General features: G+C 40.7%; 2 protein-coding genes across 5 annotated transcripts in view; both read right to left on the bottom strand.

Moving 5' to 3' along the window:
* The window catches only part of LOC122405561, a 2,432-nt gene extending 156 nt beyond the window's left edge, over positions 1-2,276 (bottom strand). Inside the window, exons 1-5 of one of the 4 annotated variants that reach the window (XM_043410430.1) lie at positions 1,660-2,261; positions 1,391-1,588; positions 1,081-1,212; positions 655-991; positions 1-531 (exon numbers count right to left, since the gene is read on the bottom strand). The exon at positions 1-531 is cut by the window's left edge and continues 156 nt beyond it. In XM_043410430.1, coding sequence (XP_043266365.1) covers positions 671-991; positions 1,081-1,212; positions 1,391-1,588; positions 1,660-1,758 — 750 coding nt within the window. In that variant the 5' untranslated portion in view covers positions 1,759-2,261 and the 3' untranslated portion in view covers positions 1-531; positions 655-670. Of the gene's footprint in view, positions 992-1,054; positions 1,213-1,290; positions 1,332-1,390; positions 1,589-1,659 lie in introns of those variants that run through there. The other 3 variants (XR_006259781.1, XM_043410429.1, XM_043410431.1) reach the window with 3 other exon arrangements.
* Positions 2,277-14,878: 12,602 nt separating this feature from the next.
* Positions 14,879-52,046, bottom strand: LOC122405306 (flocculation protein FLO11-like). Its single transcript, XM_043409953.1, has 11 exons — positions 52,003-52,046; positions 46,448-47,034; positions 41,444-41,791; positions 38,542-38,954; positions 36,615-36,880; positions 31,982-32,189; positions 30,148-30,399; positions 29,482-29,684; positions 27,045-27,136; positions 21,806-21,998; positions 14,879-21,221 (listed from the first exon to the last, which is right to left on the bottom strand). The coding sequence occupies exons 3-11, from the start codon at positions 41,513-41,515 to the stop codon at positions 20,896-20,898; spliced, it is 2,025 nt and encodes a 674-aa protein (XP_043265888.1). The 5' UTR covers positions 41,516-41,791; positions 46,448-47,034; positions 52,003-52,046; the 3' UTR covers positions 14,879-20,895.
* Between the last annotated feature and the right edge of the window lie 2,394 nt (positions 52,047-54,440).

Below are 54,440 nucleotides of genomic sequence, written 5' to 3'. Positions count from 1 at the left end.
GTCCAACATACGGCGGATACCTTTGATCACGTACGACAAGTCCCTCTATCCGCGCAGCATCGACACTCTGCGTATCGAGAGATAGTTTATAGGAAAAGGGATCGCGTTACGACCCGGTTACTCGGTCAAAATAACACGATATGCATAGCCGGTGATTGCAAATGCACGAAAAGTAATGCCCGGAGTACGCAGAGCGCGGCCATTTTCATTCCTTCGACGTTCGTCTTTAAATTTCTGTTGCTGCTGACCGTTCGGTCATCGACAATTTTTTAGCTATTTCGATAGAAGCGTCGAACGTTACGAGGACCATAAACGCAACAATGTTTTGTATGATAATTTAAATTATTTGAACAATAATTGTAAAGTGTACTGCGACAAATTAACCTTAAAAAGATATTGTAAATAAAAGCTAAAATTCAAATTTTGTAACAAATGAAATACATTGTATTTGGAATTAACCAAACTGATTTGGAACGATCGTGCATTGAATCATTGCGATTTATGGCCTCTATTACGCTTCTGTGTAGGGACCTATAACGAAAATACCGGTATATTTATTTATATTTAGCGGTAGCTAAGAAACTGATACAATACTGAGATGGCTATGATATCGAAACCGAAATGTTATTGATAGTTATTGATATGTAAATATACCGGTAAGTCCTTATTTTCATATCGATCCAAATGGCTGATCGATCCGGGAATCGACCAGAGAGTTAGCAGAGGTGGAGCAGAGGGCTAACGCTTCTCTTAAACGACCTATCTCTTCAATCATGGTTCTATTATTTTCCTCCAAGCGAAGAACAGTCTCGTCGTAACCGGTAGAACGTCCTTCGTCACGACCCATTCGTACCTTTCTCTCGCCTTTCGTTTCGCATCCCATCATCTTTTCCAATTGATCTCGATATTTTTCTCTAGTTCGTGCAACGCGTCGCAGTTCGTGTTCGTGTTGATCCTCCTTCGACCGCAATAATTTTCCCAACTTGACTGTCTGAAGCGACAGAACGTCGGTTGCCACAAAGCACACGAGCAAAGGGTATGGAAATATAAAAACAAAGAGAGACAAGAGTACATTCTTACCTCCTCTTTTAGACATTTATGCTCGCATGTTAATTTCCGAATTTCTTCCTTCGATCTTCTCTCTCTTTCCAGGGTTTGACTCAAGGTACGATTTTGCTTTTCCATTGCCTCTCTCGATGCCTCGATGCGATTCTAAAATAGAAATAGGTTCACATACAGCGTAAGTACGTCTACATTAGCAAGTAAGAGATAGTTGTTTGGACCAACTACCTTTTGCCTGTAACACCTATCCTTTTTATGTACCTAAGTAGCTTGTAACAAGAAAGGAACCAACATTATACCGCTAAGGTTAAGAAAAATAAAGACTTACCTTAAGATTATAATTATCGTTTGAGATCTTGGAACAAACGTCGTTGAGTTGATCGTACTTCTTCATCTGTAATCTGTGTTTATGAATTAACTTCCAGGATGCATCAACCAATTTCATGGACACATCGACTAGTGCCTGAAGAGGAGACTCGTTACTAACATTCATTGTCACTGGTTCAATCCCTAAAGCATCCAATTCCTATATGAACAAAAGGATTTCATTAATAGAATTTTATTCAAACGCGAATGATCATATGAGTAGCATTATACCTCGGATAGCATAGACAATAAGTCTTCCAAATTTCTTTCTTTACCCAACGCCGGTGTTTCTTCTTCCAAATATACATCGGAAACGTGCGAAATACTCATTGTACTTATTTGAAAGGAACAACACTCGAACTTGTGTTATACGGTAGATGGTTTGAACTAAATTCACCGATAAAATTACACGAAAGTACATCAAACAGAATGCTCATTGTATTTCCTACGAAATCCACGCTGGCGAGGTCGGCCATACACAATCGTCCGAAACGCAATTAAAACCGTTAAACGGTCAAGGAAATTACTATTGTTAAAAAAAATCAAACGGAATATGACAAGATTGTAAGAACCGAAAAAGAAGCCCGTTGGTTGCAAAAGTAAACAAATCAAAAGTAAACAAATATGTGAAATTGTAAATTCTTCCGTTTAAGTATCCGACAATTACAGATATTCGTAATTTCTACTTTTCTATGTGCTAGAACATGGTTACACATCATGTTAAGCATAATATATATTAACTTGAAACTATATACGCCCGTCTATTTAGTAAACTTAGTCCAAAGCTTATTTTTATAATAAAAAAAATGCACTATTATATAAACGATTCCACTGCCATCTAGTTGAGTTCCATACCAGACGATGCATCGAATACAAATACATACACTGCTGTACTGTAGTATCTCTCTTCTGCTACTGCTTATTACTGTGTATAGTATATTTCCAACACGATTTATAATAATATAATAAATTTTATTAAATATTCAATAACAGAAACGTGATAATTGCTTAGAATCTTTGTAACAAATCGCGGTTGCCGTGGAAAAACAAAAAGGGTTTTTAAAATGATTGTGAACTGTGCCGCCACAGTTACTCCCCTCGTCGTACAATTGAAAGTTACCATATTTTATTTACATAAGTTTTTAACGGGTTACTCATATTATTTGCTTGTGATTGGCTTGTTGTCTCTAATACAAGGTCTGATTGTATCATAAAGTAGACACGGCACGTGACCTCGTGGATTCAGCAGGTCGGTATTACAGCAACCATTCTCTGCACAGAAATGCAGATACGCGGCTGCCTGAAGCACAGACAAGTCTGCGCCTGAAGAAACGCGAGGGAGTTGCTTGCTATTGCCATATACCATTCTGAATGTGTAAAGAACTGCTCAGCTTTCGTATACGAAACCATAGACGAGGTATATGATCATATACCTCATCTGTGCTTTCACCTTATGGACTTTCGTGGCCGAATCTAACTGCCATACCGACCTGAAAATTCGGAGATGATTTTAGCGGCCTCTTCTTATGGATGGCGGTCAGTTGAGAAATTCACTGAATTAGTGTGATAGGCAGCAGCTAATTGCGTGTAAATGCATACGAGTTGAAAAGTACGAATTATTCGCGTTTCCTTGACTAGTTAAAGTTGTAAATAATTTGCTAAAATCAGTTTATCCGCGGTTTCTATCCGAGGTATCCCTCGGGTTCGTAATACAAGTTTCGCGAGACATCGGAGCTTCCCCCACCCCGCCGCCTAATTCGCGAGCGTTGCCGAGCACAGCGGACGGCCATCATTCATACTTTGAAAATAAACATAGCAAGACGTGTCGAGACGTATCGGCGTTTCGCGGCCGAGGTGCGTATTTCTAACCTGTTTATCCATCCACGATCTCTTGCAATACGGTTTCGATTTAATCATTACTAAATTGTAATAATCGTTCGTGTACTTTAATGCATCGTTCTTTCGTTTCTGTTGCAGTCTCTGATTGAAATTCGACGCCATGGAAAGTTTCATTGGCGCGTAAACGACACCATAACAGATGGCAGAGGAGTCGAAAAATTTTGGAGGGAGTATTGGTAACTTCTAAACAATTGTAACCAAAATTAACATCTATATCAATATTTATATATTTGTATCTCTTTATTGTGTCATTAGTTGCAAGCATGATCATAATTTTAGAATCGGCCATTGTTAAGATAAATTATGAAAATCTTTGACAAACCTTTTATCCACTTCGATATAATATCGAAATATACAGAAATGGCGTCGGTAGATATCGACGATAAATTGAAATAATTTATATTTAACTGTATTCTGATCGCGATTAAATATTTCCGAGTGTTATTTATTTAATCGATTGTTCATATTTCTTTATGAATTGTTGTAATTGCAATTTGCATATATATTTCGATGCAAGTTTAAGAAAATGTAGTAACTTCGGCGTTGAAATATGCTATTCGAGCACAAATAACCAACGAACTTTAATTCTTGCAAATTTCGGAATATTTATAAAAATTATCGGATATTCTCACATTCGATGAAGTAAACATAATCATGCTTACAACTCTAACTATGATATTTAGTGATATAATATTTATAAATTGAATAATTACTTGCACGTAATTATTTTCGTAGATAATATTTTATCGTTGAAATCCATTGATTGAGAATATTTCGCCTTCGTGGCATTGAATTTTTACGTGACAAATTATGTATACAATAGTACTAAGTAAAGCAGTATTTCTGTTGACGAACTCTTGTAAGAAGATGAAAAAAGAAAACCAGTAGGCTGAGCACAGATGTGCTTGTTGTGTTTCTTATCTCCTGTCCCTTTCTTTTCAGCTCTTTTCTTTCCAGGAAATTTGTTGGCCGCGCGCAATGCGGCCGGTAGATTCAGTGATTGTGCGTAGCAACATGTTTGTTTCTCGGGGCAAAGTGACCCCGAGTACGTTGTCGTTCGCGATGTTAGGCAAACGCGAGAATAGAAGCAGTGTTTTCTACGCAATATTAAATTACTTCCAGAGCATCGTGGCTCTTTCTGTTTTCTGAATCGCGATAATAGAATCATTTGTTCGCCGATTTCAATCTTCGGTCGCGGTAATCTAATTTAATACTTTCCAATCAAATTAATTATTTTTTCAATTTGAAATTTAAACTCCTCGTTACCGGAATTAGAGTCAGTGCATCACCGAAGAGGACTATTGGGCGATGCTCAACGAGCAAACAATGTAAGTATAAATTTATACTTTGAAATTTTTAATTAAAAATCTCTACAGTTTTGACAATAGATTCTAATTGTTTTCTTACAGTTTTCTTACAGTTTCTGAACATGATCCTGGGAACCAGCAGCAGTACCCGGGGGGTATCGGGCGGCGGACCACGAGCGAACAACGTAAGTATAAATTTATACTTTGAAATTTGTTAATTAAAAATCTCTATAATTTTAACAATCGATTCTAATTGTTTTCTTGCATTTTTGTTACAGTCTCTAGACCTGAATCTAACCAGCAGGACCATACTGACTGATGGATGACTGATGGATGATTTCGAGGACTTCAAGTCATCATTGGTAAGTCGCATGCTATTTTGTTTCCTCTGGTCCCCAACCATGTTGTAGGATGAAAGATCCGAATCAACACGGGTGACCAGTTGTATACTTGCTATTTTTGACGAGTTAAGTGAATAGTAACATCATCTGTTATATTTTTTAGAGCAGGTTTTAGGGTCTTCTTGCACTCGCGTTTCTTAATATTACAAATGAATATTACACATTGTGATTATTATAAAATTTTTACAAATATATATAACACAGTTATATGATTGAATAGAAAATGAATTAATATAATGTGAAAACATTATATTTATCATATGATCGCGTAGAATATGAATGATAATTAATATGACACTGTACAACAATATTTACAGCATTAATATAAATTATTAACTATTGATCGTTTACTTAATTAATACATCGCACGATGTATTTAACGTGCAAGAAGGCATTTCGCGACAGGTCGATTTTTGAGTCAAAGTAACATGTATTTTATACTAGTTTCATCTTTTAAAAAGTTTACTTTGACGACAGAATCGATCAAGGATAATTGAATATTTTGATTAACAATTTAATGAATTAATTTCAATTTTTAAAGTAAATTCTTTTATCATGAAATCTCAAGTAGAGTCTTTTATTTTAAATAATTCAATTTCAATTATAATAGTTTTATTGAATAGTAGTATTTTTCAATAGTAACGTATTTTATTATTGATATATTACATATAACAAGTCGAGTCATTTTAACTAAAAATTAGATACGAAATACCGTTTAGCTATTAACTAGTTTTTCTAGTCAGGATTTTCAGAGTAATTTTTCCGTGTTCGTTGCCTAAGTTCATGCACATGCCCAGGTGCTATTTGCATGAGCGAGGGCAACGGGGCACGATGAATTTATTTATAACAATTCAACGACATATTGACGACTGACATTGGCTAGTGAATCGTGCGCGACGTACTGTCCACATGTGTGTGTGTGTGGTTAGGTTGTGGAAGTGCGTCGTTTCAGATGTTTTATGATTGCAATTTACATACAGAATTTTATAACATTAGATTTTTATCAATAATAATATCAAATTTCAATTTATCATTTATTTGAAAACTGTTGATCTTAATAGATTTAAATCTTCAATGATACATTTATGCAATAGATTTTATTAAATACTATGTTCCATATATTTATGTATACATATAATATAAGTACGCAAAGATCACTAGCCCTTGTCAGTCTCAGAAACTAGTAAGTCCACAATTAGAGTGTGAATGTTTGCAATATTCGGGTGTCGGAGGAACCCCGGGGAATCCTCTCTAGTTTAGGTCGCGCCCGAATATTATGCGTGAGTACCGTGGAGTGTTTGTTTGCGAGAATGAGTTTTGCAATTTTTTAAATATAGGGTTAGGTAGGTAGGTAACTTTTTCTCTGGTGTGTGTGTGCTTAATCTAAGTAGGTAGGGTCAGGGCAGGACTGTCCACATTAGTAATTCGGGTAGGCGCGTTTCCGCGTGGCAGTTCTGTTCCTGTAGTTACGATTTCGAGAGTAGAAATCTTGCTGATTGAAACGGTGCACTTGTGCTGTTTGTTTCGGCTTTATTTTCGACTCCTCGAATCGCGCGACTCTTAAAGTCGCTCTCTCGCGCTCGCGCTCGTGATTAGGTCCCTTTCGAAACGTTCGTCCCCCTCGAGATTCACCACGTATGCTCTTGCAACAATTCGTATATTGTTGGAAGACTACGTATTGCACAAAATCTCGAGCCCGGTCTTTCGTAAGTTTCAGGCATCGGCAGGACCGCCGAAGAAAGAAAAGACTCTCAATGAGCTGAAGAGGCCCTGACAAACTGTCGCAAGAGTGGGCTGCAACAAATGGCTTTTCATCTTCATCCTCGGATGAGAATGGAAAGTCATTCCTGTTACTACTTTGTCACTTAACTCGTCTGTAGTTGTAGTTAGTTTATTTTTCTGACTGGCTCACGTATGCATGTACCTGATGGTACATGATTGCACCATACATGCCAGCCATCTCTCCCCATAACTCGCGGTTATGATATACATAGAGTTGCGAATATCCAATAATCGCGTTTGCTTGTAGAGTTGCGAATCACTGTTTTTCGCGTTTCCTTTTCAGGGTAGTGTTGCGCCTTGACACGATACGCGATTGGTTTTTTGCAAACTTAGGTACCGAATGTTTGCTTAAAAATAGCGTTGCGAATTATTGATAAACGCGATTGCTCGTAGAGTTGCGAAATACTATTTTTCGCGTTTGCTTTTCAGGGTAGTGTTGCGAACAATCACGATTCGCGTTGCTTTTTTACTCTTTTATAATAATGGATGTCAATCGCGTTTGTAATTTTCATGTTATAAAGTAGCGTTGCGATCTTGATTAATCGTGCGATTTTTTATTTAGCGTTGCGATATTTTCAATGCCCAAATTCTACCCCAATTGTAGTACTAGTAGTAGTTAGTTTATTTTGTGGCCAGTACATGTCTATGTACATGTACCAATAGCCCCTGATTAAAGTTAGAGTTGCGAATAATATACAATGTTCGCGTTTGCTCGTAGAGTTGCGAACAAATATTTATCGCGTTGATATATCAGTGCTGCGAATAAATACGATTCGTGATTGTCTTTGTGCAAACCTAGGAACCGGGCGTTTGCTTTAAAAATAGCGTTGCGAATTTTTAGTAAACGCGATTGCGAATTAGAGTTGCGAATTACTATTTTTCGCGTTTGCTTTTCAGGGTAGTGTTGCGAATAATTACCATTCGCGGGTTGCTTTTATTCTTACAAGTCGCGTTTGGAATTTTTTCTATTATAAATTAGCGTTCCGATTGTTGATTTATCGCGTTGTTGCCCCGTAGTGTTGCGATATTTAAAACGTCTAACTTCATCCCCATATGTGCCACTCTATTGTAGTTTGAAGTAGCTTGATGTAGTTAGTTTATTTTGTGCATGTATGTTTATAGCTACAAGTGAAGACGCCAGCACCTGATCCAGCGTTTTTGGGCAAAACGCGATTTGCATTAGCGTTGCGAAACATAAATGTATTTCCATTAAAGATAGAGTTGCGTATATACAATAATCGCGTTTGCTCGTAGAGTTGCGAATTCCTATTTTTCGCGTTTCTTTTTCAGGGTAGCGTTGCGAATTCCATACGCGATTGCTTTTATTGTTATTTAAGAATAGCGTTGCGAACGTACTGATCGGTTTGTTCTTAGCGTTGCGAATTACTATTTTTCGCGTTTACTTTTCAGGGTAGCGTTGCGAATAATCACCATTCGCGGTTGCTTTTATTGTTAGAAATCGCGTTTGGAATTTTTCTATTATAAACTAGCGTTGCGATCTTGTCGCGTTTTTCATTAATTAGAGTTGCGATCCAATGCCCAAAAGCTGGTCAAAGCGCTGCTCATTGCACCGGGATCATCGAGAAGCAAGCTGGGATTCTGCAACGCCTCGAATGGCTCAACATCATTATTAAAATTAGTGTTGCGCATGATTGAATATGGGTGCACGCGATTTAATTAATAAAGGAACCCTGTATGGTTCATTTTACGAATAACAAGCACCATTCGCGTATAGTTTTTTATTTTATAAATTAGCGTTGCGAAAGAAAGAATGGTCCACTCACGGGTTGTTTGAATTTAAGACGAGTGGACGTTTATTCCAATTATGAGTTTATTCTCAAAAGAAATACTGCTTGAATGCACTGTTGTGAATAGACCAATTGTTTTATTCTTCATAACGTGTTAAAATCTGTAATATATGGGAATGTATTTTAATCACAGATTTGTGATGTATTTAAAAATTCTATATTATGATTAATTTTATTGTAGATTGAATTTATGATTGCTATATAGATATCTATATCACTAATTATTCATTCTTAGAGTTGGTAATTTTTACGGGATATAATAACGTTTGCAATCCAATTGTTATTTATAAATAGCGAATTTTTTATAAATATTCTGTATTCTTTGCATAAATCAAAGTTTGTTCGCGATCATTGTTTCAATCGATGGAAAATAGAATGCTTGCATCAAAAGGGTATGCAAATTGCAATTCGATATTTCATATTGAGAGTTAATTGCCGCGTAGAATCGATATTTTCGTTAGCTATTGCTTTTTCTGTATGAACCTAATTTAGTCTTGAATACAGTAAAATATAATTATTGCAATGTATACGTCTTGAAAAATTGTTTATTTCATAAAGGAAACGAAAAATAAAATCTACGGGTAACAAATGAATAAAATTTTCAATCTATTTCGTATTTATCTTAACACCGAGGCGAATTTTCATTCAATTTCACGTAATATTTATGTTTTCAAACTTTTTAATATCAATTTTTACTCGTGGAAGCTTACCATTATTCTATCTTGACGGTATATAATTATTTTTTTCTTTGTTCACTAATACACTTTCATTTCAGCTTTTAATCCTTTGGACAAGTTCTTGTTACAGAATATATAATTATCGAAGAATGGAATTGGAAATGGTACACGGATACCATCTTGACCGCTCTTAGAGAAATATTTCATACAATTTTATTTATTGTCTGATTTATGTTTCAGGGAAACATCGTCGGATTAATCAAGACACCAAGAAGAAATATTTTTTCATATTTATTTGTTTTATACGAGTTATATATTTTATTGGATATGAGTTTTTGTTTCAGGAAAACATCGTGGGAGTGACGAAGACACCAAGAAGAAAATATCTTGTCATATTTCTTTGTTTCATGTCGGTTATATTTATAGTATACGAGTGTATGTTTTAGAAAAACATCGTGGGATTGATGAAGACACCAAGAAGAAAATATTTCCTCGTATTTCTTCATGTTTCTACAGATTGCGTTACAATATAAGTACAAATGTATATAGATTATAAGATAAAAAAGCGTTCTCCTGCCGTTTATTAAATATTACCGAAACGTGTGCGTAAATTTAAGTGGGAATGATTAATATTAAGATACATATTAGTATTCTAATATGCAAGGTCCATACGTGCAGTTGCACATTTCTGGTTGGGTCTTCAGGATCCTTTCTTCGTTTTGTACGAGTGTCTCGTTAGGCACAGTCATAATGCAAGTATTTATTTAAGAAGGAACAATTAATAATAAAGTACATATTGATAATTTAGTAATCAGGATTCATACGTGCAGTTGCACATTCCAATTTCGTTTCTAGAAAACATGTGATGGATTATTTCACATGTATCAACATTTTGTTAGGTTTCTGATCTCTTCATCGGTCAGAGTTCGCGCATGCAGTTGTACATTTCAATTTCGTTTTTAGAAAACATGTGTATCATCTCACATAATATTGACATTTTGTTAGGTTCTTCATCTATTGATTGGGCAGTTCGTTTAAGAACTCGACCTTTGTAGTTCGTTTCTAACTTTTCAATAGCTTCTCCCTTGGATAGGTATTCGAATTCCTCGCCAAAGGAAGGGTGGTTGGGGCGAGGCTAGGGCGGGTCTCCAGTCGCAGCAACCTCCTCGCGGTGAGACCTGGGTCATATTATTTACTATGTAATTAATATAATTATTAATCACATAGCAAATAATATGAGCTAATGGCTGCGTTCTTCTTATAGTTCCACATACCTTCTTCGTCCTGGTGTGCGGTCTAATAACACTGATTTCGAGTCGCAAATACGTTTTTGCCGAGTTAGTTTTTAAATAAATAATATATTACAATTTAAAATAAAAACTAGAGGATTTGCGGTGCATTTATCAATGAGATCCTTACGTATTTTAATAATTTTGAAATCTTTAAATAATCTCGATCGATTGGTTATTCCAATGAAATTAATCGATCGATGCTCAATTCTGGACCATACAGCTTTCATTCCGTTAAAAAATAATAAAATTCATGTAATTTTATTTTCTGTCTCACTTCCTCTTGTGTTAATTTCTGAATCTGTTGATAACGTTGCGAGTGACACGAAAATGGTAATGGGATCCCGGGAACCCAGAGAAACGGGTCGAAAAAATACATTAGGTGAAAGGTATACGAGTAGATCTTTCATCCAATGTATTTTCTCGCCCCTTTTTATGGAGTCTCGAAACCCCATTACCATTTACGTGTCATTTGCAACGTTACCAACAGATTCAGAAATGAATTTCGATCCCTACATAGTCAGTCAGCTCACATGTATTTATACACACGCTACAACTGTTTGCCCGTCAAGTTGTGCCTAAACATTAATCTCGGTTTACAGTAGCGTCGCGAAATACGAATTATGTATTCGCGTTTGCGAGTTGCAAATATCGTGAATTTCATCGCGATCATTTTCCAAAGCGACAATTTCCAAAGAATTCCATCGCGTCTGTGGTAAATACAATTTTCGTAAAAAATATTCCGCGTCCGATGACTGATAGAGGAGACGAGGAAAATGAGAAAAATGGCGTGTCTTTATTTCACCGATTATACATGTATTCCGTGTGGTCTGTATAGTATAGACACATTTCCGGGCACTTTTTGTCCGCGATCTATGGGGTAGCTACAATCATTTCATACCATCAACATCGTTCGAAAATCCAGTTTTGAGAAAGCAATGCTATTTACCTCTGTTCGATGCTTGAACTTTTTATTTTAATGATTTCTTGGATGATGTCCAACTGGTTTTCCTCCTGATTGTACGGTAAACGGAAAAAGGGGAATAAATTTCGGGCGTTACGACCTGTCGATTACACGTATACACGCGGGGGCGTAATACAAGCTGGATAAAACGATCGTTCAAATTTTCTCCAGATATATTGGACATACGTACAGATATAGAAATACAAATAGAAACGAATGGAATGTCCGTAGTGGTTATCATTGTAACGGTGTGTGTTGGTCGGTATCGTATTCATTGCCATCGCTAGCGACGTTAGTCGTGGCATAAGTAGGGTATTTGCAAATTTCGTTGCACTTGCAATTAGTGTTCCGCAACGGGCAGGTATTCGGGTAAACGATCGATCAGCCATCACGCTTCGTTTTTGCCCAATTCGTTCGACTTCCGTTAAACTTCTCCGACCGTATCCGCGTATTAAAAATAAAAATTGCGATACCTATTTATTTCCCTTATTCGGGATAGGACATTTCTACAAACATTTTACGAAGGAATAAAAATCAAAAGATATTCTTTTTCTAATATTAAACTAATAAGACGGTTTTAAAAATTAAACCAATAAGCCTGCCTGTTTGCAAATCGAGGCAAATTGGGTAAAAGGAGTCGTGATGGCGCGTCGATTACGTAGCCAAAGTACATATATCCGTCGGTCGCGTAACTAAAAATCTTCACCCGACGTTATCGCCACGCGTCCCAACGATGACAAATCGAAAAATAATTTTCCTGGTAGCAACAATCGGCACGCAAATAACGATGTTCGATACGCTAACAAGAAGAGACAATAAAATCGGCGCGGTATTACACGGGTTATATAACAACGCGCACAGGTACGTACAGGGATATATGTATGTAATAACGTCGATCGAAGAAATCGCCTAATCGATAGGCTATGGTCCGCAATGTGGGTTATCCGTCGGTGTATCTGGTCGCGTGTGTATGTATCTAATTGTAAGGAGACATCCGTCGAAAGATATCCCATTTGTTCTCCGCGCATCGTCGTCGAGATCCTTAAATATCGCGATCGATGCGCGACCCGACCGGTCCAGGCAACGGTGTTCGGCTCCTTCGCGAGAAGCTCTTTTGTTTTTTTGTGTTTTTTTTTAATTTTCCACGCGTTTTCAATCAAACCCGACCGTCGTTCACGAAGGATTCTTGAAAGTTTTACGCAGATGGACGGATAATCGTCACCGAACATCGTTTCCCTTCGTTGGCACGGGGATTGTTTCTGCGTCGTTCCCCACCTCCCCCCTCCACCGTTTTCTTCTCTTCGCGTATTTCTTAATCTTTATCGATTTGGTCCTTTCTATTAGATGGCTCTCTCGTTCTCGATTTTCTTTTAAAAAGAAAAACGCGAGCGTGTCGTTGGGCGTTTAACGTCGCTGCTCTCGCCATTGATGCGATCGAGAGAAGAGCAGAGGACGGTAAAACGGGAGAAAAAGAGACGGAAGATGCGTGAGTGCGTGCGTGCGCCGTACGCGTAACCGCTCGTGCGCATTAAATCAAAGAGCGGGAGAGAGAGAGAGCTTTTGTTCTGTATTTTTTTTCTTCACTTCTTTCGCTTCTTGGACCGTTTTCGCGCGTGTGCATCGCAAAATCGTGTTCGATACTATTCATAGGCGATCGTCGTCCATTTTGACGCGTGACTTCCGCTCGTGCTCGGGGGACGTTCGTGCTCGAGCGACGCTCATGGCAAATTCAAGACACTAAAACGACTTGCGTCGACGACACGCCGATTTCGACAGAATTTTGCACAGATATTAAACACATACGTGCCATAATCGGGGCTTTAACAGCAGCATACGTCTCACATTTACACTCAAACCTTTGTTTACAATTTTATTCGACTGTAATTTGACATAAAAAATCGTATCGTTATTTTTAATATATTCCAAGTTTCAATCGGTGGTAGTTTTCTCTCGTCGATAGTTTTACGAAATGGACTCGTATTTGAAATTGTTCGATGTTCCTATCTGTGCAAAAAATGTCACGAAAGTCGCGTCGAATAATATTCGTTGTTATCGTACTCAATTTTCGTACGCGGACTAAAACGGCGCTAAACATTTAATTCGACTGTGTTTTCACCAAGCGTATCAAGTTTATAAAAAGTACGAATAAGATACAAACGAAGTGTATAAGTATTTCAAGTACACAACATGCTGTAATGCTTAACATTTTCTCGAGGGTATGGAAATGAATATGGAAAAATACGTCGCGTGTTTATGCGGTCTTACGAAACTCCATCGAGCCGACGGAAAAAAAGCAATTGTGACGATGCTTTTTCTCGTGAATTATTAATAACGTTTGCTTATCGATACAAAGTTTTTAAAAAATGCGTGTCTGCTTTACTCCCCGATTTCGCCCTCTTTTGCGCGACAGAATTTCATGATTTCTATTTTGCTCAATTCGGTAATCCGTAAAGATATCTACATGACTCTAATGAAACACGAGCGAACAAATCTAACGTTAATTCAACTATTTTTCAACATACACGAACGTTCAACACGCCTTTTTCAGACGTTTCTTATCAACTTTTGACCCGTTATTATCACCAGTATCAACGCACGATGTAAACTCTATATTATACTGTTTCCTGTCGCCATAACAATAGCTAAACAAGCCTACTTTATGTTATTTTGTTTAAACGTTTCGACCACCAATTGGATCTCGTATACGGGGTGTTCGGTCAACCCTGGGAAAAATTTTAATGGAGGATTCTAGAGGCCAAAATAAGACGAAAATCAAGAATAACAATTTGTTGATGGAGGCTACGTTAAAAAGTTATTAACGTTTAAAGTTCCGCCCGTACTGAATTTTTTTTCTCGAAAATGCGCAAGATTTCGGGGGTATGCCTATTCACCAAAAATGATTGTAATTGACCCCCACAACCGAAAATAATTTTTTCAAAACGATTTGAAAATTTTTTTTTCCGTCGAAAAATTTCACACCTTCTCGAATTTTTTTCTCGAAAATGCGCAAGATTTCGGGGGTATGCCTATTCACCAAAAATGATTGTAATTGACTCCCGCAACCGAAAATAATTTTTTCAAAACGATTTGAAAATTTTTTTTTCCGTCGAAAAATTTCACACCTTCTCGATTTTTTTTCTCGAAAGTGGATAGGATTTCGGAGGTATGTGTATTGACCAAAAATGATTGTAATTGACCCCCACAACCGAAAATAATTTTTCCAGAACGATTCGAAATTTTTTAATTTAATTGTTAATAACTTTTTAACGAAGCTTCCATCAACAAATTGTTATTCTTGATTTTCGTCTTATTTTGACCTCTAGAATCCCCCATTAAAATTTTTCCCAAGGGTGGTCGAATATCATGTATTATCGTTGTTGTCCCATATAAAAATAAAAATAATCAGTTAATAAAACTACATAAACTTGAACGTAGTCACAAATCTACAAAACGTAAATTTGAATAATGTTAGGAGCTATTATAATTAGTAATTAATACTTTAGTTCTTTTTACTTTATATGTAGAACAACAAAAAATTAAAATCGTATCAACGATATAAATTATGAAACGATTGAAGTAAATTAAAGAGAGAGAAATTTCTATACAGATGAAGAGAATTTAATTACCTAGAACAATTGTTATTTGTCACGAATGCTAACAATTTCCAGTTCGTATATGGCGGTCGATTTAATTAATTATCTTCGTTTCAGTTCGTGGAAACGTATTCCTCTTGGGAAATTTAATATGTGTACAAACTGGAAGTTCCGTGGAACTGTTTATTAGTTTACTTATTCTTATATTATTTTCAAATTCACTGCGGCATGGCGATGAACGTGAATATCATCGATGAAATTTAAAATCAACCGATGGTCGAAACGTTGAAATAAAATAATTTTAACCAAGCTTGTCGAGCTAATTTCTATGACGATCGATGCTTCATAACAACAAGCAATAGTTACGATTAATTTATAATATTTTCTATTGAACGTGAGCGTTATTTAGCGCGTCCCTCGAGCACCAATGGGAGTCGCGTTTAACCGTTTCGAATATAAAACAGTAATTTTTTGCCCTTTTCAGAACAAATTCGTAACTGAGAATTTTTATAACATCAACGCAACGTTTTTCATCATTTTTGATTCCTCTTCGAAAATGTCGAGGTTAAGGCACCGCCTCGATTAAAAATTTGCTCTGGAAATTCGAAAAAGTCATCGGTTTGAACGCGGTTGGAATACAAAAACAGAGGAACGAAGCAACAGTATTTCTCCTTTTCTTTTCTTTTCCTTTTTTTTCTTTAAACGTTTGGAACGCCGGCGTTGCACAGGCGGGAACACAGCCACGCTCTTACGGAAAGAGAACGGATGCGAATCGTCGTGAATCCGTGTTCTCTTCTCGCGCGACGAATTGTTGTTACGTGTTCGTGCGAATTCAGATACAATACTCTGAAAGTCCCTGTCGATAAGATATATATATCTCAGTATCGTAAAAGCTGAGATCGATCGAAGACCGGTCACGCCTCGAAGCATAGGCGAAGCCAATATCGGTGAACCATTAGTCGAAGTTTCAAAAAGAAATCGCGATTCTTCGTAGACGGGTGCAATCCTTAACGGCTACGTAGTTAAGCGGTCGCTCGTGTACTCGAAGCGTCCGAATACATTTGTTTTTACGCATTAATCGTTAGGGTCGTCGTGACCGTGGCCCTCCAGAAGATCGTCGCGACGAACTATTAAAACAAGGCAGAATTGCCGGAAGAATCAACGAACGAAACTTCTGAAACACGCCATCGATCGCGGGACCGTTTACGCGCGTTGAAAATCTCGCGCAGGAATTCCTCGCGCCTCGCGGTAGAACCTCGATCGTTGCCACTTCCGAGCGCCCCGTTCGATGAAAATGCATCAAAACGGGGAACGCCTGAGCCTCGAGCTTGTATCCCTGCGCGAGTTCTCGCGCGCTAATTTAATATGTTATTTACTAGAACCATCCACTCTTTGTCTAACGTGCAATAAAATTCGATGGTAACCAGAATCAGCTACCTTTATCTACGCACCGTCTATACAATTCTGAAGAACATAGATCGCTTATTTAATTTACTTCTGCGTTTACATTGCACAATAGGACAGCAATACATCGAGCGTACAATGAGAAAAGGAGGGACACCGAGTGACTCGTTTGCTCGTAGAACAGAAGGAGAACAAGGTGTGGGGGGGAGGGGAAAAAGGTTAGTGTTAGGCACGGAGGAAAGGGTGACGAAGAGTAACTACGATCCTCGATTTTCTAGTTTCAACGTTGGCACCGAATACGTTAAGCTTCCCTTTGATTTCCCTTTGATTTTCTCTGAACATTACCGAGTCGAAGGTGTCACGCTACGGTTAAACGAGCCAACCCCGTTCAACAAGTACGCTTTTCTGTATAGTACGTTCTACGAGAAGATGTGGTCGGATGTAAACGGAGATGTCGCGTGACCAAAATTTCGTCAGCCCGTCGAGAAAATTCTTATCTGGACGAAACATACAATAAAATGGTTTCTCCGGGTCTTGTTAAATAAAAATGGTAAGTCGGTATACGGCAGTTTACGGTTTTCATTTGTCTCTTTGTTACGCGAATAAAAGTTTTGGTCGTTTCTGATCGACGCTCTGCTTAACACTTTGACGGCTGCTGTCACGTATATGTGACTTTGAGAGCCAGCAGTGATCTACTGTATCAGTTACCATTTCATCCTACATTCAACTTATTACGTTTGTTGAGGTTACATTTATAATTCCTTGTAATAATATTCCTAACATCTTCGTGCATCTCACTTTGGCGGCCGTTAAAGTGTTAAGAATGGTAACGTAGATTCGCTGCAAAAGGTCGTACTATTATACTTCGATTACCGCGAACCAAGCCTAATTTAACTCGTCCGGACGCAAATTATAAATTAGGTGACCTTGCGCAACGCTATTGTTTTATTTAGAGGCAACGGGTTCGTAATAACTCGCGAGGATCCAGATTGATGTTCTTAGAAGTACGAATACTAGAATTTATGTAATATTGCAAATGTTTCGGACGAAATTGAATGGTTCAGGGACGCGTTCTGATGTGTTTTCTTGTATTCAACCGCGTTATGAAATGTAAACAGAGAATGGTTCAACTTAAAAAATACAATGGTCGATATGAGGGATCGTATTACTGAGTAACACTATGTGTGTGATTGAATCATCAATTTATCGATTCAATGAATATGATGCAAATGGTCGTGACATTAACACTAGAACTATCGACAATTATAGCGTGTTTATTTGTACCAAAGAAATTGAAATAAGTGGTTTATACATTCTCTTATAGAAAATTACGATAAATTTTCAAAAATTCAGTCGAGTAAATTTTTTACAAGTTCCATTAGAAATTACGAATGGATCATTTTTACTGGTTTGGTAGTTCTAGTGTTGAACCTTTTCTCAAATCATCACAACATTAACGAAGGAGTAATCGAAATCAAAATATCTCCTAAATTGATGATTTTTCAACGCAAATGTCTTAATACTTTTTTATAAAGAATATCAAGGTGCATCAATTGAAACGATAAAAAAAAAACATTATAATCTCAATATGTTCTCTACACGTTCGCCTACAAAAAAACCCTCTCAAAACCATTTCAACATCGTGAGAAAATTTTAAAGAGAATCGTTGTTTTTTATCGAATTGTACGGAACGATAAACCCTGGTCCGCAGCCATTTTGTTCCCGAGTCCAGATTATCGTCTCGCGGAACGTACTATGCCGCGATTCGCGTTCGTTTTACTACATTCTTCGCATAAATTCCCTTACATTGGATAGAAAAACGGGTCCAACGGTTACGATACGTACGCGTTTAGACGCGTACAACGACGAGAATCTTGGGATCGCGAACGTTCTATCGGGAAAATTTAATCGTTGCGTGCGTAAGTACGTGCGTGCGCGTGTACAGTGTGCATGCATGCATAAGTGCGAGCCGGAGTCGCGTTTACGCGCGTCGAGTGTGTATGTAAATTGTTAGTATTATACATGTTATACGTGCATAATCGATCTACGTGTTCGCAAACGTGTGCGTATGCATATACTTGTGCTCGTTCCGGGTATTTAAGTTCGTATCGATCGTGTCGATCCACGCGCGTGTGTTCGTGCTACATATTTAGCTGGCTGTATCAGCCGCGCTTCCGATCGATGAAGAAAAAGCAGAAATGAGATTTCATCGTGCGGGGCGGTTCACGTTCCAACGGGAGTCGCGTGATCCAGCGATCCAAAGCGCCGGAAATGTACCCGGGCGAATTTTACAACGTCTGTTTCCGCTAAATTGTTTTCCTTCCGTTCTTCCGGTACTTTAAGCCGCGTTGGTCGTCGTCGTTTCGAAACAATAACGGAGTAGCGAGCGCGTTTCTTGTTTAAAAATGATTTCGATAATTGCTCGTTCGCTGATGGAATTCGACACTTCGTTAGTCCGAACAAACGCGTTATTTAATCTGATAATTGAAAATACATTTTGTTCGTACCTATGCGGAGGGAGAGTATTATATAATTTTTTCTCGATTATGCAAAGGATAATAGAGCGAACCAGGCGTTCAACGATGTTGTGCAACATTTACGAATGGTTTTATTGCACTGTCAGATGTATACACCGTTGAAATATTGAACGTTTCTAATATCGATTTAGTAATTTTACGAGAGGGATGTTCAGCATGGATCAAAAAGTATGAAAAATTCACCGGGGCACACGACGGGTTAACTTTTGATTTTCTCGATGTTATCGATCACTTGGTGGTCTATTATCGTTTTCATAAATAAAGCTACTGTGGGATACTTTTCTTCCCACAGATGTAAACGAAAGATATCTTTCACGCTGTCTTTTGTTATATTCTTTTGTACCAAGAGTACCGAAATGTTACTGGAAGCTTTGAAACTAGAGACACGCTTGCTCGGACTTACGAACGGACTAATCGCGTTCCTTATTTATCGTCGGAATGAAGAAACGGTGGTACGGTAACGGGAATGATCGCGAGAGAAAAGTATCGACAAGGGTGGAGAGATCAGTGGCTCGGTGCAGGAAAAGATAATGGCGAAAATACATTATTGGCACGTCACATGCGTAAACCACGAGTTTACAATTGCATTCAGTTGTTTACCGCGTACAGAGATGGGCAAAGTTTGGACGAATGACTGGTTCGATCGTTAGTCATCGAATGAAAATAAAAATTTAACCGCTCTGTCGAACGTACGTCAAGAATAAATTGCTCTGTATCGATTTTATCGATCGTCCATTGTTCGAACACCCTTAGTTTCCATTTAAAAGCCAGAGGTCCGAATATTCTGCAAACAGTGTGACAAGATTCGGGCGAAGATTTAAAAATGATGGATAACGCGGCATCACACGTGTCGCATGGCGTTATGTAACGCGTGTCGCGTAAGTCAATGTTTTTCAAAGTAGGGGACGCGACCCTTGGAACAGGGACGAAAGAAAATATTTAATTTAGGAGATGTGGATCAAACATCTCCTCGTATCCGTGTATCATCGGGATTTAACGATCGTAGGAGTAGATTTACTTCGTATCACTTTCACGTATACCATTTATTTATAAATTATCGAGAAAATTATACGAATTCGTTACTTGGATTTTTATGATTTTCTGTTACTCGACAAATATGCAAATTTCAATTTGGTACGGTTCAAGAATAATAACAATTCCTTAATAATTGTGAAAGCAAAACGATTGAAAGTTTCGTTTCCACAACCATTGTGGAGTTTTTATTATTTCTTGAAGTGGTAAATATAATTATCAAATTAATAACAACTTAATTTACGATTGAGTGAAACAAACAAATGTAAAAATTTCAATTTGGTACGGTTCAAAAATAATAATAATTCCTCGATAATTGTGAAAGCAAAACTCTAACAACGATTGAAAGTTTCGTTTTCACAATCATTGTGGAGTTTTTATTACTTCTTGATTGTAGTAACTATAATTATCAAATCAATAAGAACTTAATTTACGATCGAGAGAGAGAGAAACGTCAGAGAAACGATCTTTCGTCCGTAAATCTTTCGTAGAAGTATATTTCAGGGATTGAAGGTTCCGTGCGTTCGCATAACGTGACAATATCGTGTTTGCGCCTTAATGTTTCCGTGATGCGAAATCCAGAGTTGTCGGTTCACGCGACCGAACGAACAAACTCGTCGTGGCAAAGTGGCGTAAAGTGCGAACGGAAAGGACACGCGATCGAAGCGATGACAGACGAGAAAACGACAAAAGGGTCGAGAGGATAGAAAAAGATGGTTTCCGTAGCGAGAAGGCAAGGTCAAAGATAGAGAACGATACGAAGACGGACGATTTTTAAAGAACGTGTAAATTCTCACAACTCTTGGACTTGCTGTCTCTCGCCCACACCTTACCCAATAAATTTCGTACCTTCAGACTTGTACTCGTACGACTACCCCGATACTTTTTCGGCGAATTGTTCTCGGAGCAAGACCCTAACGGCGATTTGCTGCGGTTCTTTCGCGATCTCTTCCGGAAGAGGTCCCTCGTTCTTTCGGGATTCTCGAGCTTCAGGCGAATTTGCGTCAGCAAGCCTACCAGAAGCTCGTCGACGTTGTGATTAATCCCCACGGACGTCTCGATGAACTTGCAATCGTAGGATGTGGCCATACATTTCCCCTCTGCAAAACAAACGTGTCGTTTATTTCGGATTTCTGGCTTACCGCGAAATCACTACTCGCGAACGTCGTTTCGTTATTTAACTCATTTTTTTGTTAACGCAAAACGATTACTTTCGGAGTTTATACGCTGTCCAAGAGGATCGTAAAAATATTAGTGTTTCTGATCGAAATGGTTTCGAAATGCTTGAAACGACGCTTGCTAATATTAACCCCCTACTGTACAATGGCTACTCATTCGTCATTGAGTCAAATCTGTTCTTTTTAAACAAAATTAAATAGTAGAGGTTTGAATAATTATTTGGAGTTGAATCGTACGTTAGGGGGTTAATTGTTATTCCCTGAGAGTGTGTTAAATGTTCGTTTGTTTTGAATCTACGACGATTTCGCAACAAAATTCCCTTGCCGGTTGATACACGCGAACATTGGAGGTAAAGTCGAGGTAACGTTAAAGCGCGAAGCAACGAAAGGGCGTGATAATGCTGGCACGAAACGAACGCACGCGATGATTCCGCGTATTTCGCGTATATCAGCTTCAAGGCTGCTGCACGGATTTATCAGCGAGGGCAGGGGACTCGGCCTCTTACCTGCGGTCGAAACCAATCGACTGCGAACGAGGTCGACTTTGTTTCCAACAAGGATTACCGCTCGAGCCGATACGTGATCGCTGCACCAAAGAGTTTGCAGAACCTCTTCGGCTACACATACCGAGGTTCGATCGGTCGTAGAGTAGACGACACAGTACGCGTGCGGTTCGTACGTCGCTATGCAAGTTTCGGGCTGTAAAAAGAAACGAATTCCAATTGCAATAGCTTACGCCTGGTCGCTGGTCGACGAAACCGCCCAACGACAATCTTGCTGAAACCCCGAGCGCAACGCTCCATTTTCAATGTACTTTTGAGCAACGACTGTGCTTGATATACTAATTGGGACATGTTTTGCGTATTTCAAAATTAATTGTGGACGAAGACTTCTATTTCGGTTTGCTATTCGCTCGACGATATTTTACGCAACGATTGTGCTTAACATACTAATCTATCTATAAAATGAAAGGCCTGACTCACTGACTCATCAACGCCCAGGCTAAGCCCTTAGACATAAAAAGCTGAAGTTTCCTCTATGATAAGGGGGTGGAAAGGGGTTGCAACGTTTGTATGAGGAATATTTTATTTGTGGTTGGATTTGCTTCATTCTTGGTCTTAATGCTCTTTGACATAATTAATCAAACACCTGTTTCGGCATTTTAAGAAATTCTACTCCTAGAGGGGTGAAAGGGGGTTGCAACGTTTGTATGAGGAATATTTTATTTGTGGTTGGATTTGCTTCATTCTTGGTCTTAATGCTCTTTGACATAATTAATCAAACACCTGTTTCGGCATTTTAAGAAATTCTACTCCTAGAGGGGTGAAAGGGGGTTGCAACGTTTGCATGGGACATATTTTGTTCGTTGTCGAATTTGCTTCATACTTGGTCTTAATACTCTTTGATATAATTAATCAAACACCTATTTCGGCATTTTAAAAAATTCAACCTGTGAAGGGGTGAAAAGGGGTTGTAACGTATGTATGAGGAATACTTTATTTGTGGTCGGATTTGCTTCAAACTTGGTCTCAACACTCCTTAATATAATTATTCAAATACTTATTTCGGGTTTTTTTTTAAATTCAACCTCTGAAGGGGTGAAAAGGGGTTGTAACATTCGTATGAGGAATACTTTATTTGTGGTCGAATTTGCTTCAAACTTGGTCCGAATGCTCATTGATACAATTATTTCGCATTAAAGTTGCCCTATTTCCGTAAATGGATCTAGAAACTTCAAATTTAACATGTAAATATGTAATTATTATCTTATCACTAAACCGTTGCAATAGTGTAAATACGCCTAAATATCGGTATGGGTGTCGTTATGAAGGTCTTTTGGGACGTTAATTACGAAAATGATATCAATTTTGAAATGTAAGATGGCAATTTGACATAAAATTAAAACTCTATACAGGTGAATGGGGGCTTAAAAGGTTTTATGGAAAAACAATATCTATTTTCGAGGAACTAAACGGTTTCCTGTGCGAGTGAAGCCGCGAGCAAAAGTTAGTTAGGACATACTTCGCATATTTCAAAAATAATTGTAGACGAAGACTTCTATTTCGAGTGTATAACAGACTGCGAAAAGTAAAAGGAACTATAGGAAAGAGTGGTTTGCTATTCGTTCGACGACATTTTGGACCATTCAACGTACTTTATACGCAACGATTGCGCTTAATATACTAATTAGGACATATTTCAAAAATAATTGTGGACGAAGAATTCTATTTCGAGCGTATAACAGACTACCGAAGGTAAAAGGAATTATAGGAAAGAGTGGTTGCTGTTCGTTCGACGATATTTTGTAACATCGAAACGATCAATTTCGCGAACGCACGACGTCAGTCGGGGGTTAATAAGCCTCGATGGGTACCACAATTCGATACGCCATCGTTTTTATTACGAGCCAAGCAACCGATCCGCGTCGTCGAACGGTTCGCGCAAACTAGCTCACTGTCACGCTTGAATCGATAACGTCGAGTTCACGCACTTCCTGCAGGAGTTCGTCACTGTACGCCGACCTCGGGCGACCTAGTCGTCTTTGATGCGTCCGTACCCATCAATTAGCGGCGTACGGGACGTGCAATTATCGCCATAAACTTCCATCAACATCGCGAGCGTTTAAGTGGCCGGTTTACCGAGCTCGAAACAGAATTTGGTATTCGCTGCGTCGATGATTTTTTTTTTTAACGCGTCGTACGTTCGTCGTTCTCGTTGACATTTTCAGGGTTCGTGGGTGAAACGCGACATTATCGGGGGAAAATAATGCCCGATGGCTAGGACTCCCTGGATCGGTTATCGGGCGCTGACTGTTGCGTTTGTCGGATTTAAAGGGAAAAAGCTTCGAGGCGAGCGAAGTAGTCAATCTCATCGACTGGAGCAACACGGTTTGATCGATCATCGGGCCGCTTTTATGGTTGACCGGTCGTTATGGCTCGATGCTTGTCAATCGCCGAGCCCAGCTAACGCGCTTGCCGCTAACCGATTAATGTTGCTCGCTCGACCGCGTTGCTCCCCTTTTCTACGTTTTACGTTATCGCTAGTTATTCCAATTATTCCCAGTTCCGAGCGAAATTGGTACACGCGCCCACGGAAACACGTTTCAGGAACGTATACAGAACGGAACCGACACAGGCGACCGAACTCCGGGAGCCTCTGTTCAGCCAGACCTAACCCTTTCAAGGACGCCATGCATTTCGAGTTAAAAGAATCCCGAATGAACATTCTTCTTGTCGTTTAATCTTTCCTCGTGAGAAAACCCTTGACGCGTAATTTATTTAGTCGATTACATTTTTCGTACCTTTCCAGGAGCACCCCCTAGCCGTAGAATTAAATAAAAATGGAGGCGATACTTTTTACGCGAGAGAAATTTGGAAATTTAAACGCGAATTTTTATTATACTTTAGAGCTGAGAGCTTTTTTAAGAAGCGATTGTATTTTGGAAAGAAGGAGTTTCCAGACCCACGTTCAACATGACCTTTTTACGATCTTAACACGTTAGCCATGTGTATCCAATCGAATAACCACTATGTGGGTTTAGGGCGCCGTATCAATTTGAATATGCACGACATTATTTTTATACGAACCGAGAATATTATCTTACCCGAGTTAGAGGTCTATAAACGTAATCGAAGTTTATTAAAAAAACATTTTGAACAAGGTGCGATTCGAAAATTAATAGAAACAAGTCGTTTATATCAACACTTTCACTGCCAGATCGAAACTTTTGATTTTAGACCATCGTAAGCTACATAACCTAAAATTTGTTTCGGTACTTATATTTTAAAAATTCTATCCAAATTTATTTTTGTCGACGTCTCGACTTGAGAACAAATTGTTCTAGTATCATAAGTGAATGTTAATTGAACTATACGTAAAACTATATTTTATCTATCTCGAGTGGAAAAATTGATTTAAATTTCGCGCCACGTATAATATAGTCGAGCCGTTCGTTATGGAAGTCCATATTTTAAAGAAATGGGGAAACTCTTTTAAAAAGAACACTTTCATAAAGAAGTTTTAGCGCCAACGAGGTTTTCTTACGATCACGTCGGCTTAAATTCATTCCGTCCCCTCGAATCAAACATTTCCATCCCCCTGACGGTTCTACGTATCATCGAAAAGCAACGGGGATATTTAAGGGGCTCGAATAATGGATTTTTCCTAGCCAAGGTTACGCGAAGGTCTTGTCATACGCGATTGCACTTTTCTTGACATCAGCTGTCACAACGTGACAAAAACATACGGATCCCGCGTAAGAAAAGAATTCTCTTCCTCGACGTTTCTTCGTATCGCGAACAGCAACAGAAATGTTTAAGGTCGTCGAGTTAAGTGGGACGACCTGTACAGGAGAGCGTTTTAACGATAAAGGAGGGACAAAAAATTAATGGGAGAGTAAGGACAGAGTCGTTGCTACTTTCTGATGTTCTCGATGTCCTTGCCTACCTCGGAGAAAAAAGAAAAAGGGGAAAAAGTACTCTGACCAGAGTTCGCGGCTTTCCATTACCAAAAAAACATATCTAAGTACTGTTTACTTATCTCGAACGAAACGTTGGTCCACGCTTTGGAGATTCGATAAATTACGAAAATGGCGCCAGTCCATTTGTTAATTACAGAAATTATGCTTTAATGGTAACATCTACACATAGGGTGTTCGACCACCCCTGATTCTAGAGTCCAAAATAAGACGAAAATCAAGAATATCAATTTCTTGACTGGGGCTTCATTAAAAAGTTATTAAAAAATTAAATTGAAAAATTTCAAATCGTTCTGGAAAAATTATGTTCGGTTGTAGGGGTATATTACAATCATTTTTGGTCATTACACATACCCCCGAAATCCTACGCACTTTCGAGAAAAAAATTCATTACTGAAAATGTACTGTCTGACAATACGCTTACCTATTCCCCTTAAATTTCAAAAAAAAAATTCAAATCGTCGTGAAAAAATTATTTTCGGTTGAAGGGGTCAATTACAATCATTTTTGGTGAAGACATGTACCCCCGAAATTCTGCGCATTTTCGAGAAAAAAATTCGAGTAGGTACTGAAGCTTTTAGACGAAATTAGAAAATTTCAAATCATACTAAAAAAATTATAGTTAGTTACAGCGGTCAGTAACGAGCATTTTTGGTGAATAGACATACCCCTGAAATCGTACCCGTTTTGTAGAAAAAAATTCGAGAAGGTGTCCAAATTTTTCGATGAAAAAAAAGTTTCGAAATCGTTTTGAAAAAATTATTTTCGATTGGGGAGTTAATAACAACCATTTTTTGTCATTATACATACCCTCGAATTCCTACCCACTTTCTAGAAAAAAATTCAGAACCTTTTACGAAGCCTCCATCAACAAATTAATATTCTTCATTTTCGTCTTATTTTGGCCTCTGGAATGTCCCATTAAAATTTCTCACAGGGGTGGCCGAACACCCTGCATATCGATTAAAAGGCTAATAAATTTACTTATCGTCGAGAGAATACGGGCCAATTAGCGCTAATCGACCGAATCGCAGAACCTTTTATATCTCGAAACAAAGTGGCCTTACCATCGCTATCGTAATGAACGGTTCATATATTGATCGCGTCGTACATTGAAGAAGACAATTTTTGTCGAACCACGGAACCGTCGAACCTGATAGAATCCCGATGAAGGGAAACGCCCACGATGGCGAAGTCGTAGGAGAAACCGACGCGTCTCCGAGGATCCGTCGATCGTTTTCCTCGATCGCGCGCGATTCGCCACTTACCGTCATTTCTGCGCAGGAGTGATCGATGAATGTTAGTTCGGATTCCTCGCCGGCCAATAGCACGCTGACAGTTTTCTCCCCGGAATCGTCGTCTGCAACAGAAGAACGCGAGCAACGCGTTTTCGTCGCGCGGAATCCAAAAAAAGGTGGCTCGAAGCAGGGATCGGGCACGATAAAACTTCCATAAATATTCGAACGACCAATTCATTAACTTAATTTTGATGATTTATAATAGAACCTTACCAGTCAACATAAATACCGACACAAGTGTAATTCAGGGCAATACATATTTTTGTAAGCGACCAATTTTAATTTTAAGAAGCGAAACAGCCCTTCGAAGTTGAAATATCATTTTCATCGCGGAAAAATCATAATTTGATTTATTCAAGCACAGTGATGGACGGATCGAAGTCAACGGTTAGGTGGATTTATAGTTTCCCGCAGTCAGGCGTCGGTTTTCTAGTACCGTGCATCGTCCTGTCTCTCTAAAGAGCAGTATTACACGCAAAAAAAAAAACAAAAAAAATGTGTTCGACGTTTCGTTGTATTTCAAGCAACAGACGCGTTTAATATTTGACAGCATGATTGGATACGGAATGGAACGAAATGTCGATATTTGACCGTCGCAGAGCATACAGTGTCAGGTTATTTGTCACCTGTTCTAAGCATTCAATGCGCGTATTCGCCGTATAGATGTATTTCAATTAGAAAATCAATCGAATGTTGCCCCATCCCTGATCCGAGGAGTAGGAAATACGTGGTTGAGTCGATGGAATTAGCGATGGGACTGACGTGGTCACGTGTCGATGAATTTTCAAACAATTCGATGGTTATTACGAATTAAATATCGACAAACAAAATTTCAATCCAAACAAACGTCTCCCATTGAATAGAAATAATAACTTCGATCATAGAATGAAATTATGATCGAATAAAACGTTACGACCGGTGCCTATATCTTCCATTATTTGAATAAAATTTTACCCATCCCTGACGTCGACCACCTTTGCGCATCCAATCACATTCCACCAATCGATCGACAGTCATAGCTCTCGGCTACATATTTTCGACCGTATGGGCAGATTTTCGAATCCAGCGAACTTTTCGCGAACTTTTAACTCGTTCACTGCGGATCGTACGTCACGTGACGCATTTCAATCCATAGTTGATTGAATTTTCGTTGCGGACCGAGAAGATATCGTCGCAATTTTCCCTACTATTTTTAGAGAAATGTCTAATATTTTCCGTGTCACCGGATATGAAAGTCCCACGTCGGAGTATAATTTATCCGTGTTGTCAAACAGAGAAGCCTCCGAGGAAAGTCGCCGCAGCGAACGTGTTAATAATGCTTACGGTTAAGCGAGATCCACTGAAAGTATCATCTTAGCCGATATACCTTGTCACAGACGCGCAATTATGGAGTAATTCATGGTAACCTTTAGCACTCGTCGTCGGAGATCCACGGTTTCGAAATTGGTATATCGTGAAATGATACTTTGTTATTTGACATCCGTACGATCTTAGTCCCACCGGTGATGGGATCAAATACTTCACGAGTAGACTCGAATTCTGTATAAGTATCTCTAAGTAAATTGGAATTCTTTGTAAGTACTTGGGGAATAAAGTTCGAAAATTGTACTGTACATCAACTTTCAAAGGGGCCGTTTCAAAAGGGAAATTTTAATAATTTCTAATTTTATTTACGGAAAATAAAATTGGATCTCAAGACAAGTATCTCGATCGTGATCAAAGCTAAAAAAATCTATTAGCATTGCGTGAAACTTGGCGTACAAGAAGAACAGAAGACTATGACTGTGTACTCAAAAAATGGTTTCTGGGATCTCTTCTATTAACCCAACAATCAAGTGGCTTTTATTAATTGTCCTGAAAAAAGGCAAAGAAACGTAATTTTTTCCTTGTCCTATGAATTGAAAATAATCGTATGGCAAAACGTAGCACACCTATATTCGATTGTTAGTTTCCATTCATAAGGAAAAGCCACGAATTATGACTCACTTCCTATGTTATATGCGATGTTTAATAATAAATTGAACTGTTATTATTTAAAAATATCGGTTAATAAATTTCGAATAAGACGATACAAGTTCGTTCGACTCTAATGTGAAAACGTTATAATTGCAAAACTTCAAGTCAAATGTAAAATTTGACATAAATGATTTCTTCGTCAAGTGTCACGATCTATGGGGTTACGACAAAAAGAAATTAAAAAAAAATTGTTGACCCCTGTAGCTGAGGATCACCCTAGCGAGGACGTGAGAATTAGAGGGTCGAACGGGGGAGAAAGTAGCAAATATTAGCGAAGGACCACACACTGTATTCATTTTGGATTCGCGGGAAAGCTACGAGCGTTGGGATTGTCTCGATCGTCGGGCTTGATCCCACCTTTAGCCATCGTTAACGAGATCGGTACACTTACCGATCGAAGTGTCGTAAGCGTGGAGGTATTCGGAGGTCATAAATTGCGAGACCAGCGAACTTTTCCCCACGGCCGGTGCTCCCAGCATGAGAACGCGATACGGCGTTGGTCCCTGAGACGCGCTGCTCTCCCGAGAGCTCGCCAACGATCCAGCCGCTGAGTTCCTCGCCGATCCAGAGTACGAAGCCGTCAGGTGTTCCGTGCTGCACCGCCGTTGGTAGCCACGCCGAAAGAGAGCGACAAAAGGACGAAAGAAAATAGAAAGAAAGAAGTATGTAGCGTACATGCCGCCGTCGTGCAAAGAAATTCACGAGCTCGTAAATCGGAACGCCACTCGATACGTAATCGCGTGTCGTTTTCTGTCCCGTATCGCCGTTACGTTTCCACCTTGTTGCCTATTCCGTCTCTTTTTCGATCGCTTAAAACGGTTCGACGCCTCTCGTGGCTGAGTCTCGACGTCGCGCCATGGATCCTCCTCTAAGATCCAACGTGTGTGTCTACGTCGCTTAAACGCTTATGCCACACGTAAACTCACGCGTTCGATTTAGAGTAGAATCGACCGGATACTTAATTCCCCCGACCTTGTTGCTTCTCCGGCACTCCCGCGGATCGTTTCGCCCCTGTCAAAAATTTTTAAGATGCGCATCGTGGGTAGAAAAGTCTCACCTCGAGTTGCTCGACGCCACGCTGTTGTTGGACCTAGATCTCCGACTCTTCAGGGAGTCACCTCTGTTCACCACACCTTTTATGGTTATACTGAAGTGCCGGAGCCTGTAGTACTCCTCCTCGACGCCGGTGTTCGGCATGCTGGCCACTCTCGATCTCTGTTGCGGAAGACACAGGTAATTTGGTCGGCCCGACGAACGACTGCCGGGCGTCTTAACCGATTGCGATCTGCTGTGATGCGGACTACCGTATCTATGGCAAAGGAAAAGTAGATTTGCATCGTCTGTTTCCAAGCCTGGCCCATCCTCAGTTGGTACAGTTAAGAAAATAGGGAGCTTGTGCAGCTCGACTTTCGTAAGATCCTTCGAGAGGCGAGATTCTCGTGCAATGGCTCTAAGAGTAACTGATGTTTGGGAATTTTATTGTTCAAACTATCGTAATTAACTAAACCAAACTATCTTAGTCCTCTAAAATCTTCCATTAAATTTTTTCTGAAAGGTAGTCGAGCACCCTGTTACAATTTTTGTTAACCTATACTATAACATACAGGACTCTTAAAGACGTCAAATAAAACGTATGACAGGAAAGCAAGAGACAAGACAATCAAATTGCTGGAAACATAATAAAAATGTTAAAAGTTGACATATTAATGCTTGAAATTTAGTATTTTACGATTTTACATAACCACTTCTGTTATATACATTATCCTAAAATTTCGCATCATCATAATCTTTTAGCCCCCATTTGCAAAAAACAATCAAATTTTCTTAAAGTCGAAAAGCCCATCGAACCTGATTTTAAAGTAAAAATGTAAAATTTACAAGTGTATAACTTTAAGTCTTTAGTTTTCTGAACCTGTTACACGAGAATCCGTCCGTAAGAGCAGAGGCTCTGGCCTGTCGTGGGCGCCATTTCGAATGAGTCCCAGAGGACTCGTGAGTCCTCGTTCGCAGTACGTTGGTCTAGACTCGTAACTCAGCTATTGAGTATTACATGATGTTTAACACGTTCAATTCGCCACGGAATATGGCCCCCTTTATCGTACTTTCGTTCCGTGCGAGCCATATTTTATTCAACCTTTCATTACGTGCTAAGACGATATCTGCGGTGGGCAACAAGTTGCAGTACTGTACCGTTGAATAAGAGAAGGTACCTCGAAAATTTTGATGATTGGTCGAGAGCTATTTAGGGGAATATAACTATTTAGGGGAATCGTACGATGCACCGTGATTTTGCAAAATTGACAAAAATTCTTTTGTCCTTTTGTTTTGTGTTAGTATTAGGTTGGCCAGAAATGAAAACGTCTTTTCTTTCATCCGTTTAGAAACTGCACGAAACAATGTCTAGTGTCTGCTACCAATTGATATCGCACTCGAGAATTAGACTGAAGTTGGTTGCTATTCATTTAATTAATTATTTATTTATTTATGGGTTTGTGTACCCTTTGATATAATACAGTTGCATAATATGTGTAAAAGTTTCGTTAATTGCGTATGTTATAAGATGCAATACACAGAACCGCTAAAGAAGTCCAGACACTGGCTAAACTGATTGGACAAGGATACGATTAATACAATTATTCTATGTATAACATCGTTTAAATGTTTGAATATGGAATAACTCCATATTTCGAGTAATTTCGAGCATTAAAAACTAATTGTAAAATTTCGGGACAATTTACATTATCGATGATTTCATAAGCAAACAACGTTATATTTAGACTGCAACGTGACAAATTTTCTGACCAAACTAATATTTTTGGAGATTCTATAAAGCGAGTTCGCTTTTGCTCCAAAGACGAAAATATAGAAATTCCGAGAATTAGTGAACGAACCTCATCTCGAAGTCGTGTATCTCCTGCAGGGTGAGCGTGTTCGCGACGTCCAGCAATTGTCTCATGTTCTCCTCCCGTCGTCTGACGTCCGCCTCGGGGTGCAAGAGTATCGTGGCCGCCCCGGCCGATCCGTCCAACGAGAGCGACGGTTGTTGAACCACGATCGTCGCCGCTTGCGTCGATCTCTTGTTCCCAGCCGCGTTGCCACCTTTTTGGCATCGGAAAAGCAAACACCACGTTACCTTTGTTCCCCGACGTCGCCCGCGGCGTATTTTTGCGAGTTACCAAAAGACCTCCGAGCACCGGACATCGCGGAGCGCTTTTACGCGTTCTACGTTTCTTTTACGCCTCGTTTCCACCTCCACATTCACGCGCCATTTTTCGCGTCCGTTCCCTTTGACATTCTTCTTTCTCTTTCTTTTTTTTCCCCCCCATTCTCACACAATTTTCCCGATCTTGTTCTCTCCTATCGAATCGATCGTCGAACCGATCGAAATCTCACTCGTCCCCTCTTTTTTTCTTCCTCTTTCTCATCCTGATCGTTCTTTCGTTTCCGTTTCCGTCTCCGTTTCCGCTCGTCGTCGCTCGTTCGTTACCGCGTCCACGCTTTTCGACTTCGACCCTTTCGGCGCTGAGGTTCGAACACTGTAAACGAAACGTCTAAACTCCGCAGAGATAACCTCGCGTACGCTTGATTAATTAGTTTTAGTGGTCACGTTTGGTTCGGTTATTCGTTACTTTTACGTATACAAGCCGAAACAAACGCATTCGGTTGGTAATTAAATGAAAACAAAGTTCAGTTAATATCTCTCCAAAGAGAAACAGAGCAACTGGAATCTGCTCGAATCTCATTTCCAAACGCAATTATCTTTTTATTTTCCTACCAATCAATCGATTCTCAACGAATTTGTATAATAATTGTATTCAACGTTGCTCCGGAACGTTCGCAAACATTCGCAGCGTCGAAAGGGTTAAAATTGTTTAAAGATCCAGTACTCGGCTGAGAAACGTACGATGCCAGGAGAGTCTTTTTCGCAAAGTGCTAAGCGTCGGATACATACGCGTGCGTTTTTTTTTTTCCAAGCAGAATTGCCGCCCGTGATTCTACACGAGCAAAATTGTTCGCGCGATTACTTAAACGACGCCACGGAATTTCGACCAGTCCGATGCTTCGTTTCCTCTTTCGCGTCACGTTCCCTTTCTCTCGCCATTCAGGATGTTTCTAGCGCTTGCACCTTCAGAGACGAACGATCGACACGATGGATCACAACTGGTTACCCGGTGCGTGGATCTGATCGGGACGTATACTTACTCGGGGAAGACCAGGGCGAGCAAAGAATCGGACGAGCAGAGCGGAAAGGTAGAGCTTGGGAGCTGATAAGAACGGACCTGGGAGGAATGCAGCGCCTATCGGTCGGAATTTGACCCCTACTTCGCGACACGCACGATTTACCTCTTCAGGGACACTGTTGCACGTTCAGTTCTTAATTATTTTAATTTTATTTTATTATTTAATAATTTGAAAATAGAAATTATCTCTCGCTTAGTAGTTGAATCTGTAGAGGTACCGAGTCTCTCAAAATTAAACGTTAGAATAGGGAATTATTGATATTTATAATAAAATATAGCAGTGGGTGTTCCGTGCTAACCGGAATAAATAGAAGTTAGTTTGCTGTTCGCTCGAATACCAGTTTGAAATTTGTTTGCCTCGAACGGAGCGATTTGTCCCTGAAGAGGCTGAGCTACTGAAAATGCCAACTATTAGCTGTCGTTAAATTTGGACTCCTTCCTAACACACAACTACCAAGCCAAGCATAGGGAATTGCAGTCCGTAGAAGGAACCGCGAAGCGTTCGCCTTACCTCTTTGTAACTCTTTGGATTCATTCTTGTCAACTCCCAACTGTAGGATGGTGGGATGGTACGAAGAGGGGGTGGGAGGAAAAGGGTTGCACAAACAAACGGGCACACGATCGCAGTCCCACTTGTATTACGCGCGACGTAGAACACCGTTTTGCAATTTTAGTTTCCCGGAGCGACGTCGCTGGAAAATAAGACACCGCTGGGGACGCACAAAAGAAACATCCCAAACGTATTGCCGATATTTAAGCGATCTTTCGTGCAATGGTTCTCATCTTGCTTGTTGTTGCGTTACGTTTAAGCAAGTCAGGATTTTCAACGTTGATTCAACTAATGAGGACATTAGTTAGAGAAAAGAGAAGGCACCGCTGGTTTACGAGGTATTTAATAGCAAAATTCGACACCATAACAACATTCCGAGTGGAGTGTCCGTTTTACGTTCAAGGACGACTTCAATTTCAATAGAAATCGATTCACTGACATTCTAGAAATAGACTTGGACCTCCATAGACTTAAATCAACACTATCGCTGTACGAAAGCTCATTTAAATATCGGCGTAACACTCTGGCCATTTCCATTGTTAGACAAATGGTCTCGATTTTAGCGAACAACACGACTTGTATTTTATTTGCACTCGAATGGTCCTGAAGACGTTCCTTTAGTAAAACTAAACATCCATTTTCACGATTGGAACGATTTGCAAACACTGTTCGTGATTTTAATCTTCGAAGCGATTCGGACAAAACTAGCTAGATTTTCTCGAAAATAGCTCGATGGCCTGTGTTTGTTTTACGCGTGCGTGGCCCTGGAGACGTTCTTCGGTTGGTGTAAGCGTCCATTTCGCGATCTTACTTTCCGGAAACGTTGTTGCTGGAAAGCAATACACCGGTGGGACTTGGAAAAATATCGGTCGTCGGTTCGACACGATCGGACGGTGTAGCTCGATTTTTTCGAGAAATAGCCCGAGAATCTGGACTATTCTCTGCACATACGCGGAGGTGTACGAAATCCTCTTCTGTTTACGTTTCTGTCAAACTTACGAGGGTGCAACGACTTTGCTTCAATTTTATCATAGACACAAATAAAAAGAAAAACAGGTACACTGTAACATAATTTGCAACAATTTTATCAAGGCAAAGTGTCAGATACGACCATTGATAAATACCAATAACGAGATATAAATTGCAAGGTAAATTTCAGTACATAAAAATTTTGAACTGTGGTCATGCTAGTGTGAGATATTCCAAAATAGTTGTTTTAATACCTTAATGGATACACACCGACAACAGGAACTAAAGCAGATTTGAAAAATGTTAAAAATAAATGGAAACAATAACAAAGAGATAAAGTAAAGGACTTTTCCTCGTCCCTGGTGCAAGGGATCGATATTGTTCCGCGCCGCTCGTTACACAAGTGGGGTTTGAGAAATCGCGGTTGACGGAAGAAAATGGCCGTCGCCGGATGTGAAAAGAAAGTGGTTCGCGACGCGGGAACATACACAAGTTTTGCTGGAAAGAAAGGGGCGGCAATTCGGCGGAACCTGCTGTGGCAAACGAAGCGCAATCAACTACGTTACATTTACTAACGGCGAAATCGGCAGAAAACATGCGCTGTCTGGGACTGAAACAGGGGCACCAACTTGTCGATTTTCGACAATAATAGAGCGATGCAACGAGAGAGGGTCGAGTGGCCGATAATTGACGGCTCTCTTCTCCTCGAGGGATTTCAACCGAACGGTTCTCGTCAACAGGTTCCGGCTTCCGGTTTCCCGTTTCCCGTGGATAACGATTTATCGATCGTTATCCGTTCCAGCTGCTTGGCTCGAACGTCACGAGGGAGGTTTTTTCCGAAATGTCACGGTGATACGGTCGCAAAATGTCGCTGTCGGGTCGGCGTCGTTGAAAGTTTACCGGCCACCAGCTGGATCGATGCACGATCGCGATCGAGGAGAGAGAGCCACGTGACTCGCGAGTCGCAAGAATGTAAGCAAGGAACGAAAGAAATAAACGAGAAATCGAGAACGTCGAATAGATGCGGTGAGTCGAAAGTAAAAACGTTAATATTCTCGACACGCAAGCGTTCGAGTGAATGCATTCAAGGTGTATAGGCAAGGAGCGGAAACGAATATGTAATCGCCAAGTGCGTCCCTCGTCTTGTCCACGGACAAGATCGCTACGAAACGAGGGATCACCGGTATCGTCGAGACCCGGGATTCATCGAATCCGAACAGAACGACTCTCGACGACGCAGATCTGGTCAAAGATAAGGTCAAAACGTCCTCGTCGTTACGGAGATTCGATATTGCGGCAACTTCCTCGCTCGCCGGCGACCTTCCGTAAAAGAATCGGTCCCCGGATACACGGGAACGAGCGTGGAACCGACGCGAGTGCACGTGAGCGAGAGTTACGTCCGTCGAGGGGGGATGGCTGCATCCGGTGATCTCTCGGTTTCGTTAAACGTCTTGAAGCATAAACTCGAGCACAACGAACTGTATACCTATTGCGCAAAACGGGAAAAAGAGCCTGACCCATGAATGAATGGTCGAAACGAGGGGATGAGATTCTGAAAGAAAACAACAACAACAATTGATTTTTCTTAGCGAGAACAACGCCCTTCGACATTCCGAAACGCACATCTACGCCGTTCGCCCGCGCATTCGCGTACAACGTCGCGGATCAAATCGAACCCTATCGAGACGCGCCGTTGCGACAACGCGTTCTCGCTAAAGTTTAATGGTTAATTATGTACCATTAAGCTCGATCGACTCGACTCACCGGCGGCTGCTCTTCCCCGAAGCTTGCTGCCGCCGGTCCTACCTGGACCTTCGGACGATCGGTCGTTGCTCGCGCATGCTCCTACCAACGATATGTCCAACGGGTTCGTTGTCACGTTCACGTTTGGCTTCTTCTGGCCGTGTTTACCCTCGCTGGACGAAGAGTTGCTCTGCCGGCTGCTGCTGTCCTGGCCTTTACCGGCCATCAACAGCATCGGGTTGTTCGGATCCGGTTGGCCAGCGTCCACCGAACCCCTCACCGGTGTACTGCGAACACGGTGCAAACGCAGGATTATTAGGAACGAAGATCTATAGCAATCGAGGAACGGTGGATGTATTGCTCGACGCTGGTAAGCTGGCAATCGGGAGGACACAAGAGTCGGGGGAGTAAGCTACTCGATGCTAAAGACTCCGCTTATGAAAATGGGCCGATTTACCTTGTTTCGACCAATTGAATTCGTATTCTTTTCGACTGACAACTTAGCAGCGGTGGACAGTAGCCGTAACAAGTATTACGCGTTCGCGAGAAGTTGCTACTGCTTTGCTTGACAGTACCATAGAGTGATGACATGATAGCTAGGCAGGCTGATTGGCCAGAGCAAAATAGCAATATCTAATTAACTGAGGCGATTACAATTGCAATTCCATCGCGTGACGAGGAACGTGACCGAATCGTATCAAGACAGAGTAGGATAGAATCATTTTTATGGAGTTTTTCGCACTTTACAGGGTTGAGGAACAACTTCTCCAACATACTTAGAATTTTTAAATATTCTTCATCAAAATACATCATGATTTTTGCCAAATTCTGGGGAAACATTTCTGGCCAGACTTTATATTTTCGGTAAAGAATTTTTTTCTCAAAAGTGGGTAGAATTTCGAGGGTATGTCTATTCACCAAAAATGATTGTAATTGACCCCTGCAACTAAAAATAATTTTTCCAGAATGGTTTGAAATTTTTTAATTTTGTCGAACTTTTGTCCACATAACTGAATTTTTTCCCGTCGAAAAATTTCACACCTACTTGAATTTTTTTCTAGAAAGTGGGTAGGATTTCTAGGGTATATCTATTTACCAGAAATGCTTGTAATTGACTCCTGTAACTAAAAATAATTTTTCCAGAATGATTTAAAATTTTTTAATTTTGTCGACTTTGTCCACCTTCCTGAATTTTTTTCTCGAAACTGGATACGATTTCGGGGATATGTCTATTGACCAAAGATGATTGTAATTCACCCCTGCAACTAAAAATAATTTTTCCAGAATGGTTTGAAATTTTTTAATTTTGTCGACTTTGTCCACGTTCCTGAATTTTTTTCTCGAAATTGGATACGATTTCGGGGATATGTCTATTGATTAAAGATGATTGCAATTGACCCCCGCAATTAAAAATAATTTTTCCAGAATGATTTGAAATTTTTTAATTTTGTCGACTAAAGGCACCTACCCCCTGTCGATTTTTCTTAAAAATTCGTTTTTGATGTTTAATAAATGTTCTCTACTCGTATACCTCGTCTGTGCTACTAGTATGTAGCGTGACACAAGAGCGGGGTTCTCTGATGGGAATTCGCGAATACCTTCCCTCGCTCTTGCGCTATTCAATTTGTTGATGCCTAGCCAACAAGTCATCACCCAATGGTACAATGTTTATCAAAATGTTGGGTCTTGACTAACGAGGGGTACTTTCAAAAGGAACCATTATTATTTCGAATACAACACATGATTTATGTTATCCTCTGGCAGAGATTAATGCTTCAATTATGGCTTTTATCCGCCTAGCGAGCGAAATATCCGGTAATTTTCTTCCATCGGCTCATCCTAACGAGGAAACGTAGTATGAAAATAAAATATTTCAAGGCGAAATGACCTTAATCCGTACAATCAGCTAGGATTCTTTCTCGCCCCCGGTCTGAAACAGCGTACGTACCTAAAAAAGTCGGTTGCTCGTAGATCCGGGAGAGGCGGAGTTCTTCCGGAAATGGATACCCTGACCTCGCTGGCGGCACCAGTGGCAGTGAGCATCGTGGCATCGACCGATGGAGCATCGGTCTCGTCGAGGAGGTTCGAAGTACTCGACGCCCGGACATCGAGACGGGCAGTGATCTCCGTTCGTACGGTGGTTGCCGTTAACGGGCTCGTTTTGGCACCCTTCTCGTCCATGGTCGAGTAATCGCCGATAGGCGGGGAGGGTGGTGGGGGCGGTGGTGGCGGCGGAGGCGGCGGCGGTGGAACCGGTTCGGGCGGTGGAGCCGACGACAGTGGAGCAGGTGGTGACATCTCCGACGGGATGTCCACCAAGTCGAAGCTGTCGTCCGGCTGTTCTCCGTCCGTTGTCGTCACCTAAAATCAGTTTCCCTCGAATCTCCTCCAAACCACAATCGTTACCAACTCGTCGTGCTCAGCGATGGAAGCGTCCCAAAGACACATTCGTTAACAACACTGAAATATCAATTCTCCGGGTCTGTTTCGAACCGAATCTCTATTATTTGGCAGAATAGAATATTAACAAACGTTCACTATTAATACAACTATACGAATACGTTGGAGTTTTGGTTATTTAGAGTATGCGTTTCGGCTTCGAGACTCTGTGGTATGCAAATGGCTACATCATTTCTCACAGCCCTCTCACCAGAAGACATCCCTGCCTCCCTGTGGCTAGGTCGTTTAGGAAAGGAGGGACCATTCTTTATACGACGTCGAGTCCCCAATCACCCTTCCAAACTCTGTTCTAAACAATGTCATCCGACAGCCGATAAATACGTGAGTGGGAATCGCCATCCATCGTTCAGCGCTCGTCTATGAGGATATATGACTTGTGTCAAGGATTTGCTCGGTCCTTGACTCACCGGTGACCTAGTTTTTTCTAAAGCAGAGGCGCAAAAAAAGAATTGGAACATAGAAAAATGTGGATAATTCGATCGGCTCTTTTTTAATCGAAACCCCTATAGTACTGAATGTTGTCAGAAGACTTTGTTGATACGAAGAACCAAAGACTTCCTTATAACCATTGCTCGCTAAAGCCAAGGGGATCTCCTAAATGTCCCGTTCTCCCCTTTTCTCTGTTAGTTTACCGAGTCCAATAACCCTCTGATAGTGGTGCGCCAGAGGGCAGATCAGGTTCAAGATCCCTTCAGACCGGAAGGTTTAATATAGACTTCATTAACCTAGGTACTTCTGCGACGCTGAACTATATTCGATATAGAATAAAATTCTCTTTTTCTTTTTCTTTTTCTTTTTCGGAACAGAGGTGTTTCAAAGTTTGGAAATCACTGCTATGAAATCTTTAGAAAGCGATATAGCGTCGGACCAACACTCTTCAACATTCTCAAAATACACTGAGCAAATGTGAATATATTAATAGTGAATGAGTGTGTCGTTAGATTGATCAGATAACTATGCGGGAGGCAAACAACGGCAGTGTCACGTAGAAATGCACGAGTAACGGTCCCGAAATTCTCACTTGAAAGCGGGAATCGGCGAATAAATAGAGCGTTTTAGCCTTCGATGCAATGTACATAATGCATTGATTGTTTCGTGGCAATTTAGGTATCTGTTCCACGTTTATTTAGTATTAACTACGATAATACTATCATCTGGATTGAGCAAACATATTGGTCATAGGAGATTTAACTTGCACGCGAAAAACTAGATACAATTTGTGATTAATTGTTTGCGCGTTAGTAATAGAATATTATCATGATTGCTTTCACGCATTCGAACACACGCGTACAGGTACTTTCTGGGTTCATACTCCTTCAAACATAATTTTTTATTAAAGTCAACCTTGCAGAGTGCACTGAAATAAATAGCAAATGATACAAGCAAGTAAAACTACGTTGCATGTTTCTGTTACCCGGAATTTCCATGTGCTTTGCGAAGGATTAATGGAAATGCGGTTTAAATAATTTAAGCGAGATCAAAAGCCACGGGTTTGCCGACCCCTGGCCTAGGCGATAGACTAATCGCCTAGTCTAATCCCTACCATTCGCTTCTCCACGCCCAAGCCACCACCTCGAGGATCTTATTAAACTTGTTCGGTTATAAGTTAAATCCCTGGCGACCAATAAGTTTATACAGCCAAGATGACAGAACCTGTAATTATAATCTGTTTCGTTATTGTAGACAATTGTTGCGACACGGATAGCGAACGGTAATTTCATTCACGATTTGTGTACCCGCTGCTCTTGCTCTAAACTAATGTCCCAAGAGTTGGTTGAATTAGGGTCATTCGGAGGCGCAGTGCTAAGTGACGTACACCGCTAAGTGTATTTAAACGGCAACAATGGATATAGATGTATGCTTGACTATGTTTGATGTGTTCCATTCACTGTTTAACCGGGTTCTCGGCGAAATCGGAACGTGGCCCGGCGCGCTGAGTGGATTTTCGTTTAACGCCGAACCGAGGAACGTTCCTATTGTTTGCGCAGAGTGCAGATTATTTAGGTTTGATAAAACAATGATAAACTTTCGAAAATGCGAAATCGTGTCTCTCCTGCCTCCTACGCGTCGCAACGATCAATACCAAATAAACGTGGAAGCTAGAATTGCTGTGCTTCGTTAGCGAAATCCCAGATTTCATGTAGAAGATTTTGTTCCCCGAATCGATGACAAACGTTTGTTCAGACGAAAATAAGTCGAAACGCGATCTTGTCCGGACTGCCTTCAATCATACTTTGCTCCAGTTACTAAAATATGATCGAAAATTCGATACAATTGAAAATAGTTCGAAGACGATCGTGTTTGGGCTTATTTTGATCGGGAACGAAATGGTGGAAACCGCGCGGACCGCAAAGGGTTGCGTGGGCCCCGTCCACCACCGACCACCTTACCATTGTGAGCATCGTGTTGGCGCTGTCGGTGCTAGTGTTGATCGTGGTTTCGGAGGCGGTGCTCGAGCCCATGACCACGACCTTCGGCACGGTGCGACAGCTCCGACTGCCGCCGGCCGATTTGAAGTGCAGCCTTCGCAGCGCCGAGGCCGCGTGCGACAGCAAATCGGTTTCGCGTGAATTCTCCGTTCCATTGTGGCGATGTGCCGAGCTGGCTCCGCGCGATGCCTGTGGCTGCGACTGCGACTGTGGCTGCGACTGCGGCTCGGCCGCCGCCGCCGAATCGGTCCCATTCCCCCGCGAGCTGCCGCCGTTTCTACGGCTCGAGCCGCGACCATCCAAACATCCCTGCTTCGCAAAACACCGGACGCCAAACAACGATCATTCCCCGCGTAAAACTCCGTCAACATATCGCGAACGACGGCGAAAGAACGACACCGAACGGTCAAACATCGCCGATCCACCCGTAAACCCTTCCCTAGTGTCACGGTTCTCACCTCTCATCGTGTCACAAAGTTGGTTCCACTTTTGGAAACACTCCTTGGAATATGTTTACGTTCGTTTGGCGTTAGACATTGTCAAGCAATTCAATAGAGTTGTGGACAGATAAAGGAAATAAGTATAAATTTTTAACCAGAATAGTATATACATTTAATGGGAGATGCTAGAAGCCAAAATAATACGAAAATCAAGAATATCAATTTCTTGTTTGAGGCTTCGTTAATAAGTTATAGAAACATTTCCGGTCACCCAGTATATTTTCGGTAAAGAATTTTTTTCTCGAAAGTGAGTAGGATTTCAGAGATATATGTATTCACCAAGAATTATTGTAATGGACCCCCGCAACTGAAAATAATTTTTTTAAAACGATTTGAAATTTTTTATTTTCGTCGAAAAATTTAGGCACCATAAAGATATATAATATATAAAACTTAAGTTATACTACTTTGATTTAATTCATACCTATTTCCTCTATCTGCTCGATTAATTTTGTCCGCAACTGTACTTCGAGTGGCATTAATTTTGATGACCAGGTAGAACCGTGTCACAAAGTTGTCCCCTTCGGATTCTGGAAATGTCGTTATTCTGTTTCTCCTAAAGTGGACCGTTGCAATATGTCTGTGTTTGTTCCCCGAAGTTATAGATACCCGAACTCGGGCTGCACACCCCCCGCGACAGTGAAGAAACAATTCGATCGATACGTGGAATCATAAATTTTGATGATCAGGTAGATCTGTGGGTGTGGTTTCTGAGGTCACCACATTTCACATCTTAGGATTTCTCATCCAACGTTTACGAAATCCCTTGAAACGATTCAAATTCGGATGATAGATTCTTTGGGTGCTTTGCATTGTTGCCCTATGCGCCAAAATGTGTAAGCTCTGTTCGCCATCGTTCGGTACACGTCAACGTATCTTCCTAGGAACCATAAACGTAACGATTTACCGTACGACAAGTCGACACAACGAGATGCAATGATAATTGATAATAATTTTCACAGGGTGTCCTACGCAATTGAAACAGGCTATATCTCCTAAACGGTTGGGAATAGAAAAATATGTTATAAGTCAAAGTTAAATGGTATCAGACGATGAGTCTCATCTTTTGTGCACTGGTGCGTCAGAAAAATGCAACTGCACCTTTTTTTTTAAATGAAAACCTACATTTTTTACTGCACCAGTCGATGTAGTTTCTTATGCTCTACATAAATGTACTAACATACTTATGCCCTAAACTTATTCGTTAGGAAGTTATCGAGGATAAAAGTTCTCCAAATCTATTACAATGTTTCTGTTGCTTTACAATGTTTCGTGGCTGCTAATATTAGTCACTGTAAGATTAAGATTTCCATCAGTAACTATTTACTAGTCGTGTCTTTCTGGAATCTGACCTACCAGTTCTCTTTCACGATACAGAGATTCCTCCAAGTGTACGACAAACAAGGTACTTTTAACAAGATGGTGCTCCAGCACACAATTCACAGATAGTTGCCAGGCATTTAAATAAAACTTATGGAGCGAAATGGATCAGTACACAAGGGTCGATCTTATGGCCAGCGTGATCACCAGATCTCTCACCCCTCGACTTCTTTTTTATGGGGATCTCTAAAAGATAGGGTGTATTTGCACCCCATTACTGATCTCGAAGAGCTCCAACGACGCATTCAGCAAGAAATATCCAAAATTACGGAAAGAGACATCAGGAATGCATTGAGCAATGTCAAGAAACGGATGGAGAGATGCTTGGACTGCAATGGAGGACCGTTCGAACACTTGTTGTAACCTAAGTACTCCGGAACGCGTGCTGAGAAATCGCAATAATTTAGAGAATTCTTATCTTCGATAACTTCCTAACGAATAAGTTTAGGGCACAAGTATGTTAATACTTTTATGTAGAGCATAAGAAACTGCATCGACTGGTGCAGTCAAAAACGTAGGTTTCCATTTTAAAAATGAAGTCTGATACTATTTAACTTTGACTTATAAAATATTTTTTTATTCCCAACCGTTTAGAAGCTATAGTTCCAGTTGCGTGTGACATCCTGTATGTATATCTTTACTCATCAAAAGAAATTTGAAGTTAGTCCGTATTATCATATCTTTGTTAAAACCAGAGCTTTCTCTTCAGTGGAATTAGACAATAATATTTTTATTAGAACAACTTTGTATATCCAATGGGCAAGAATAATATAATAATTTAATTCTCACTGTTAATTACAGAAGCCCCACACACAATAAATGTTTATGATTTAGAGATTCCAGAGGGTGGATTCTTCCTTCACTTTTTGGGACCACAAAAACAATGATGAAAGTTTATATAAACACACGTTCTATTTTATTTAGTTTCATCACAAATTCTATGACTTTACTACACTGTTTGTACATTATACTCGATAACTCTTTATCTTCGTCCACGGATGATTGACAAGTCAATCTTTAGCCGGTGTCTTGAGCAGTCGAGTGTATGAATTATTGGAAGAAGTTCTATAAGATATACGTTGCATGTAGTTTATGCATGACGGTGCATCGGCACATTTCAACCGAATGGACAGACACTTCTTGAACGAGCAACTTTCTAACAAATGGATAGGTCGTGTAAAATCTATTGCTTGACCCGCTTGTTCGCGGGTCTAAATTCGGATCCTTAATATTGGGTCTATTTAAAAGTATTTGGCGTTGAAAAATCAACGAACTCGACAAAGTACTTGGAAGATTTTGACAGTATAATTATGTAGAGGCAACGAATTATCGCGAAACATTAAAATCGATTTTGCGTACGCGCGATCCTGTCTACGCTTGGCAGTGATATCTTGGCACATTTTGTCAACAATGTTACCCTTGTTTACATTTTCCAGAGATATGAACAAACAGTTTCAGTATTTGTTAGTCTCCCCCGTGAGCTGTTTGTGCATCGATTTCTCCCCTAATGGTATCAAATGTTCAAGAGGGTAGTCGAAGTAAATGTTACTCAGTTTGGCCAGAGCTATTCAAATAACAAGAAATTTATACCACCTTCCGTTTAAAGAACCCCCAGAACCCTCCTTTTTACCCCTGTCGGTATTTATGTACTTGGAAACTTTTTCTTTTACTGCTTCGTAACAAAACATTGTAATTCCTGATTAAATATCATTATTCAATTCCACTAAAAACAATCAACTTCCGCTGAAACGCCTTGGTTTTCAAAAATACGTAATAATAATAGCGTTTTTATTTCTAAGAGAAAAATAATTATAATAATAAAGAAGGTATGAACTTGAGAAGAAGAGGAGAGAAAAGTTTGTGGAATAGGTGGAGCACGAAAGTTATGGATATTAAAGATTCATGGACAGATACGTGTAAGGAGAGTTAGGTTAAAATAAAAGGGGATGATTAAGGATGAAACTTTTAGCCGAGTATTTACTGGGAAGGAGAGCGGAGGCGAGTGAATACGAGGAGGTAAAAGATTGAAATAGTGAGGTGTAGAATATGAGAAGGAACCAGAGAATTGGATGGAGTGAAAAACAGTAAAGAACAGAAGGTATTCGTCTCGCGTACTGCAAGAGCTTTGGCATGAAATTCAATGTTTCAGAGTGGAGGACTTTATTCACTAGATCAGTGTTTCTCAAACTACGCCACCTCCCGGGACCTCTAAGCAAAGGCATTTTTCTGGCGGCCACCTTGCAGTAGAATTTCTTCATTTTGTTCGAATATATATTTTAAATCATTTCTTTCTTCTGTAGGTAAATGGTTTTGCAAAAGATTTATTTCTGAAGATAATACAAGCTTGATAGTTTTCCAGTCGCTGAACCTTCGTTCATCGAACTTTTCATCGAACACGACCGCGCCGTACGAAAGGCTATACACAACCCACCCACGCACTTTACAATTATCGTACGAACGGCTTTATCAACCCTAGTTGTGCAACTTAAGCCGGAGTTCTGGTTTGCATGGATGGAAAATCGACTGTTTCATGAAAGGCATATTTTTTACCTTGATCTTAAAATTTCATCACGATGCTCGAACATTTTTCTTGAAAAATTATGGCGGATAAAAACTTAAAGAAATACATTTTCAATTAGTCTGCTATTACAGAGCGATCTCGATACCTTTTTAAATTCCATTGGGTCAAATTTAAGTTTTTTATAGTAATTCGTTTTAACCACCCCAACAAATCAGAGCTCTGCCTTGAGGGGGTGTAGAGGTCTGAAAATTGGGTAACTTTCATAATCATTAAAATTTTTTTAATATTTTTGACCGTTCCATAAATTCGGGGGTCGATCGATAGCTAAAGTCTCGAACAACTTTCTCGAAAATTTCTACTTTCATCGTAATAAAGGGTTAATTTGGGGTGCAAAGAAAAACGTATGTTCGTCAAATATTCTTTCGGATCGTACAAATGAACGTTTCGTGGGCGCCCTGAAAGAAATATTTTTCTCTGGCCTTGCAGACTTCTACACACCCTTGATCGTACGATGAGTCGTTAGGTCTGTACGTCGCTATCATTTTACGGGTCACTGGTACTCACGTGGTTCTTGTGTTCCGGGGTGGAGGGCGGATTCGGTGTGTTTGGCAGAGAACCCCCCGTGGGGGTGCAGTGCCGCAGTCGCGCCAGGGCCGTACGAAGCCCCTCCGTCACGAGGCTCTTTTATTTAATCCTCGTGGTTGCCCTCACTCGCCTTACCTCGTTTCGCCTCCCTTCGGGCCCGCAAGGGCTCGTCACGCTTTCCCTTGCTTGCGATCTCGTTCGTGCGTTTCTTCTTCCGTGGTCACCCCGTCGCCCTTTGTCCTCGAGAAACGGCACTTCCGGCACCGTGGCTCGACGCGAGCTTCGAGCTCGGACGGAGACTCGGACCCGGACCCGGTGCAACGTTTTAACGAACATCCAACACGCACTTCCCCTTAACCGTCTTCGAAAAAATGCGACGCGATAACTGGCATCTGGATCTCTTTGTCGACTGCCAACGATTGCCTAATCGATCCACGCGGCTACGCAATCGCGTGGCACTCTGATCCCGGCGGTCTCGATCCCCGAACGCGTCGTCTTCATCCTCGTTTTCGTCTTCCAATCGAAGACTGTCAGGACTATTCGATTCTCGAGCGTGGGTGCTGCTTCTACAAACCACGTAAAATTCGTTGCACTCTCTCGAAGGTCACAGGTGTTTTTTAGACAATTTTCGATACCATTTTTGCTCCTTATTTGCAACAAGAAAAGAAAACGATTTACTCCATTTCGTGTAAAAGTAGACTGTAAATTCTTAAGGATCGATAACAGTAATTTGATTTCAGAACAAAATAATTGAGAATTTGTTAATATTCATTTCTACAAGAATCTACTTAAATCGAAGCAAATGTATGTACAGGAGTCTTTTAGAAGCTGGTGAAATGGTTAGATATTGAGATATGATTATTTAAAACAGGGCGGTCATTTTGGTGAGAAATTATATATTCCAATTAAACTATGTGAAATGTCGAAATTTTACAATACTCAAACAGCTTCCAAACTTTCAACATTAACGTACAGCGAAGAAAATATAACCAAGACGACAAATTTACAAATTATAGTAATTTAAAAAAAATTTTCCCAAACGAGACTAACCTGAAAAAATCGAGTACCGTATAATAATTTTTAAAAAATTCCTTGAAAAATTTACTCAAAATGAAATGTACGATTTAAATAAATGAAGTTCTAAAATCGACTGCTAAAGATACACGAGGGTCTGCCGGAGTTGCGAGTTTGGGGGCTGTTTGGTAGTAAATTTAGGCTGGATCTCTTCCCGCGAGGCATCAAACGAATGCCGTAACGCGTAACGGTGTGTCGTTATCGTAAAATCGTGTATTATGTCACGGCATTTAGAGTCGGTCGCGTCACGTGAAAACGGACCTTCGACGAGGGGGTTCGCAGCGGACGATGGAACGTGCACGCGAGCACGCGGCGCCTGGCACGTGATCACGGTGAATGCAACGTCGGTAAAAGGGTGCACGGGAAAGAGGCGCGAAAAGAAAGTTTCGCGTGCCAGCTTTGGCGGACGATCGAACGCCGGGGCGCCCGTGGAAATATCCTCCCGTTGGATGTATATCGCGGGACGATCGATAATTTAATGCTCGTTACCGAACGACGACACCGGACGTGAGGCAACGGGGGCCTCCTTCCTCCGTGAGCCCGTTTCCAAAGAGCGAAATCCGCGCGAAGGCAAAACCGAGCACCACGTCCTCTCGTTCCGAGAACCGGCTAAGAGGATTACAGGACCGAAAAAGAAAAATAAAGCACCGTGACATCGAGGCGGAGCGGGAGGAAAGGACGAGGACGTTGCAACGTTAACGGGATGTCCTGATTTTCGACTGCGTTTCAGCAGATCCGAGCCAAGAAACGACGACAGCTGTTCCTGGCCAACTTTTGCTAACACGAGATAACCGCAACCTTGTCTCTGTTACGGTCGAGAGTCGATTCTGATCGTCGCACGCTTTACCAGGAAGGAACGAAACATTGATAGAAACACTTATTGATACCGAAATCTCCGTTAGGGAGATCCACTGATCCCAATCGTACCATGTTGCGCGCCGATGTTAGACTGGCTGTACCAGGCTTGAGCAAAACATCGACTGCAATTAACCAACTTTATTGACACGAGATCGCTGCCACGCTGTTTTCGTTGCAGTGGGGAATCCCTGATTCGAAACCGTACCATGGTACAGGCTGCACTAATTCTACGCTAACTGGTTCAAACGGAATACCGACAAATCGGATGACCGATATTCGTTAGAAACGAGATTTCGATTACGTCGTCTGCATTACAGTTGGAAACATCTGATTAAATTTATACCATTCCGCAAGGCTGCACTAAGTTTACACCAATTCAAGTGGAATTCTGATAAATCGAATGGCCGATATTCGTTGGGGACGAGACTTCGACTATGTCGTCTGCATTGCATTTGGAAACATCTCATTACACCGATCTACAAGGCTGCACTAATTTTACACTAATTCAAGTGGAATGACCAATATCAGAAACAAGATTTCGACTATGTGGTCTACATTACAGTTGGAAACATCTGATTGCATTTACACCGATCCACAAGGCTGCACTAATTGCACATTAATTCAAATGGAATTCTGACAAATCGAATGGCCGATATTCGGTAGAAACGAGATTTCTACTACGTTGTCTACATTACAGTTGGGAATACTTGAGTCCATTTACACCATTCCACAGGCTACACTAATTTTACACTAATTCAAATGGAATTCTGACAAATTGGATGACCGATATTCGTTAGAAACGAGATTTCGACTACGTTGTCTACATTACAGTTGGGAATACTTGAGTCCATTTGCACCATCGTACAAGGCTGCACTAATTTCACACTAATGCAAGCGGAATGCTGACAAATCGGATAATCGATACTCATTAGTAGACTGCGGATGTTTATGCATTTATGGGAAATTTTAATCCTCAAAAAACTATAGAATGCATTTAATATGCAAAAATATGGGAAATACTTAAAGTAAGATACGAATTATTATATTTAGGGGCTGAGACAGCCCTCTGCGAAGCTTTCGTTTCATTAATTCTATTAATAAAAATGTGAATTTGCATAAAGATCCGCAGTCTACTCATTAGATACGGGTTTTTTATTATCTTTGTTACACTTGGAGCATTCTACAGGCTGTTTTAAATCAAACTTGTTGGTAATTAGAATCAGATCACGACCAGTTGTCTATACGTTCGAATATTTGTGGTATCAATCTTGCCATATGACGGAACGTCCCAATTTTGGATTAGCTCTGTGATAGGTTCGAGCAAATGATCGACCGCGGATGGCTAACCTTTATTGACACGAGATTCTCGCCACGCTGCCTTCGTTACACTCGAGGATCCCCGATTCCAATCATATCGTATTACGGAACGCCCCAATTTTGGATTATCTACATGACGTTTGAGCAAAGCATTAACCGGCGATTGGCCAGGTTTCATTAACAGAAGATCCCTGCCATATTGCTTTATTTACAATCGGGGGAACCTGGCTCAAACTGTGTCAAGTTACAAGCAGCTCTGATGTAAGATCAATTAAACAAGCCTCGGATCAAACAGCAGTTAGCCAACATTTATTGACACGAGATTGCTACCAAGTTGTGTTGAGAGTGTCTGATTCAACCTGTTATAGTCTACACCGTCTCTTGCCAAGCAAAGCAAATTCGTTAAGAACATTAACAGTTCATCCGTGCCAAGATGTTTGTTACGATAACTAACTTCTGCCGTCTCCGTTACAGCAAGGGAAACCTAATTCGAACAGCACCGTGCTCCAAACGACACCAACTTCGGACCATTATAGGTCTGATTAAATTTTTTTAATACAAGTAGCCGGATGTCCTTAATTTCAATCGTATCCTGTTGCAAAACGACCCATTTTTGAACCGAAACATCGACCTCGGTTGCCAACTACCATTAACAGGGGATTACGACGACATTATCTCCGTCACACTCGAGGATCCCTGATTTCAATCGTACCAAGTTGCAGGGTACATCAAACTAACGACCTACACAGGTTCGTGCGAAATTTTATTAGATCACTGTCATAGTTACAGTCGAATGTCCCTGATCCCAATCGCGACACGTTACGGACTGCATCGTCTAACTATGTATAAACAGAACATCGGGCAACTTTTATTAGATAGAAATCGCGATCGTGTTGACTTCATTAGAGTCGGGAATCTCTGATTCAAATCGTACCGTGTTACCAAACGCCCCAATTTTGGATCAGCTATATCAGGTTCGAGGAAAGCATCGACCGGGTGAGGCCAACCTTTATTGACACGAGATCGTCACAACGTTGCCTTCGTTACAGCGTAGAGAATTCCTGATTGCAATCGTTAAACGTTACAGACTGTTCCAATGTTATTCTAGCTGTACAGGTTCGAACGGGTATATCGCCAGCGGGTCAGTCGACTAATTTATCGGATCGTTACAGCGTAGGAATCCCCCCTCGTTTCTAATTGCAGAATTTTCCGACCAATTTAAAACAACCATCGCGAACGTTGTGCAACTTTTAGTGCTATGTAATTACTACCACCATTGTTCGGATCGACTTTGAGCTATTATTGGTGCGAGCACCGAGGACGGTGCAGTTGATTAACTTTTTTCTTGCACGAGATCGCGAGCTACGAGGATCCCTAAATCTAATTGTACCGCGTTACAGAAGGCACGAACTTTTATCGAGATCACCGATGACTTCGTTACGTGCGAGAATCCCTGATTGGTGCCGTGTCGCAGATGTTAAATTACGTATATCGATCGAAGCAAAACATTGACAGTGGTACGGTCGAGTGTGTGTGTTGTTAATCGTGTCGCAAAACGTTCCAATTTTCGGCTTCGATCAAAACACCGACAGCGGTCGACCAACTCTCCGGCCACGCCGTCTGCCTTGGAACGGTTTGAAAAGAAAAAGGAAAAACGCCCCAATTTTGAGTCGTCCAAGCTCGAGGAAGATACCAAACATTCGTCGACACGAGATCTCCCGACCACATTGTCCCCCGTTACACTCGATAATTACGTTGCACCGAGTTCAAAACAACTTACTTGATGATGACCGCGTAAAAAAAGAAAAGAAAAATCGACGATCCCAGGTGCACGATGTCGCAGTCCGTAGTTCGATTTCACCGATCGCGGTTCCATTCGAGGACACTGGTTAAGAGACCCTCGTTGGGCGAACCGTGACCTCTCGGCGAGATGCGAGCACTCGGCGCATACCGAGAGAAACTTATGAAAAGAGCACGCGAGAAACAGCGTTTTCGCCACTTGTCACGATCGAAGGGTACGGCGTGTGTGCCCGTGTGTGCGCCGCGCGGATGGTGGAATTATGTGGAGCAAAGCGGTTGGTAAACACGGCCGAGGAGGAATCGAAGGAACGGAATAACGCGAAAAAGGGGGTTACCGTTGGATGAAGCGAGGACATCGACCCACGGGAGGGCCGCTGTCTGCGTACGGGCCGATGGGAAATAAGGGCAGGTTTGCTCGACCGGGTTGTACGCGGCTCGCGACATCGTGACGAGGAAAATGGTGTTTAGACGTTTTTTTTAGATACCTGCGTTCCGTCGAAAAAAGCGCACCTTTTGCCTTCGCATTCCACGGATTACTGGCGTGGAGTACGAGCATCGAGAAAGGACACTGGCGCTTGCGCTTTTCCGTCGAGGGGGTGAAACCACCGAACCAGCAGCACCGTCGCAGACGACCCCGTAACCTCCCTCCCTCGTCGTTTCACCGCCTCTCCGTCTGTCGTGTTCACCCTCTCGCTCCGTGGTCTCTTTTACGACTCCATCCCCTACTCTCGTTAGCTTGCATTTCCGTCCGTTCCTTTTCTATTCACCCTTATTGTGAGTTTTCCTTATTCTCCCGCGATGCTACGTGTCACTGGCAACGACACGAGATCAACCGGAAGGGGAGCTCGAGGGCTCGGAGGAACGGTCACGCGGTTCTGGAAATCGACGAACCTTATCGAGAACAGAGGAAAGAAAACAGTTGATCGTGGTCGTTAACGGCACAAAGAGTGCTTGGATAAATCGGGAAAAAGTAGGCCCCTTAACGGCAGTTTTCAACAATCGCGACTAACCTCCGACGTCTACATGGACGAGACCACCACCCCCCACGTAAAACGGATAATAATCCTCACGTGTGCAAACACAGAGTTCGTCGCGAAACTCGTCAAAGAAATAACATTTAATCAAGCGAAAATCATTGATCAGTGTAAATATAGAGGGTGACACCGAAATAGATGGTCCCACTAGCGAGGAACAGTGGCCCTGATAGTAGCCAGATGACTTTTATGAAACTTTCCACCCGGGTGGATCATTTAAAAATATTATAACTCGTATTTCTCTCACGTAGAGCGGTATTAGTGCTCAGGGGGGCGAAAACCACCCTCAAAGTTGTGAATGGAACGGCCATTTGATTAAAGATTCTATCGCAAACCTTTGGAAAATCTCTTTTCACGTTTCCTTGGAGAATTAGGTTCGAACGATTTGAACGCGAGTATCGGGCGATATAAAAATAGGCGTGTTAAAACTTGCAGGGATGAAGAGGGGTCGTGTAAATATGGGTCCAGAAACTCTTCTTTTTGAAGATATAAACACGCTTTTTTTTACGGTGCAATGTTTTAGGGGTGCTTGAAACGTGTTCGTAGAAATTGCAAAAAATTGCTAAAAAATACCCTTCCCCCTCCACGCGAAACTTCTTGGAGTGTTTTCAATTTTGTTTTGGATAGCGATAGGTTCCAGGACATTATTTATTTCCAACAGAAAAGATACCGCGTGTAAAAAATTTGGCACAAAACGTATTTATATCTCGAAATGGAGGAGTTTCCGAAGCTACATTTATATGACCTTTCTCGTCCTCGGAAGGAGTAGAATACGCTATCAAACTTGGACCACCTATTTCGGTGTCATCCTATATAATCCTTGGGAGAGGTATCTATTCCTTTCTTATTGATCTACCCGAGCAAAAGCAAATTCGAGAAATATGCGTAGGAGGGTTTTTTATCGTACGTTTCTGATCTTTTCGTACGAATTCTCTCCAGATATGTATCTTGCACAGGGTAGAAAACGAATTACGAAAGTCATATAAAGATGAAGACCCATCGGTATTTTAGCACAAACGTCTTGAGCGTGTAAATAGTGTATAAATATCTTGCCAACGAGAAAGAATAAGAAACGAGAAAGTGGTCCAGGGTAAATTTAATAAAACGAAAGCTAACTCCGCTATGTTTTGGTTAATTTCAACAGAATATTGTCCTCGTCGAACGAATGAATCAGAAATATATGAAAATAAAATAGATATTCACAGAATAATGAGGAAATATGTTTCCACGTAGACGGGACAACGTGCACAGAGGAAAAATAATAATGAACACCCCGGGGGAAGGTCAACTAACGACAGCCCAGTTAAAACATCCACCAAAGAAACAAATTTGTTCGTATATACTGTGCAGGACCGTAGCTTTGACATAAATTCCATCGACCACGTTGAAAAACGCTGATTTGAAGGAAAGAATCGAGGCGAGTCGCTCAAATTTGAGTTCGTATTCACCATCGAGATTCCCTTTGGTCGCTTGATCCAATCATTAACTTTACGGATCACCAAGCCTCGATCACTCTTAAAAAATAAGCGGCTTACAGGGTCGTTCCACGCGAAATCTGACACAGTTTTTCGAGTTCAATTTTCAATCCCCCCGGAAATTTCAAACGAGATTTAAACTTCTATTTCTCAACATTTTTAAACTTTTAATCGTACCTGTCGAAAGATCGTTCGAACCTTTCAGAAAAATATAATTTTAGTAAATTTATACATGTAAAAAGGATATCTCGATTAAATATTGACGGTATAAGGTTTCTTTCTGTTATAAAAAAGTTTAGAAATTCTTGTTGTTTCTGTGGAGTTTATCGACTTACCAACTTTAGGAGAGCTTTATGGAAAAATATTGGTTTTATCTGGAGAAGTAGATAAAATTTAGATATCATTTTGTCTTTT

The sequence above is a fragment of the Colletes gigas genome, unplaced genomic scaffold (assembly GCF_013123115.1).
Source record: "Colletes gigas isolate AHSC1104 unplaced genomic scaffold, ASM1312311v1 Colletes_gigas_Sc00004, whole genome shotgun sequence".
NCBI classification, from domain to species: Eukaryota; Metazoa; Arthropoda; class Insecta; order Hymenoptera; family Colletidae; genus Colletes; species Colletes gigas.
This window is presented reverse-complemented; position numbering and strand designations above follow the sequence as displayed.

Bases quoted from the DNA above. Each gene is read 5' to 3' on its own strand.
- LOC122405306 (XM_043409953.1), bottom strand. From the start codon at position 41,515: ATGGGCTCGAGCACCGCCTCCGAAACCACGATCAACACTAGCACCGAC. The intron at 32,190-36,614 runs GTGAGTCGAGTC...GATGCCAAAAAG, and splicing joins TCGGGGAAGAGCAGCCGCCG to GTGGCAACGCGGCTGGGAAC. The intron at 21,999-27,044 runs GTAAGTGGCGAA...TTCTTTTTACAG, and splicing joins ACTCCTGCGCAGAAATGACG to CCCGAAACTTGCATAGCGAC.